General features: G+C 40.4%; 5 protein-coding genes across 8 annotated transcripts in view; 2 read left to right on the forward strand and 3 right to left on the reverse strand.

The window, feature by feature from the left end:
* Positions 1–6394, forward strand: part of zer1 (zyg-11 related, cell cycle regulator) — a 12274-nt gene extending 5880 nt beyond the window's left edge. For all 4 annotated transcript variants that reach the window (XM_053649612.1, XM_053649615.1, XM_053649613.1 and 1 more), the window contains 10 exons: positions 494–640; positions 914–1087; positions 1752–1967; positions 2222–2263; positions 2390–2509; positions 2604–2719; positions 2809–2997; positions 3681–3778; positions 4325–4427; positions 4770–6394. In XM_053649612.1, coding sequence (XP_053505587.1) covers positions 494–640; positions 914–1087; positions 1752–1967; positions 2222–2263; positions 2390–2509; positions 2604–2719; positions 2809–2997; positions 3681–3778; positions 4325–4427; positions 4770–4827 — 1263 coding nt within the window. In that variant the 3' untranslated portion in view covers positions 4828–6394. The remainder of the gene's footprint in view (positions 1–493; positions 641–913; positions 1088–1751; positions 1968–2221; positions 2264–2389; positions 2510–2603; positions 2720–2808; positions 2998–3680; positions 3779–4324; positions 4428–4769) is intronic.
* Positions 6395–11563: 5169 nt separating this feature from the next.
* Positions 11564–14760, reverse strand: LOC128622684 (uncharacterized). Its single transcript, XM_053649381.1, has 3 exons — positions 14593–14760; positions 12805–12880; positions 11564–12704 (listed from the first exon to the last, which is right to left on the reverse strand). Exons 1-3 carry the CDS (start codon positions 14758–14760, stop codon positions 11980–11982), a joined length of 969 nt encoding a protein of 322 aa, XP_053505356.1. The 3' UTR covers positions 11564–11979.
* A 4112-nt stretch (positions 14761–18872) lies between these two features.
* Positions 18873–23266, reverse strand: LOC128622845 (uncharacterized). The gene is made up of 2 exons (XM_053649616.1): positions 23184–23266; positions 18873–21606 (listed from the first exon to the last, which is right to left on the reverse strand). Exon 2 carries the CDS (start codon positions 20963–20965, stop codon positions 19529–19531), a length of 1437 nt encoding a protein of 478 aa, XP_053505591.1. The 5' UTR covers positions 20966–21606; positions 23184–23266; the 3' UTR covers positions 18873–19528.
* A 1317-nt stretch (positions 23267–24583) lies between these two features.
* Positions 24584–53897, reverse strand: stk32a (serine/threonine kinase 32A). The gene is made up of 12 exons (XM_053649617.1): positions 53780–53897; positions 52154–52209; positions 51679–51830; positions 46212–46385; positions 38654–38691; positions 37351–37440; positions 36288–36391; positions 34880–34996; positions 34539–34664; positions 33872–34000; positions 29351–29415; positions 24584–27704 (listed from the first exon to the last, which is right to left on the reverse strand). The coding sequence occupies exons 1-12, from the start codon at positions 53829–53831 to the stop codon at positions 27587–27589; spliced, it is 1221 nt and encodes a 406-aa protein (XP_053505592.1). The 5' UTR covers positions 53832–53897; the 3' UTR covers positions 24584–27586.
* Positions 53898–63163: 9266 nt separating this feature from the next.
* The window catches only part of stk10 (serine/threonine kinase 10), a 50397-nt gene continuing 41471 nt past the window's right edge, over positions 63164–72089 (forward strand). Inside the window, exon 1 of the mRNA XM_053649603.1 lies at positions 63164–63696. Within this exon, the coding sequence (XP_053505578.1) occupies positions 63550–63696 (147 nt within the window). The 5' untranslated portion in view covers positions 63164–63549. The remainder of the gene's footprint in view (positions 63697–72089) is intronic.

Consider the following 72089-nt stretch of genomic DNA (forward strand, 5'->3'; position numbering starts at 1 on the left):
TTCAACTTCTTTATCTGACTCGTCAATGAGTTTTATATAATTCAGGTGTTTGGTATTAAAAATAGATTCAGGGGCGGGGCTAAAATATTAGTTCACCGAACACACTTTGCAGTAAATTTTGGACCAGACACAGCCTTCGCACTTGGAAACTATTAAGGTGTAAAATTGTTCTTGGTTCATTTTGATCATTTTTCAAGAATTAAAAAATAGGAATTATTATTATTTATACAGATTAGTGTTTTTTGGTAATAATACGGTGCAACACTTGTGTCGTTATTGGCTTAAAAGTATTAAACAAATATCGTTAATAAACTGACATCTATCACAGAACATGATGTTTTGTCTCCCCCTAGTGGTCATGTGACACAACACATTGTTAACTAAGGTGTAACTTTTTTGTACATTGATGCCTCGAGAATTAATCCATAAAACAATGTGCCGCTCAATCATATTACTGTGTTATGACGTCCTTGGTGTGTGTGTGTGTGTTTAGGTAACAGGCTCCAAGAACGAAGAGCAGGTGCTGAATGCTATCGAAGCTTACACTGAATATCGTCCTGAACTCGCACACAGAGCCATCAACCAGCTGTTCGACTTCGTCCGGATACAGCACTGCAACAACCTGGTCCGAGCAGTGCAGGTACACACACACACACACACACACACATACAGACTACGCATGAGATGATATTTAAGGCATATTTTTCTCTTTTATTGTCTCTTCGAAATGTACTTCGAAGTGTAAACTCTACCTCTCTCTCTCTCTCTCTCTCCCTCCCGCCCTCCCTTTCTCTCCTTCTCTCCCCCCTCCTTCCCTCCCTCTCTAACTCTCTCACCCCCTCCTTCTATCTCTCGCTCTCTCTTTTTCTCTCTCTCTCTGTCTCTCTCTCTCTCTCTCTCTCTCTCTCTCTAGTTGGTGATAGCAGCTCTGAAGTGTCATAAGTATGATAAGAGTATCCAGGTGACGGGCAGCGCCGCTCTCTTCTACCTGACCAATACAGAGTACCGCAATTATCAGAGCGTGAAGATGCGCAGGCAGGTCATCGAGGTCGTACTCAACGGCATGGAGCAGTACCAGGAAGTCACGGTGAGACACACACACACACACACACACACACACACACACACTCACTGGCATTTCAGAGCTTTGCTGCCATGACAGATACCTGCGTTCTGATCTGTACTTTAAACTCCGGGGAAAATGACAAAAAATCCTAACGAGTCTTTGAAGTTTCAAACCCAAACCTGTTTCATTTCAACCAGAATCGAAACCAGGCTCTTTAGTTTTTAATTAGATTGCCATTATCACAGCAACGACGACAGCCAGCATGTGATCATCAGTGAACAAAATCAAAATAGAATGATTAATAATAATATATTATTCAATTCGACTCAACTACTTTAATCCTTCTAATATTTCATAAATTTTTTTAAATAGAATTATCATACCAGTGCTGTAATAATGCTATTGCTCTTTTATGATTTTAAGTCTCTCTCCCTCTCTCACCCTCTCTCTTCCCCTTCTTCCTCTCCCTCTCTCTCTCTCTCTCTCCCTCTCTCTCCGCTTTCTCCCTCTTAATCCCCCCCTCCCTCTCTCCCCCCCTCTCTCCGCTTTCTCTCCCTCTCTCTCTCCCCCCTCTCTCTCTGCTTTCTCTCTCTCTCCCTCTCTCACCCCTCTCCATATCCCTCTCCCCCTTTTCTTTCTCCCTCTCCCCCTTTCTCTCCCTCTCCCTCTGTCTCACTCTCCTCAGGTTCAGAGGAACTGCTGTCTGACTCTGTGTAACTTCAATATTCCTGATGAGTTGGAGTTTCAGTATCGCCGCGTCAACCTGCTGCTGTTGAAGATCCTGGAGCCGGCGCGTCAGGACGAGTCCATCCAGCGCATCGCCGTGCACCTGTGCAATGCCCTCGTCTGCCAGGTGGACAATGACCACAAAGAGGCCGTCGGCAAGATGGGCTTCGTTAAGGTGTGTTCCTAACGAGCAGCATTTCATTTGGTCTTAATTAGGAGTGCAGTGATATAGTGAAGAGCACGGTGTGATAGATGTAAAAGTTGACATCAGTGTCTTCTTGTATGTGTGCTTGCAGTGTATGCTTTTTCAACGCAAGTTTTAATAAAACGCTGAACTTTATTTAGAGGTGTATTAAAAGTTCCTCATGTGACATGCCACAATGCTGTTTATATACGTATTAAAAATCCTTCCTTAAATCTTTTCCTCAGACCATGTTGAATTTAATACAGAAGAAGCTGCACGACAGACTGGTGAGTGTGGAAATGAAGTGAAGGATATTAATAATAAATATTACTGTTATAAATATACTTATACAGTAATGAGTGATGATGGTTAATATGTTCTCTGATTGGATGATGATGATCCCCTCTCTTTAGTGTGATCAGGTGATGGAGTTCTCATGGAGTGCGTTGTGGAACATCACAGATGAAACGCCAGATAACTGCCAGATGTTCCTCAACTGCAGCGGCATGAACCTGTTCCTGGATTGCTTAAAGGTACCGAACGAGTACCAGAAACATCTTACTCGTACATGCTCTGGAAGAAAAAAAAAGCTGTCAACGCATCCGTCGTGTTTTCTCCCTTCCACAGGAGTTTCCGGATAAACAGGAGCTGCACCGTAACATGCTGGGGCTGCTGGGTAACGTGGCAGAGGTGAAGGAGCTCAGACCTCAGCTTCTCACCAGCCAGTTCGTCACCGTCTTCAGGTGCTCCGTCTCTACACATCCCTCTGACTCTCAGCTGCCAAAAACCGTTAAAAGTATTTTAAAAGCGTGTGTAATTTTGCCCTGAGCAGCAACCTGTTGGGGAGCAAGGCGGATGGGATCGAGGTGTCGTATAACGCCTGCGGGGTTCTGTCCCACATCATGTTCGACGGGCCTGACGTGTGGACTGTGGAGAACCCTAACAGAGAGATGGTCATGGACAAAATGTGGGACGCCATCCAGAGCTGGGACGTGACCTCGCGTCGCAACATCAACTACAGGTGTGTGTTTCACTCCTTGACTGCAGGCGCGGACTCTAGCGCAGCATCTAATGCATATTTTTCCACAGCGTTAAATGTAACTATAAATGGATAAAAAGAACGATGTGTCATTCTAATGAATAAAAACTTGTCATTGTGGTGTAAGAGGAATAAAACACTCGGGGACGTGGTGTTATGAGAAAATAATCAGCTTCAGGGTGAGAACAGTAACTCCGCTTCATCACAGCTCCCTGTCGTTGATTGTTTTCCTTTAACAGCAGCAGCAGCAGCAGCAGCACACTCAGTATTTATTAATTACGTAATAACTATGTTTATTTCTCTTTCTCCCCCCCCCACTCTCTCTCCCCCCCCCTCTCTCGCTCTCTCTCTCTCTCTCCCTCCCCCCCTCTCTTTCTCTCTCTGCCCCTCTCTCTCTCTCTCTCTGCCCCCCTCTCTCTCTCACTCACTCTCTCCCCCCCTTTCTCTCTCTCTCTCCCCTCCGCTCTCTCTCTCTCTCTGCCCCCCTCTCTCTCTCACTCACTCCCCCCCCCTCTCTCTCTCTCCCCTCCTCTCTCTCTTTCTCTTTCTCTCTTGCCCCTCTCTCTCTCTCCCCCCTCTCTCCTTCTCTCCCCCCTCTCTCTATCTCATACTCTCTCTCTCCCTCTCTCTCTCTCTCTCTCTCTCTCTCTCTTTTTCTCTTTCAGGTCCTTCGAGCCTATTTTGCGTCTCCTCCCTCAGAGTATATCACCTGTCAGTCAGCACTGGGCCACCTGGGCTCTTTACAACCTGGTCTCTGTGTACCGTAAGTACGCACACACACGTGCGTGCACACACACACACTCACTCTCTCACACACACACACATCCTTTCTTCAAATGTCATCATCATTAAGTCATATTCTCAGTTTTAAATAAACCGTGGCATCATCACCATCACTTTTAAGTTACTAGAGGCGGAGCTTATAGGGGCGGAGCCTAGGCCTACTACAGATTAATTTACTAACGTTGATAACAAGAATACAGAATTTCTGCATAAAGAATACAGAATACCAAGAATACAGTATTTCTGCAAACTTTTCTGTGAAAGTCTTGCTCTTTAGAGTGAAATAAATATTCTAATCTTATATACAGAGACTACATTTACAATTTTTTTTGGTTTAAGTGTGCAAATTTATGCATATTAGCCTCCTTTGCATAAATGAATGTAAAGACCAGCAATAAACCAGTGAAGATTAATTGTGACATGTTTAAAAAAGACCCTACTCTCCCATAGTGCCTCAGGTTAATTTGTGTTTTATGGTCTGTCTGTCTGTCTCTCTTCTGTCTGTCTCTCTTCTGTCTGTCTGCAGCGAACAAATACTGTCCATTATTAGTTAAGGAAGGAGGCATTGCTTTGTTGAAAATAGTTCTCGAGCTGGAGTCTTCTCACCAGGAGACAAAGACCATGGCACGGTATACACACTCTCTCTCTCACACACTCTCTCTCTCACACACACATACACGCACTAGCAAGCAACATAATAATAAACTCACAGCTGTACAGTCTTTATACAGAGATTTATTACAATATTAATTTACAACTTCAAACAAAAACAACAAGATGGTGTGTGTAAACTATACAGTAGACTGAAGACATTTCATACTGGAACTTACAAAACCTGTACAATCCACACCCACCAGACACGCCCACATGCAAATTATTATTCTTTGATGTATTTTTTAATTTCAGTATGCTATGAATTGTTGGAATTCAGAGTGTTTGAGTGGTTCTGTGTGCGTGTGTGTTTTCTGCAGCAAGGTGATGGAGCATTGTGAGAATTTTAAGGAGGATCCCATGGACACCAGCAGGTAAATGATGAAGAGCAGGAGATCTCACACATCAGCACCCGTTCCTCCTTAAAACACGCCTGGACTGCTAGGCTAAACGAAGCAAAGGAAGCTAGCTCACCCTGCCCCGCCCCACCCCACCCTGCCCCATCTGTTCCATGCCATTCAGGATTTTTCAGTCTCCTCTCTGCTGTGTGCTTGTGTGTGTGTCTGTGTGTTGGACACTCGCCCTCTCTATACACACTCCTGTGAACATAAAAATGACACTACATACAAGGGAGATGACTCGCACAGGTGTGTGTGTTTCATATTTCTGTCGCACATGATGGACAGTGTTTGTCTCATTTATTATCGTGTTTGAGTGTTTTGTTACTTGGGAATTTTTATTTGTGTACAGTTTAGTTCGTGTGTGTGCGCGTGTGTGTGTGTGTGTGTGTTATTAAGAACAAAACGAGTGGAAAGTTCTCGTATTTGACTGGGAGCACAAAACGAACAGCTAGAAACAGTCCCCCTCTCTCTCTCTCTCTCTCTCTCTCTCTCTCTCTCTCTCTCTCTGTGTGTGTGTGTGTGTGTGTGTGTGTGTGTGTGTGTGTGTGTGTGTGTGTGGAATGAGATTCACTAAATGCCCTGACTTTGCCCTGTGACATCATAACTCCCACGGACTTTCGGGAATGATGTCACACTTCGGATGACTCCACATCGCAATTTCGGATCTCTGAGGATAATTTATGGCTTGAATGGAGACACACACACACACACACACCCCAACACCCCTGAAGACTTCTCTTTGTGTGTTCTCTTTGTACGTTACACACGTCTGCCTTTTGTCGTGTGTTTTTACGACACTCCGGTGACACTCTCCCACTCCAGCGTCGTTTAAAAAAAAAAATCCAGTTTAGTCCAAGCTCTAGCGTGGGAGTGAATTAATTCTGTTTTCTTATTTTTATTTTTAAATCAACTTTACTTTTTCCTTTTAAAGTCTCTGATGGAATGATTTGGGGTGTGTGTGTGTGTGTGTGAGAGAGAACATGGTTTATGACGATAAGGATCTGTAAGGTTTGGACGACTCGTAAATCCACATCGCTTCATGTTTATCTAAATAATCACCAGGACGGGGTTTTGTTCCACTTTATCTTTCCGGAAGGTTTCAGGAGACGACTCCGAGCTCTCAGTTGCCGTCACCGTGATGCATCTGTATTTGTTTTGTCGTTTTCTATAGAACCGTGGTTCTCAAAGTGAGGTCCGGGGAACCTCAGGGGTCTGAGATTGTTTTCTTCTTCTGGTTTTTTTTTTTTTTTTTTTTTTTTTAAGCTTAAAAATGTATTCTATTTATAAGTTCCTCCTGTCGTTATTAGTCTTCTCACTTGAAAGGAATTTAATTTTATTTGAGTTGAATCCACTCCTCACCAACAACACTTCCGATGTCCGATTCAGTCTCATGAACATTTATAAACGAATAAATATGTTCTGTCTGGAAGGTTCAGGAACGAAAAGCTCTGTGGCTTCAATAAACAGCCAAAAAACCCAAACAAACATGATGGTACACATTTAAATAATGAGCCTGATTTAATTAATAAAAAAATAAATCTGTACTGAGGGGGTCAGTGGAATTTATTCAGCAAAAATATCACATGATTCTCGAAGCTGTTTCTATGGTACGTGGTGTGAATCATGATGTTCTTGTTTACTAACAGACAGAAAAGCAGTAGTGTTGCATTTAACAAAATTTTTTAAATTAATTAATTAATTAATTAATTAATTTTTATTTTGTAGACGTAAGGTTTCGGTTACAGGTCTCTTATTCTAACAACGTTCTCCAGACATTTAATCTATGGACCTCCTGTTAAACTTCTTTCTGATCTTTGCAGTGAGAATTGTTCTGTTTTTGTTTTTGATTAACTTTCTGACTTTAAAAAAAAAATTATGTTTAATTTAAAAAGCAGACTTGAATCTTTTGCGATTTTAAAATCTTTTAATGTAATTTTATTTTTCACAAATGCAGAACAGTGTAATCAGAAAGACATGAAATTTATATTAACTTGAGCATCAGGGAGAAATTCTTATCCAGGGCGACAAACACAAACTTCTCTGTCCAGCCTAAATCTCTAAATATCCTGTCAGAGTTTTTATTTATTTATCTAATTTCATAAACAGTTCTTCATCTTTACATAAAGTGTAACAGAACTCGTGCTGGTTCAGGTTCAAACTGCTGAAAATTTTTTCCATGCCAAATTACCGAATGTAACATCACAACCAAAACTATACAACAGATAGTTTTGTAGCACAGATCACAACCCGATCTATGTAGAGAAAGGGGTGGAGCCATGACAGGGCTCTACGATGCGCTCCAGAAGTTTGTGGAAATTTTCGATATCTTTAATAGTCTAGATATATTTAAAATTTTTCACCATTTCAAGGCCACTACTTCTATTTAGGAAAATCTGTGACTAAAAGTCTTATTGCTTCCATTGAAGCTGTTTATATATATATATATATATATATATATATATATATATATATATATATATATATATATATATGATTTATGATAAGATACTATGATAAGAATTTATGATTAAGATACTTTTCAATGTTTTTTTGGTCAGGCTTTTGGACCAGACGCTACACAGACCAGACTGCCATCACTGAATGTAAATAATTGTTGTATTATTTTAGTGATGATGTAACGTGTTTTTATCATTCCTCCTTTCATGTTTAATTCAAAATTTACAAGTGTTGGATTTGAACTCAAGACTCATTATCATTATCAACTACGGTACACAGTGTATATAGTACAGTATACAGTCATGGCCAAAAGTTTGCGATCACTATACATTTGTTCATGAAAACAGCTATAGAGCATGCCAACAACTGTCCATATGCAAATCTATGCCCTTATTTTTTTTCCTATTATTACATTTACTTATCTATCTATCATAGATAGATAAATGTAATCATAGATAGATAGATAGATAAGTAAATGTAATAATAGGAAAATAAATAAAGGAATAAATGACTTGATAAAACAAATATAAAGAATTTTAATTTATTTTTGCATGACTTTTTCCCTTCATTTATTATTTTTTGTTTGTTTGTTTATTTTATTAATTGTTTAACTTATGTATTTTTCCATTTCTTTTATATTTATTTATTCATGCGTTCATTTATTTTTATATTTATTTATTTAAACATTTTTTATTTCTTTTTGCATTTATTCTTACATTTCTGTATCTTGTATGATAAGTAGGTGGGTTGGCCTTACTTACCATCGGTTCATTGTAGATTGAAGTGTACGCTCGATCAGTCTACGTTTGTTTTGGAGTGACATCGGGTCGTAGTTCTCGTATAATCTATGGCGGACACAACTTAGCAAACGAAGTGGAGAACCATGCATCAAATGACTGTGTCATTTAGAGTAGAGGTGCTTACTGATGTTTTAGGACAGCTGTATGCCCATATGAATGTTGAAGTTCAGCCTGAATTGTTCGGCTCTCTGCAAAATATTGCCCTGTATATTCAGGATCTGTGCGAGTCAGAGGGTGCTACGGTCGAACGTCCATCTTATTCACTTCCCATAACTTATCTCTCACTGCGTCAAACTGTCGCAAACACTGCAAAGTTGTCTGGTGTACATGAAGGAACAATCCGGCTCCTAGTATCCTTATAGCCAAGGGCAGAGATTTGCATATGGACGGTAGGGACATATCCCCATCAATATTTTGGGAGGGCAGAATTATCCCTACCAATATTTGCGTGAACTCGTTCGCATTATCTTTGGAGTGAAGTCATGTCAATTCCACAGCATACTGTCCCGGAAGCTCCAGGATTTAGGCATGCTAGCATTTGATTGGCTGAAAGGGATGGGGGAGGGGCTATCTGAAGGCTCACCTTACGTGCAAATATCGAGCTGCCAGTGTAGAGTACAGACACGCAGGCGAGGGCTGATCGGCTGACAATGCTAACTAAGTTATCAAGGCTGTCAGTCCATACCTCAAGCATGGGTGAAAAATGTAGTCTTTCAGATGACTTTACTCCTTTTCCTCTATTGCCTGCACGGCACAGCATACATAAAGTATTTTTCCTGTGCCAACACATTTTGTACTTTGTAGATATCATGCCACCGAAAAAACGACGAGACATCAGGAGCTTTTTCCCCACCCAAAGAGTAAGTAATAGTAAACTAACTGTCCAGCAGCCACTTTGATTTAAAATGAAAACCTGTTAGCGACCAGACGTCACTGGCCTTACACTGTGGAAATTAATGTCACCTGATGTTAGTTAACCATGTTAGCTAGCGTTAACTAGCAAGCTAACCCTGGCTTCTGTCATCTGCAGGCTAGCAGTCAGGTTGCTAGCTGGAACATAAAATAGGTGCACATATGAAATTATGTTGAGTTGAATTTAGTGTAGAAATCCCATGAAAATGTCATCATTTAATGAATGAGTTTGTATGCAGGAAACAGCAGCAGGCTGAAGTAGAGCAGGATGAAACAGCTGCGTCTTCAGGGTTTCAGGTGAGGTCCTAATTATGAATTATATTTTGGAATTGTAGGCATCAGCATTGAAGTCAGTCTTTAGGATGTTCAGCAAATATACAGTATAACCTTTGAAAGTCAACATATTGGTCATGAGGTTGTTTTGAAAAAAATCTTACATCAAAACAACATAAGATCCTGTTCACTCAAAATTAACATTTCCCTCAAAAATAAATGGGATCCAAAGATAACAAGTAATTTCATAGTTTACTTTCTTTTAGTCTTTGATCTGTTGCTTTGTATAATTTGTATTTAAATTTAAATACAGATCTTAATGTAAATATAGATGTTATTTTTTAATAAACCATTTGGTTGTCAACATTAAACAGTCCTTTGGATGTTTGTGGGTGGGTGTCCCAACCAATATTGAGACCAAACCTACGCCCTTGTATCTATCTATATATCTATTTATTTTTAATTTCTGCACATTTGGTCCATCATACTCCACAGCACGTAGGCACAAAACTTTCATACACTGTGCTGAAGTCTGGGCTGTTTCTATCCAATATTTATGGTGTTTATTAATCTATTTCACATTTTATTAATCTGATCTAATTTGTTGTAAAATATCCATTGATTTCTACATTACTTGTTTTTCACAGTGAAATTTGCTGAACAAAAGTAGTTAGTAATTTTTTTTCATTTTCAGTGAAAAACATTAAAAAAAAAAAATTTCAATATCTTGATTAATCTATATTGAAAATTCTGCATTATTTCTATGTCGCTATTTATATGTAAGTAAAAAAGTCGTATCGCTTCGGTTGAAGCATGTGTAGAGCCCTGACCTCAACCCCACTGAACACCTTTGGGATGAACCGGAACTGGAGTCTCCTCACATCATCAGCACCTGATCTCAACCTCACTAACGCTCTTGTAGCTGAATTGACATGAATCCCCACAGCCACGCCCCAAAATCTAGTGGAAAGCCTTCCCAGAAGAGTGGAGCACATTATAACAGCGAAGAGAGAATACATCTGGAACATCTTTTCCATACTGTGCATTTAAATACAGCTCGGCATGCTTTCCAGGAAGATTGAATTATTGAACACAGTGAGATTTACTAAACAAAATGAGTTAGTAAAAAAATTCAGATAATTAGATTACAAGGTAAAATATGATAATTAAACCATCAGCATGAATCATCTGAAAAGTGAAGAAAGTTTACATTAACAGAAAGGATGACTGTGTAATAAGCTACAGACTGAAATAAAGTCACATAATAATGTATAGATCTGTAATATAAACTCATACCCAAATATCCAAACACATCAATAAAGCTCAAACATATTTATAGTCCTTAGAGAAGAAGTGCTGCATTAAAAACCCTGATGGCCTGATGATAATCATTAATCCTCCTGTTCTGTTCAATTACAGCAGATTTAAAAAAATATATATATATTTTAAAGCATTACTACAGAGCCCTAAAGTCTCTTCATATGATCGTGAATCCTCCTGATCAGGTGTTTGTAATAACGAAGATGGAGGGAATCGAGGGAGATGTAGGAAGTGAGATGCTTCCAAGATCACCGCTTCACATTTACATTTTCATTTGCATTTATTCATTTAGCAGACGCTTTTATCCAAAGCGACTTACAAATGAGAAAATACAAGCAAAGCGATATATCAAGCAGAGAACAATACAAGTAGTGTTACCATACAAGATCCATTAGTTGAATTCCAGAAGAAGCCAAGTGCACAGAGTAGAGGTGTAAGTGCAATTTTTTAAAAATGTATGTATTTATTTATTTATTTATTATGGGTTGGTTAGATGTTCGCGGAAGAGGTGGGTCTTTAGCTGTTTTTTGAAGATGGTGAGAGATTCTGCGGTCCGGATTGAGGTTGGAAGTTCATTCCACCACTGAGGAACAGTTAGTCTGAAGGTTCTTGAAAGGGACCTTGAGCCACGCTGAGTGGGAACTACTAAACGTTGGTTGCTAATCGATCGCAGATTATGTGAGGGAATGTAAGCCTTCAGGAGAGAGTTGAGGTAGGAGGGTGCTGTTCCAGACAAGGTCTTGTAGGTGAGCATCAAGGCCTTGAATTTGATGGCTACAGGAAGCCAGTGGAGGGAGATGAAGAGGGGTGTGACATGGGTTCTCTTGGGCTGGTTGAAGACGACGTGTGCTGCTGCATTCTGAATCATCTGAAGGGGTTTCACTCATTTCAATAAGAACTCAAATTCAGCTTTATTAGGCTCAGCTTTAAATTTTATTTACAGATATTTATCTGAGTGCATTAATCTTTTTGTTGGAAATTAGCACTGTTGGTTTTTTTAAAAGTAAAATTTAAAAACCACGATATTGTTTTAAAGCTAAAATATCAGAATTAAAGCAAATATGTTTTCCACAAAACCACTGGCTGTCGTAAACAAAGGGAAAGTGTAATGTAGAGAAACATGTACAGAAGCATTTCTGCAGAGGTTGGGAGAGGAAATTGGATGATAAAACCCTAAACTCTAGGTGTGTTGGAAATATTGCTAATTTTCCCACGGTGAACTGTTTGGAAAGGAAACACTGGTGTGTGCTTCTTCCAATGTCCAAAGTTTTTTGAGTTAGTTTCAGGTCTGTGGGATTTAGGATGTAATTGGGATGGAATATGAATATGAAAGGAAGATCTGGCAACCCTGAGCACGAGAAATAATCTCACGATCTCTGGTTAAACAAAGGTTCAACTTGACGCATAATGCGGTGACACCAGTTAAAAACATGACCCATGCTGAACATGTGGCTCACTTGCTGTCCGACCGCTTCAAACCGGGCCTGTCTACCCGGATTATTGCCAATCCACTTTTGTTTTGCCGCTTGGTCCACATAGATTTGAAGGTTATTCATATCATTTAGGAGAGTTTCCACCCTTGTTCCCTCCTCGTCTGTCACATCGACTGGGTTTATGTGGCCCAGCACGACTAACAAAGCTTCATGCAGCTCTCTGCAATATCGACCAAACGGGATTGCATTCGCATCCACGTAGTCTTCATTATTATCAAAGAAAGCCACCATGTTTGTCTGAATTTCTGTTGCTGTGCTTTGTGGAAGTGGGTGCCTGCCTAATTCGTTCATTGCCTGCTGAACATTGTCATCATATCCTTGTAGAAGATCCACACCACGGGTTCGTTTAAAATCAGTCAGCACGTTGTAATGAAATTTTAGGATGGCGTTATTGAAGACGTGTTCGCCTCTTTTCGGCCTTTTCAGGTTTCCCCCCTGATCCTGATTGAACATTGGATTGATGATATGACTGTTTGCTAACACTTTACACTTAATATCCTCCGCGCTTTTCTTTATCTCTCTCTGATGAGCTTGAGATGGTTTTGTTCCCTTTTTGGAACCTTTCCCCATATATTCAATAATATTTTCCATTCTGACCTCTGTGGAGAAAAAAAAAAAAAACCTTGTTATGATTTAACTCTAAACTGAATTGATTTCATTTATATTTAGAACAGTGAGAAGAGCAGAAATAACACACACCTGTCACATTTTTGAGTCCAGAAAATTCTGTTGTTGCTACTGCAGCTACTGCTGGCATATCAGGAAGAGTCGACTTCTAAATAATGTAAGAAAAAAAAAATCTGTCACTATGAACTGACATGATGGTGTACTGTGACATGCAATAAATATACCATATTTACTGTGCATCCGGAAAGTATTCACAATGCTTCATTTTGTTATGTTACAGCCTTATTCCAAAATGGATTAAATTCATTATTTTCTTCAAAATTCTACAAACAATACCCCATAAGGACAACATGACAGAAGTTTGTTTGAAATCTTTGCAAATTAAAAAAATTATTAAAAATAAAAAACCAAAAAAAGTACATGTACATAAGTATTCACAGCCTTTGCTCAATACTTTGTTGAAGCACCTTTGGCACCAATTACAGCCTCAAGTCTTTTTGAGTATGATGCTACAAGCTTGGCACACCTATTTTTGGGTAGTTTCTCCCATTCTTCTTTGCAGGACCTCTCAAGCTCCATCAGGTTGGATGGGGAGCATCAGTGCACAGCCATTTTCAGATCTCTCCAGAGATGATTAATCGGGTTCAAGTCTGGGCTCTGGCTGGGCCACTCAAGGACATTCACAGAGTTGTCCTGTAGCCACTCCTTTGTTATCTTGGCTGTGTGCTTAGGGTCATTGTCCTGTTGGAAGATGAACCTTCACCCCAGTCTGAGGTTCAGAGCGCTCTGGAGCAGGTTTTCATCAAGCTTGTCTCTGTACATTGCTGCATTCATCTTTTCCTCGATGCTGACTAGTCTCCCAGTTCCTGCTGCTGAAAAACATCCCCACAGCATGATGCTGCTACCACCATGCTTCACTGTAGGGATGGTATTGGCCAGGTGATGACTGGTGCCTGGTTTCCTCCAGACATGACGCTTGCCATTCAGGCCAAAGAGTTCAATCTTTGTTCAATCTTTGGTCTGAGAGTCCTTCAGGTGCCTTTTGCCAAACTCCAGGTGGGCGGTCATGTGCCTTTTACTGAGGAGTGGCTTCCTTCTGGCCACTCTACCATACAGGCCTGATTGATGGAGTTCTGCAGAGATGGTTGTTCTTCTGGAAGGTTCTCCTCTCTCCACAGAGACACGTTGGAGCTCTGTCAGAGTGACCATCGGGTTTTTGGTCACCTCCCTGTGTAAGGCCCTTCTCCCCCGATCGTTCAGTTTGGCCGGGCGGTCAGCTCTAGGAAGAGTCCTGCTGGTTCCAAACTTCTTCCATTTACGGATGATGGAGGCCACTCTGCTCATTGGGACCTTCAGTGCTGCAGAAATGTTTCGGTACCCTTCCCCAGATCTGTGCCTCGACACAATGCTGTCTCGGAGGTCTCCAGACAATTCCTTGGACTTCATGGCTTGGTTTGTGCTCTGACATGCATTGTTAACTGTGGGACCTTATATAGACAGGTGTGTGCCTCTCCAAATCATGTCCAATCAACTGAATTTACCACAGGTGGACTCCAATCAAGTTGTAGAAACATCTCAAGGATGATCAGTGGAAACAGGATGCACCTGAGCTCAATTTTGAGTGTCATGGCAAAGGCTGTGAATACTTATGTACATGTGCTTTTTTTGTTTTTTATTTTTAATAAATTTGCAAAGATTTCAAACAAACTTCTTTCACGTTGTCATTATGGGGTATTGTTGGTAGAATTTTGAGGAAAATAATGAATTTAATCCATTTTGGAATAAGGCTGTAACATAACAAAATGTGGGAAAAGTGAAGCACTGTGAATACATTCCGGATGCACTGTATATATGACTCACCTTCACATGTGTTTTTAATGACACTTCCATAGTGTTTTCAAGGGCCTTCTCTTTCTCCTTTATCACGGCTTTATTCCCTTCGTACAGAACCAACACCAACTCCACTGACTCTTTTACCGTCCCGATGACGGGAACGATATCCATGAACCCGATCCACACTGTCTTCATGTCGGACACAGCGGCCACGCTGTTACGCAGTCTCTGTATCTAAAACCTGTAAACAGAGGAGGTGTTGTGGTTTTATAGTGCTGTGGTCACATTTGTAGGTTTCAGCGAAGCCAGAGGACAGACAGCACCTTAGTAAAGTTGAGGATTGTGTAAAGGAAATTAGACGTTGGATGTTAACTAACTTCCTTTTACTTAATTCTGATAAAACAGAAATACTTTTATTAGGATCACGTGTAGCTAGAAATAAGCTTTCTGATCACATGGTTACTCTGGATGGACTTTCTGTTTCATCATGTACAGCAGTAAAAGACCTTGGAGTGATTATTGACTCCAGCCTATCATTTGATGCTCATGTAGATAATATTACTAGGATAGCCTTCTTTCATCTCAGAAATATTTCTAAGATAAGAAATATATTGTCATTACATGATGCAGAAATACTAGTTCATGCATTCGTCACCTCTAGATTAGATTACTGTAATGCCTTACTGTCTGGATGTTCCAGTAGGAAAATAAACAAACTCCAGTTAGTCCAGAATGGAGCTGCTAGAGTCCTAACTAGAACCAGAAGATACGACCATATCACCCCAATCTTATCAACACTGCATTGGCTCCCAGTGAAATCTCGCATTGATTATAAAATACTATTATTAACCTATAAAGCACTAAACAGTCTTGCACCACAGTATCTAAGCGACCTTTTGGTTTTCTATGATCCGCCACGCCTACTTAGATCAAAAGATGCAGGCTATTTGACGGTACCTCGAATAGTGAAGGCCACAGCAAGGGGAAGAGCTTTCTCTTATAGAGCCCCACAGTTATGGAACAGTCTTCCTATTAGTGTTCGGGACTCAGACACAGTCTCAGTGTTTAAGTCTAGGCTTAAAACGTATTTGTTTACTCAAGCCTACCCTGACTAGACTTTCTATTATGCTAATTCCCAGTCCTAATAATCTTTTCTCTCCCTCTCTCCTTCTGCAGAGCCACACACGATTTTATGGAGATACTAGAGATCCTGATCCTTTCTGATCACCGGACCTGCCTGATCCATTTCGGATGTCCTGCCTCTGGATGGAGCTCTAATCTACTCCACTTCCAGACTGCTGGGACTATGGCTGCTTCTAAGGCCATACAGACTTCATATAAGTCAATAATTAACTTTTTCACAATATCTGTTGTTACCCAGATGAGGATGGGTTCCCTTCTGAGTCTGGTTCCTCTCAAGGTTTCTTCCTCTTAAAACATCTTAGGGAGTTTTTCCCTTGCCACCGTCGCCACTTAGTGGCTTGCTCAGTTGGGATAAATTCGCACCTTTAATATCTGTATACCGTGTTGATATTTCTGTAAAGCTGCTTTGAGACAATGTCTATTGTAAAAAGTGCTATACAAATAAAATTGAATTGAATTGATTTTACTCAGTTCTACGTTAACATTAATAACTACAGCAGCCCCCAAAAAGTATTTGGAAACTTAAGCCAAACTAACAAATTTAAAATGGCATTTATTTTGAAAAATGCACAAAACATTTCCCAAAAAGTGTGTATATATATATAATATATGTGTGTGTGTGTGTGTGTGTGTGTGTGTGTGTCAGCGATTTGTTCGATGCCAGGGGAAACGGGGGAACCAGGGTTGGATTAATGCACTCTCTCGCATACTGTTGATAAAAAGTCCTTTATTTTTCTTGACAGAAACAAATGAAGAATGAAATCTTGTTGAAATTAAACCTTATTATTGAATTTAACATAAAACTACATGTTATGAATTGGCGTGCAGGAGCATGGTCAAAAAAGGTGTGCTTCCCAGCTCTCCATTTCCGTCTGCCCGTGTCAGAAGGTTAACCCACGTCATATACACCTCCCACACCACGCGTGACCCATGACCCATGACCCAGGAGCAACCACACCACCAAACCTCACAAAACACAATACAATCCCAAACAAACAGATCAAAACAACCCCAAATTCCAACTCCACAGAAAAATGGCAAAATGGCTGTAACATACCGGCCCCTAATTTTTGTGTAACAAACAATTACAAAAACATACATTTATAGCCATTCAAACATCAACATACATTAACCACGAATAAACATGAAATATTCGAGTATTGTGCAACAATCGGGTCAGTACAGATTTATGGCTAACAGATTTTGCTTGAATATTAGAGTCCATTCAAGTGCATTTGTCTAAGTGTGTGTGTGTGTGTGAGAAAAGAGAGTCCATAAAATAGTACATCAAAAAAGAGGGGATGCCAGCAAAAAGAATATTCATTCAAATAGTCCATGTTGGCAAAACCTTGTGACCAACATTCAAAATGCATAGACTGAGTAAGTCAACATTTAAACATCAAATTTATCCATTACAGAATACGTTATTATGCATCTTCTGTAAGTCATCATATTTACATACAACTTATTCTGCTTCTAGCAAAAGACATAACTTAGTAATAGGTCTTTCTAGCTCGTTGGTTTGTGTCTTAACACATACTTTACGTACAAACCCTTTGGAGTCTTCCATAGTTTCTATAATGCGCCCCATAGACCACGAATTCCTGGGGGCAGAATTGTCAATAATAAGCACCAGATCTCCGACTAAGAAACTTTGGTGGAGCTTATTCCATTTGTGACACTGTTGCATATTGGGGAGATATTGTTTGGTCCATCTTTTCCAGAAAATGTTGCTGAGGTATTGTACTTGCTTCCAGTGTCTTTTTCTGTAGCTTTCTTGTTTATCAAACCCCCCTGATGGTAGGGTGGGCTTTCCTTTTAACAGTAAAAGGTGATTTGGTGTTAACGCTTCGAGATCGTTAGGATCATCACTGGAAGGTGTTATTGGTCGGTCATTCAAAATAGCCTCAACTTCACAAAATATGGTACTGAGGGCTTCGTCGTCAACCATTTGTTGCCCAGTGATTGAGCAAAGGATCCTTTTAGTCTGTTGTATGAGACGTATCAGGCCCCTCTTCGACAGATAAACCTTCTTATAGCATTAATGCAGGAATTTGTGTCAAGTGTATAGGCCACTTCAAGATGAACGGCATGGCACATTAGACAAGTGAATATAGCGCCATACCTTTTAACAGTATTCCTTCCTCTTCTTACTTCAATAGGTCCAAATTAATCCATTCCAACCAGAGTAAATGGAAGGAGGTCCATTGATAGTCTGTCAGAAGGGAGATCGGACATTTTCTGTTCTCCATGTCTTTGATGCTGACGACGACATGTCATGCATTCTCTAATGATCCTTCTAGCCAATGAATTGGCATGAGTGATCCAAAACCGCCGTCGAAGCGTGGAAAGCATATAATTTCTTCCACTATGTCCAACCTTTTCATGTACGAAATGAAGGATGAGTTCTGAGACGTTGCTACCCTTTGGCAGGATAGCAGGATGTTTTGCCTCCTCGGGTAATGCAGACTTGCTTAACTGACCACCTACTGTTATGATGCCATCGACAATTGTTGGATCCAGTTTGTATAGCGAACTGGATTTCTTTACAACCTTTCCTTTACTCAAGTATGAGATTTCCTCAGGAAAGTGCTGGTTTTGCACAAAACTGACAATTGCCTTTTAGGCTTTATCGAGATCTACCACTGAAAGTCTGTGAGTCGAGTCTTTTGGATGTTTTTTTTCAGATTGTGTGTTGTTGTTCTTTTCCTTTTCATCACATCTTCGTTTAAGTGTCTCTTTGACCTTCAAAAGCCATGCCACGGCTCGTTTCAGGTCTTTCCATTTGGAAAAGTATGAAAGCAACTTGCTGGTAGGACAAGATTCTTCCATTGGCTTGGCAGATGTGACATGAATGGAAGCTTGCTGCTTTAAATCAGGGTAGTTGCTTGACATGATATCCATGCCTCAAAGTATCTTTGGCCACGGAGAGCATTTGCGAAAGATTTCCGTTCCTTTGATCCATGTCTTACACTGAAGAAAAGCTTTGACTGATATGCCACGTGAAGCTGCATTGGCGGGGTTCTCCTTTGAAGAGACGTGCCGCCATTGCTCTACCTTTGATAGAGAATGAATTATTGAGATTCGATTTGTAATGTAAGTCTTAAATCTTTCACTTGTGTTTGCGATATATTGCAGAACTGTCATGCTGTCTGACCAGAAGATGGAATCTGATAATGAGAGTTGTAGCTCTGTCTTCAGCATGTGATCCATACGTACAGCTAAGACTGCTGCTGCCAATTCCATTCTGGGGATGGTAGTACACTTAAGAGGTGCAACTTTAGCTTTTCCAAAGGCAAAGGACACACAGACTTCACCCAAACCGTTTGTGAACTGAAGGTAGGATACGGCACCATAACCTACTTCACTAGCATCACAAAAGTGGTTTGAAGTCTTCAAAGCCCTTAGGAATAAAGTTCTGATTTACCTTGAAAGGATCCAGTAGATGAAGCGAGCGAAGCCATTCTTCCCAGGTTATAATGTTGTTCATAAATGATTTGTAGTCATTATAAAACTTTTGATCCTTTTCGAATCTCTTCAGCAGATGTTGAGTTCTTTGATGGGCTATTTGCCTATTGCTGGGCATGATCACATTGCTGTTACGAAAGGGGAGTTTTAAGTGGTAATGACTATCTTTAAGTTCAGCTGAAGTAGATATGATACTCATAAAATGGTGATCTTCCTGTGACAGTTCATTCTTTTCTCCATAGTGCTGTTCCATGAAATCCTGATTATATTGTTGCATCAAAAGGTTTTCCAGGTTAACGACAGATATCCTATTGACTTGAACAGTGGTATCCTTGTCATTTTCGATCCCGCCTTAGCCGAGTGGACCATTGATAACCCAGCTAAGAAGGGTTTTAACAGCATAGGGCCCATCACCTCTACTGTTAATTATTCTCCAGGGTTCTAGAGACTTCGGTGTATTGACACCTATTAGTAGGCCAGTGGTTGCATTGATTGGAGTCAAGTCGACCTCTTTCAGGTAAGACCATTTTCTTATATCATCCAATTTCGGAATGTTGTTGTGTGTCACTGGAATTGATTTTTGTATGAAAACGTCAGGCAATTTGAGAAATGAGTTACTGTCTAGTGCTGCTACTTCTATGCCAGATATTTTATAACTAGTTATTGGTTTCTGTTGTCCCATTATTTTCAAAAGTATTTCTGTTTTCTTACCAAGGGCGTGAAGCTGCATGGATAATTCCTTGGTACAAAATGTTGCACAGCTCCCTGGATGTAGGAAAGCATAGGTTTGGATACATTTCGTACCTTTCTCCAACTTCACTTTGACTGGGACGATTGCTAGAGCACATTCTTTTGTGCCAGCCCCAGTATGGCTACCAGTTGCTAAAGAAACGACTGCATTGGAACCAGAGAATTCTTCAGCGTGATCCTGATGCTGTTGGGTTTCCTTTGTGTGTATATGTAGCATGGTTGGATGACCCCTTTTACACACATTACACGACATCTGCTTCTTACAATTCTTGCTCATGTGTCCTCTTTGTAGACACCCAAAACACAGTCCTTTAACTTTCAAGAAGTCCACCTTTTCTTTGTTTGGTTTATTTTTAAATACTTCACATACTTCCATTGGATGATTTTTATTGCAGAACATGCAAGGCTTTACAAATGCATCAGAACCATTCATGGTATTTCCACCTTGCTTGTCATTCTTGGATGGCTCAGCCTTTGACACTGGCGAAACAGTCGTAGCGAAACTGCTCCCCCTACTATTTGCTTTGGAGTAGGCTTTGTACTGGCCTTTTGATTCGGAAGTTTGCTTCAATGGGCTTTGAATCTTTCCAAAGATTGGGTCCAGCATCTTTTGTGATTGTTTGTCAAATGCAAGTAGATCTCTAAATGTCGCTCTCTGCTTGTGTTTGTCGTAGATGTTGTAGACTACCGCTCTCCACTTGTCACGAAGCCTAAATGGTAGCTTTGACACAATGATCTTTAAATTGGAGGGTGTTTCAAGATCTGTAACATAGTCCAGCTCCCTCATTGTGTTATGACAACTTTTCAAGAAGAGTGCAAACGACCTCAGACTAGATGCATCTTCTGACTTGATAGTAGGCCACCTCAGTGCCTTGTCCATGAAAGCAGATGTGATTTTAACTTTATTTCCGAAATGCCATTCAAGTTGTTTCTTAGCTTCCTTATATCCCTCTTCCGGTGGCATATGAAAACAGCTACGGACAAGGTCTCTTGTTTCTCCAGATGTGTATTGTTCCAAGTAGTTTACCCTTTGTTGCATATCGTCAGTTTTTGTTTCGATGGTCTGCTCAAAAGATTGTATGAAAGATCTGAACTGCAGTGGGTCTCCATGAAAGACTGAGATTTCTCTTTGTGAAGTTGCGACAATGCACTTTGCTTTATCAGTAGTTCTGTGATTACATTTTGCCTTTTCATGACATCTGTGAGGGAATCATCATCCAAACGAGGGATATCTCCCTGAGCTTCCTTTTGTATTGAACTTTGCAAAGGCCTTCTGATAGTGATTGAAGATGGGTCTTGGGTCTCCAGTTTTACTTGTGATGGCGTATGTGTCACTTTGTAAGTGACATTTTGGTCAGAGTATGCTCTATGTTTTGTTTGAACCCTTTTTGTTGTCATTGGAACAATATATTTGGTTGAAGTTCTAGATGAAGTTTGGAAGTGCAAGAACTGTGACTCCGTAAGAGTGTTTATTCTGGCTTCAGCTTCCGCCACTTTCGTTTGCAGTTTAAGTTTTTCTTTCTTTGATTTTATTCTCACTTCTTCCATGTCCAACTCCAGTTGCTCCTCCAGTGACTCCAATTGCGCCATCAATATAGTGCGTTGTACTCGAGCTTCAGAAAGAGCGCTAGACGCGTTGCTGCCCTGATTGGAGGCCTTGCTTCGGGCCTTTTCTGCGGCCTGTGAAACACAGTGCGTTTACATGGACAACAATAATCCTCTATTAACCCGATTAAGACAATACTGTGATTAAGAAACTAGCATGTAAACAGCATTTTTTATTACCTTAATCTGATTAAGGTCATACTTGAAGTAAACACTAATCGAATTAAGACAGGTGGAGTACTCCTGTTTTAGTCGCATTATGGACGTGTATTACAGACATGTAAACACCTTAATCACATTATGAAAATCGTGTGAGAGTTTTCACCGCATTTTGCGACAGGACACGATCACACACAGCAGTGCTCAACCGTTTTACAGCGAACAAGAGTGTTTGGCCGCGTCCCAAACCGCATACTTGCCTACTATAGGCCTGTAGTGGGGAAAAATGCATGTATCTCAGCTACTATATAGTAGGTAAGTACGCGGTTTGGGACGCAGCCCATGGCTTCAAGCAGTTGGCTATTAGCACATACAGCATGACAAATAATTAACTGCACTTAAAGCGTTCGTAAATTTTTTTTATAAAAACACCCAAAACTGTATACGGTACCATAACGAAGACGAACTGTATGTTGATACGTGAAATTCTGGAGGGATGCCGTCGGACGTCCCTCCAGAATTTCACTTATCAACATCAGTTCGTCTTCGTTATGGTACCGTATACAGTTTTGGGTGTTTTTATTTAATTTTTTTACGAATGCTTTAAGTGCAGTTAATTATTTGTCATGCTGTACGTGCTAATACTAAAACCTAAAAACGTAAAACTGCCGTGTGTGATCATGTCCTCTCGCAAAATGCGGTGAAAACTCTCACACGACGTTCATAATGTGATTAAGGTGTTTACATGTATGTAATACACGTCCATAATGCGACTAAAACAGGAGTACTCCACCTGTCTTAATTCGATTAGAGCTTAATTCGATTATGACCTTAATTAGATTAAGGTAAGTAAAAATTATTGTTTACATGGTAGTTTCTTAATCAAAGTATTGTCTTAATCGGGTTAAGAGTGGATTATTGTTGTCCATGTAAATGCAGCTAATAATCCACTCTTAACCCAGTAAATACGCAGTTTGGGACGCAGCCCACGGTTTCAAGCAGTTGTCTATTAGCACGTATAGCATGACAAATAATTAACTGCACTTAAAGCGTTCATAAAAAAATTAATAAATAAAAACACCCAAAACTGTATACGGTACCATAACGACGTATGTTGATACGTGAAATTCTGGAGGGACGTCAGATGGCGTGGCGCGGTTGGAGGCCTGCTAGAGGCTGGCTACCAGCAGCTACTGTCCGGACTATGCAACCCTGGCTGATTCTATTCAGTGCAAGTCATCAGGGTAAGGTAATGACCAAAAATTTACTGAATTGTAGTGTGCCATAAGGGCTCATGCAATTATGCAAGGTACATGAACATATATTGTGTGTGTATATATATTTGAAGTATACTCAGTATATATATAAATAAATATATGTTTTGCATTTTTAGTGTAGGTAGATCTCTTTGACTGGTCATGTTAAAAGTAGCTCACAAGTCAAAAAAGTGTGGGCACCCCTGGTGTATATTCACAAAAATAAACATGGCTTACCTGTGGTATTTTGCTGAACGTAGAATTTCCTCAGCAGGCTCACTCCATCACTCGGTTTTGATCAGATTTCTGTAATGAGCAGCACATCTGGCCCTTTATATACAACAGGGGTGTTATCTTATCCGGAAAGGGCTGGCGAGGGTGCAGGTTTTCATTCCAACCAAGCAGGAGCCATGATTCATGAGAATCATGAGAGTGTGTGTTGTCAGAAGAAGTGTTGAGCAACAGCTCAGTGCACTAAACCCAGACGTTGCCTTCCCAGGAAAGGAATTCCAGTTATGAAAATGATTAGCACACTCTCTTCTAAGAAATTTAGAAGGAAAAAAACCAGACTCATCACATTCCTGTTTTTAACTTCCATTTTCCACTGAGGTTTGATGTCTTTTTTTTTTTTTACTTTTTTTTTTTTTTTTAAATTTCCTTCAAACATCATGCATTACAAATACAGTACAACACCCAGCTTCCCTTTTTCATTTACACTGCGATAGTTTCTAGCTGTCTTCACGTAGTCCGTCTATTTACAAAGTACTGTATATATCTGTCCGTAAATACATCTGACTGGTTCTTAAATTTGTGCCATTAAAAAAGAGAAGGGTGCTGGGGTGAAGGAGGTTCTCATCATCTCATTATTCATTTCCATTTAAACTCCCTCCAAGTGTTGCGACTGCAGACAAAATGTACTTCGGTACATACAGTGGATATAAAAAGTCTACACACCCCTGTTAAAATGGCAGGTTTTCTCAGAACTTTTCCTGCCTTTTATGTGAAATTACAACGTATAAAAATGAAGTGCAAAACAATCAAACATTTTAGGGAAAAATAAAAAACTTACAATAACCTGGTTGCATAAGTGTGCACACCCTTTTATAATCAGGGGGTGTGGCTGTGTCCAGGACGATCCAATCACGTTCAATCTCATGTTCAAAAGTAATTATCATACAGCTGGCATCACTGAAATTATTCTGATTAACCCCAAATAAAGGTCGGCTGTTTCTGTAGGATTTTCTTCACATCTTGGTTTCATCCGATGAAGCTTCGACTGCAAAGAGCTTACAGAGCATGTATGGGATATCACTTGTTGAAAGGTTCTGACTAGGAGATGTGAAGGTATAATGAAGGGCATCGCAGTGACATTAAAGCCTCGATAAGCCTTGACATTAAACGTAAATGTGCTGTACTCAAAAAAAATCCCAAATTGGGCTTTGTCGTTTTCTACCTATTCATTTAGCCATTGGTGCAAAATACACTTTACTCTTCCATCTGCTGGTCATTTACACTTCAGCAACATTGATGGATCCACTCCATTCAACCTCTGTTTTTAAGTTAGACCACTCAACATTTAAAATATGTGTTATTCTCTGAAATTCTACTTAGTTTTCATTCGTATTGCAGGTGGACGTTATAGTTATTTTTATTTCAATTAAAGAAAATATTTTTTCTCTGATAGTTTTAGTTTCCATGATAGTTTTAGTTAGCGATAATAACCTTGGTCCTTGTTTGAGATTCTATCAGTAGGAGTTCTATTGGTGTGGGTATTGCTGCTTTGCTTCTATAACATACTCTATAAAACTCTGTCCTTGACAATTAAAATTCATTCCTTATTTGTTGAAATGTCTTGAGGTTTTGATGTAAATAGATTCTATAAGTCCTTATTCTGTCCATTATTTAAACCTGCCATCCATACAGTGGGGTTTAAAGCTCTTTAGGTGACCTGTGCTTGCTAAAGCAGAGATTTGCCATGGGTAGAACCAAATTAGAGTACATGGTAAATATGGACCACTCTCCAATTTGAGAACTGATTTTACTAATATTAATGAGGTCATGAGTACACGTGGAGGTTCTGCTCGAGAACCATGTAGAGATCTTTATTTCTCTGCAGTGCTTTTGTGTCAGGAATAAAAACGCTTGGAACGATCTGAGTTGTCAAAAAAGTTTATTAAAAAGATAAAAATGTTCTATGGCAAAACTCTCACATTTTCATCCATAGTCGACATTTTATCTCGTGTAAACACTCATTTTCTCGCTCATTTTAAATACCCGACAAACACAAATACATCACAGTAAAGAAACAGTGAACGACTTTTAATAAATTAAAACAAAGCGCTCGGTGAATTTTCCCTTTATTGTGCTTCCTGAAATGAAAAGGTGCGAGTGCAGTTAGCATTTCATATCCAAAGCCGCTTCTCTTACACTGTGAGCTGCGGTCCAACACACCGTCTAACACACCCTCATCCACTTCCTCTTTCGCGCTAGTAAGCGCTGTTACTAATACTAAACCTACAGAGTGTGTACATCTCTTCAGCTGCATTGTCCTCACTGCCAAAGTTGTTCCTGCTCGTACACACTACTTACCTAACTCCTTGCATGAGTGCGCACTCGTTTGTTATCGTGTCAAAGAAGTGAAAGAAAGCGTGTGAAAACCAGCACTAGAACGCAGGAAGGCGGTTAGCAAAGCGTCACCTATAAGCAAAGGATCCATAAAGCTAAAGCTCTTCTCTAAAGTGCATTTGGAATTGAGGTAAGGCAAATACACAGTCAGGGCTAAAAGTCTGCACGCATCAACAAGATCTTTATTTTTGATCAGAAATCAAATACTAAACCAACAACATTTCACAGTTGCACATACACACACTTCTGGTCTCTTCTGGATGGAACGCTGAAATACAGATATCTTTACAACCTAGATTATCTGAAGTGTCCACGATAACATCGGAACTCATTTAACAACCCTTTACTAAATTACGTGTAAAGGTGTTTTCCAAATCGAACCAGAAATTCAGTTCTCACGTCATGCTGATTAATTACAATCAGACATAATGGACCAAGTGCATTCACGACACAGCTGATTTAACCCACAAAACTCCGTAGAAGAGCTGAACATTACAAAATGGCATCTGAATGGTGAAAGAGTGCCTCCTAAGCACGGTATGTGCAAAATATTCCAGTAGCGCAGCTCAGCCACTGCAGCTCGTCCTCTACCAAAGACACATGCACTAACTCACTGCAAAAAAGTTCTCTAATATTTCTCATTATGAGATAATTATTATATAGCGAGCCTACTTCCAAACATTTTTTTTACTCATTTCAAGCTTAAAATCGTCCAATTCTGTTGGCAGATCATTTGCTTTGTTCTTGAAATGAACACTTGATACAAGCAAAATGATCTGCCGATAAAAAAATAAAACAAATTCAAGCTTCAAAGGAGTAGAAGTATCTAGAAACAGGCTTAGTAATGTTAATGTGGTTTATTGTAACCTGATAATAGAAAAATTTTATATACGTTTGATTATATTCAAGTTTTATTAACAAGTATTAAGATGCTGTTTTTTGCACCTAATAAAATGGCAAGTCTTTGTATAATTTCATTATTAGATGCAATTTGAAACTAATCAATCGAGGATCACATCAATCGAGCAGCAAAATGTAGGATAAGAATGTTTTTCCCACAGAACTGGATTTTTAGGAATATTTGGATATTATCTTTTATAAATTCTCTTGTGAATGATTTAGTATCCAGTGGGATAAATCCAGCCTGATGTGTGGTGCTGAATGTCACAATAACTCTCCTGCTTCCTTTATGTTTCTGAGGCTGTTTATTGTTTTCAGACAGTATCACACAACGTCCAGTATCGCGCTCTAACATCCGAATAACGGCTAACACCCGATCTTGCCTCGCTTAATACACTATCAGAACGCACGCTACTGGAAGACAGATGTTAAATTCATGCTGCTGAGTTGATTTAAAGCTGTATTAGTGTTTGATAACTGATGAAATGAAAGCAGTTGCTGGTGCTCGCAGACTTTCAGACCCAACTTGCATAAAGCGTGAAGTGTAAGGCCACTCTTCAGGATAGAAACTCACATAAAGCTCAAACAAAAGCAAAGTTGGGAGTTTACAGGAGATAGAAAGACACAAACTTCTCAGCTGGGTCTCGATGTGGTTTTTCTTTTTTCCCCAGACCTTTTGTAAAATCTACATCCAAGTGAGAGCATATGTTTTTGTGTTCGATATGTGTTTGAATTAAGTTACGTCTAACTCCGCCCCTCATGCTACTTTTAACCAATCAGAACTTTACACACACGTTACATCAGCAACAACTCTTCCTCATCTACATTCACTAGAGTGCTTTGTTTTCAAAGGAATGAAAATAAACAGAAGAGAAAATACTAAGTAGGAGCGATTGCTTTCTGAGCTGCGTTCTTTACACCTCCCTGCGTCTCAGAGATTATCTTAAGCTCCTCGATTCCTCAGTTAAAGGAGAATCTGACTCAGTTTATCTGTTCGTAAAAACATTCTCCACTGGCTGCTCTTGGTGCTCTCTCTCTCTCTCGCTAAGCCTGAGCTGATTGAGTTGATGAGCTTCCTTTCCTTTGAAGGTTTTTTTATTTAACAATTTAAAGCTCTAACTCGATAAACTCGCTGCACTGGTGACATTGTTGTTCTGTCCGTCCTCGAGGGCTCGGCTCTCCTCTTTCAGGTTCATGTTGCTCGAGTCCGTGTCTACTTTGGTCTTCCTCAACCTGTACAAAATTAAAAGAGCAATCACGTGGTGACAGCACGATAATAAAGGCACACACTCAGAATGGCTAAATGGAGTATAAATATGAATACATTATTCAGACTGAACCACAGTAGGGGTTGTGATCAAATATGGCTATTAGAGAAACTCAAATCTTTGCGTTATTCATTCATTTTACAAATGTATATTTTGGATATCTAAGTCTAAATACAGATTTTGTGTGCTACTACATTTTAGAAATGTTACGAGGAGTCGTGGTTAGTCAAGCCACAAGTAAATGAAGAGTGTATGTGCTATTTTAGTCTTTTTCACTGTTGTGACGCTGCACAAGCGTACGAGTTCAACAGAGAAAACAGACACATTTCTCCAGCCATCTATCTCCGCTAGCACCTTGAAAACATAGAGTGACTGATTCAGTGGAACAACGGCAGTCATGAAAAAGTACAATGAAATAACATTTACTGAGTGATGATTTACAAGTGGATACGTGCACAGGTAAGAATACGGATAGAGATACAGATACGGATACAGATACGGACACAAATACGCATACGGATCCAGATATGGACATAAATACGGATAGGGATACGGATACAGATACGGACACAAATACGGATAGGGATACGGATATGGATACGGACACAAATACGGATAGGGATATGGATACGGATACAGATACAGACACAAATACGGATAGGGATATGGATACGGACACAAATACAGATAGGGTTATGGATACGGATCTAGATACAGACACAAATACGGATAAGGATACGGCTATGGATACGGACACAAATACAGATAGGGATATGGATACAGATACAGATACAGACACAAATACGGATAGGGATACGGATACGGATACGGACACAAACACAGATAGGGATAGGGATAGGGATACGCACACAAATACAGATGGGGTACGGATACGGACACAAATACGGATAGGGCTACGACCACAAATACAGATAGGGATACGGATACAGATACAGACACAAATACGGATAGGGATACGGATATGGATACGGACATGGATACAGGCACAAATACAGATATGGATATGGCCATAAATACGGATAGGGATACGGATACAGACACGGACACAAATACAGATAAGGATACTGATATGGATACAGACACGGGCACAAATACGGATACGGATACAGATAGGGATACGGATACGGGTACAGATAGGGAAGCTGTGGCTCAGTTGGTAGCGCGGGTTGTCCACTACACATAGGGTTGCCGAAGTGTCCTTGGGCAAGACCCAAGTGGCAAGCTAGTGCCTTGCATAGCAGCTCTGCTACCATTGGTGTGTGAGTATGTGAGTGTGTGTGTGTGTGTGTGTGTGTGTGTGTGTGTGTGTGAATGGGTGAATGAGAACCAATGTAAAGTGCTTGTAGAACTGCTAAAGTTAAAAAAAGCGCTATGTAAGTGCATTTACGATTATAGATACGGATATGGATATAGACACAGATACGGATATGGATATGGATATAGACACAGATATGGATACAGATACGGATACGGATATGGATACATATAGTGTACTACTCTAATATATAGAACACTACACACAGTACTGTACATGCTGTTGTTTGAAAACATCCGAGAGCCAACTGTGTGAATGTTGTGAATGTTTCTCACTTCTCTCTGTTGAAGACGAGGAAGTCTCGTTGTACGCAGTCGAGGCGCTGCTGGAGCTGACCGTTCTGCACAAACACAACAACACAAACATCAATTTTCCTGATTAGTAATATAACTTATTTCAAGCTGGAGCTGGTTGTTATGAACAATTAACGAAATGTACAAAATTACATTTACATTTACAGCATTTGGCAGACATCCTTATCCAGAGCAATACGTGCTTTGCCGTTTCTATCAATAAATACTGTGTCACGCTCTCGCCAGCAGATGGTGCTGCGGCGTCGATATGCACTGAAGGCTGCAGAGAGCGCGCGTGCACGAGATTGAACTGTAGCCTACGGACAAGTGCCTTTGTTTTGGTTTTTGTTCTCTTCCTGTTTAAGCATTGATTGATGTTCGAGGGTGTGTCGTTATTGATCCCAGCTGTCTGTGTTCTAGCTTGATTATGTTTGGTATTTAAAACCCTCGTGTTGCTTTGTAACCTCGAGTATCTTGTCCAGTATAGACAGCATTTTATGTGTCTTGATTTCTGTTCGTAAATAAAGACGTTGATCTGCGCTTGCTTCTGCCACTGCTCCCGTGCATGGGAATCGAGTAACTTGCTATCCGAATGCATAGCTGAGACCGGCGCCTTCTGGATCAAATAGCGCCTCGGCCGGAAGCTGGGCCATGCACCAGGTCGCCCCCAATGCAGTTTCCCCTGCCCCGGTGCCGGAGGACTATGCTGTGCTACGCTGGGAGCCGAGCTACATGAATTACTGTGGCTTCCCGCTGCCGGGGGACAACCCTACGCTATGCAGGCAGCAGAGCTACCCGAATCACTGGGAATTCCCGCTGCCGGGGGACTACACTGCGCAATGCAAGCAGCAGGAGGTCGCAGCCCTGGAGTCCCAGTCCTAGGTTAACTTGGCGACCTCGGAGCCTCCGCCTGAGGTCAACAGAGCGACCTCAGAGCTCCAGCTGGAGACCCGCCGGGAGGTCTCTGCCACCGAGAAAGCTGCCCTGCTGTCCTGTCCCGCTGAGGAAGCTGTCCCGCTGTCCTGTCCTGCCGAGGAAGCTGTCCCGCTGTCCTGTCCTGCCGAGGAAACTGTCCCGCTGTCCTTCCCTGCCGTTGAAGCTGTCCCGCTGTCCTGCCCTGCCGAGGAAGCTGTCCCGCTGTCCTGCCCTGCCGAGGAGGCTGTCCCGCTGTCCTGCCCCACTGAGGACGTCCATCCGAGCTCCAGCAGCGCTGAGGTTGTCCCTCCGAGCTCCAGTCCCACTGAGGACATCACCCAGTGTTCCAGTCCCACTGAGGACATCACCCAGCGTTCCAATCCCGCTGAGTCCCCACCAAGAAAGCTGCCCTGCTGTCCTGTCCCACCGGGGAAGCTGTCCCGCTGTCCTGTCCTGCCGAGGAAGCTATCCCGCTGTCCTGCCCTGCCAAGGAAGCTGTCCCACTGTCCTGCCCTGCCGAGGAGGCTGTCCCACTGTCCTGCCCTGCCGAGGAGGCTGTCCCGCTGTCCTGCCCCACTGAGGAAGCTGTCTCGCTGTCCAGCCCCGCTGAGGACGTCCCTCCGAGCTCCAGGCCCACTGAGGTTGTCCCCCCGAGCTCCAGCCCCACTGAGGTTGTCCCTCTGAGCTCCAGTCCCACTGAGGATGTCGCCCAGCGTTCCAGTCCCGCTGAGGACGTTGCCCAGCGTTCCAGTCCCGCTGAGGAGTGTACCCCGAGCTTCAGTCCCGCTGGGGGTGGTGCTCCGCCTGTCTGCTGCCCGGCGGAGGCCGCCCTGTTTTCCGATGCATCAAGAGACAGATCACAAAGGGGCCCAGGACCGCCGCTGGAGGGGGGCGCTCGTTTTATGTTTTATGTGTCTTGATTTCTGTTCGTAAATAAAGACGTTGATCTGTGCTTGCTTCTGCCTCTGTTCCCGTTTCATAACATACTGGTTCTGATTCTGGTTCACTAAGAGTACTGTCAGTCTAAAACACTGTTGGGGAGGTGAGTACAGTATGAAAAACACACAAAACATGCTTTGTTTACAGTGCTAACCAGTGCTAATTTATAAGTACTTGAAAAGAATATATTCCACATCCAGGCCTTAACAAACTGTTTTATCGCACACTCAGAGAAACATATATTACATTCACTCCATTACTTTTTATTATCTTCTTATTTACTGAACATATAGTGTGTCAGTAATGCTTTATTTATTTATCTATTATATTATATCTGTTGTATATGGAATGATTTTCCGCCGTGTTATCTCTAATTTAATCAAGCTAATGCTCTCATTAAGGAAGAAAAACAAATGCACACAGAGATGCAGAGAGAGAGAGAGAGAGAGAGAGAGAGAGAGAGAGAGAAGAGTGCAAAAGATGGGAGAGGAGAAGAGCGATAAAGAGAGAGGGACGATAAGAAAGAAGGAAAGAGTATGATAAGAAATGGCGTGATTTATTTGGCTCAGGCAGAAAGCACTCGGGTTCCGCTCGCCGTGTTATCTGTGATTCAATTGAGCCGATGCCATTTACATTACAGACCGGACTGCAGCTGGGGCTCCGAGGAGAGGACGGGGGGCTGAGGGACAGGAGACGAGGGAGAGAGGGAGACCGCAGAGAAACAAGTGAAGAAAAGAGAAGAAGAGGTAGACAGAGGGAACACAAGAGTGAGAAAGAGAGAGATTTCATACTAATATGCAGCGGAGTGGTTTGATGACGCAGAATTGATTATTTTCACAGGAACAGCACGTGCCCGAGTGTTTTATTCCTCTTATACCACAGCAGTTTGATAGCAATTACTATATTTTATTTTTAAAATAAAAACTTCATACTTTTGATATGAGACTGTGGAATGTCCGTTAAACAAGTTAGTTCCTGTTCACACTTAGGTTACAGCAGTCGTTTGCCAAAAAAATCATGATTATTTTATTAATCTGTTTATTATCAGTAGAGCATTCGCCGTACACGTCCCTCAGGTTTACAGAGAAACATAAAACAAACGTAAATTGAAACGACATATTTCATTTGTAGGAAAATACACAAAAATCTGACTTCCCTTATGTCACTGAGGTTGATAAACAATCTTAAACGGCTGATGCTAGGAATCCATGGCACAGAAGAATGAGTTTATTTCAAACATTTAATTCACTACATCCTGTATATACAAGACAGAGAGAGATATACAGTAGAGTACAGTTCAGTAAAATCCCATTAACAGTATAATTAAAAGTCAAATAATTATTAATCATAAATCAGATTATTCCGCTTGTTTTTATGTTTTTACTTAGTTCAAGCTTTACATGTTCTTGTTCTGTTGGCAGATCATTTTGCTTCTTTCTGGAAATAAATGCATAAAATTAGGACTCTTAAAAATGAAGCTTAAAATGAGACAAATGTGGCTAGAAAAAAGTTTGCTAATTTTATATTTGGTATATTGTAATCTTATAATAGGAAATACTACATAAATGTGACTATACTGAGCATATTTTCACTAAGACGCAAAAAAGTGCGTCATCATGATGTCAGTTCACCCGACAGTTTTAACGAAAGTTTCAGTTGTTTATTCTTGTTTATTTTAATGATGTATGTATTTATGTTTGCATAGTACAAATCGGACCAGATTGGTTTATTATAAACCGCTGTGTGTGTGTGTGTATAAACAGTAATAAACGGTAATGATGGTAGGTAACACGAGTTTTCCTCGCACACAGCGCTCATCAGCTGCATGAGTCACCTTGAAGCAGGTTCTTTACAGCCGGAGTGTTGCGCAGCCACTTCAGCTGTGTTAGCATTTTCACAAGCACACAATTACAGGAATCAGACCGACGAAGCAAAACCTTCCCCTCTCTTCATAAAGCCGTGCGCTTGTCCAGTCATCACCTCGCATTTATTATTATAGCTGATGTGCAAGAGCACTGAATTAACCTCTGCATGTTTATGTCCCACAGACACACACACACACACACACTGCAGATTAGTACAGCCAGGTTATATACTGTAGTGCGTATATAAATCTGTGTAGCACAGGGCCGGGTGAGACATCGACGTAATTTTGATTTTGTAGATTTTTGAACATTTTGATGATTCATAACTAGCCACAACATCATGATCATCTGTTTAAATGCTCTCCAGGATATATATGCCCCGCCCCGGGGGTGTGTCATATCCTACATTAGCAGCAACATGGTTCGTTGGTGTGTTTTTGGTGTCGTGTGTTCCCACACACTATTCCCTTTTTCCAAGCATCGTTTGGTTCAGGAAAAATGATTGGAGATTGTTTGTTTGTTTATTTATTTATTTATTTATTTATTTATTGGTTTATTTATGTAAGAGGGAGGAGTTTGTGTGAGATGGCGACTGGTTTGTTTTACTGACTTACTGGAATGTTTTAAGAGTAAGAGGACATGATTCTTTCTTTATACACTGTCAAGGCTTCTCCATCAGTAAGACTAAGTAAAAGTCTCTCCTTAATCTTTGGAGAACTTTATAAAAAAGTCTGAGACATTATAAGGCGAAGGTACTAAAACTGAAACAAACAGGAAAAGGTACCTGCGGAGATGCGTCAGAGCCCTGATCCCTCGTCTTCCTCGCTAATCTCTTCTTCTTCTTGTGCAGTGGCTTCGATTCTAGGATCATCTCTTCCAGCTCAAACGTGGGGTCACAGTTTAGTCTCCGTCTCTATGGCCGTAATAAAAAAGATTACGATTTATAAAAACAAAACTCGGCTAGAAGGTGCATGCACCCGAGAGAAAAGAGTCTTGTTATTATGTATGGAACTTTTTCACGGCCATCTGTTATGTACACACACTGCAGGCAATTTAAAGAAATATATTTGAATTCATCAATACTAATAAAACCCTTTCCTTTCACAATAAACAAAAAGGAAATGAAAATCAGAATCTTACCGGCATATAAGTAAGAACACAAGTAATGATGTTTGAATAGCATAAAATAAATCTGTTTGGAAACCTCTTCAAGTATAAATCATAACTATATGAGTGGAAGAATACAGAAATACTGAATATACTGTATATATAGGATAGTTTTATATATATATATATATATATATATACACACACACACACACACACACATATATATATATATATATATATATATATATATATATATATATATATATATATATATATATATATATATATAGGAGTACAAAATTGTTTATATATTGCACTTTAAATATATATGGGACACTTACATTAGGCATGAAGCCTGGTGGGACGTGTTTATTAAGCACAGCGTCCCAGTTTACGTCGGAGAGACATTCCGTGTCCTTCAGCTCAGAGAGAGACGAGAGGCGCTTCTGTGCATCGACACACAGCAGCTGAAACACAGTACACACTTATTTTATTTTTTTAAAGCACAAATTAATTCATTTATTTTTTTAAACATGACTTGTACAGTACAGCAAGGTCAAATTAATACAAACAAGAAACTTAAATCATCATAAACTAAACAAACACTACACAAATTTCCTACTGTACCTTATTCCATTTAATATCAGTCATATGAAACCACGTTATTTCTTTCAGGTTTTACCTTCCTCAACAGAGACTTCATCTCTACTGACCAAGCGGCCGGGAAGCAGGGATGGACTTTATGGAAGGACTGCAGGATCTCTGAGGTGGGCGTGCTGGCGCGCATTATATACGGCCTCTGTAAAATACGTCAGCGAGAAAGGTGGAGTGTGTTAAGCATTTTTTCTGTATTAACTTTAATACAGACAACAAATGAACCCTGGGTTAGGAGTGCACATACGCTATGATATATTTTATTCATATATAGCTGATAAATCAGTTCCTACAGGATTGTGCGATCGCAGAAATTAACACGAAATCAAGGAAACTTGCGGGTTTTCAAAATTATAGCAGATTTTCCACAGAGAGTGTTTGTGCCCTCTTCGATTCCCGTGCGTCAAACACGAGTACAGCTACAACACCTCATTTACCAACAAACATCACAGCGAAAGAGAATGCGAAACAATTACATCAATTCAAGTAGTTTTCCACAAAAAAAGCACACAAAGAAAACTCCACAAGTTGCATTGCAAATTTTGAAAAACGTCGCAGCGAAATCAAACATTTTTGATCCGCGAGGATCACAAAAATAATCTGGGAACTCCTGTACAGACTGAATACGTGATGAAATAGTCATTGTTCTTTTACTGTGATAATAATATGTCATTTCAGCAGACTATACTTATGTTTTTATTGAAGGTGTGACATTGGAAGACTCGTTAAGGATTGAAGATTAAGGATAAAGATGTGACATTCTGCATTAGCTCATCATATTCATTCCCAGGTAGCATCCGGATTTGGGCCACATCAGGCACTGCTGCTGGCCTTCTTTTGGCCCGGACATAATGGATATGAGCCTGAAGTGGCCTAAATGTAAAATAGCAAATATGGCCCAAATATCCCAAATCCCAAGTGGGCCGTTTTAGGCAGATATGTGGTGTTCATGGCAATGTGAATCTGGATGGGAACCTAAAGTGCCCCATGTGGTAAATAGTGAATATGGTAAAAATATCACAAAACAAATGTGGGCCACATTTGGCATAAAATGTGGCACATGCGGCATTGGTATGGCTTGCTTGTGGCCCAAATCTGGCAAACAGGAGCGGACCACCCACATGCCATCAATCCACATGGTATGTGGGCCACATGTGTGGGCTGGAAGTGTCAAGTGCGGGCCGGATCTGGGCTACAGCAATTTTGCTATCTGGGTTATTACTTCATTTCATTCAGGATTATTTCCTCATATTCAAGACTAATTTGATATGTTCAGGACTAGCTTCACATATTCAGGATTAATTCATCATATTCAGGACACTCCTAACTAGGATGACGTTATCACATTGCCACAGTATTATATTCAGAATGATCGCTGCAATAATACTAAACAAGCTCTAACTGATTCTGGATCTGCTGGAAGTGCGTCACATCACCTGTCCACGTAGCAGCTCGTAGGCTGTTATACCCAGAGACCACCAGTCCACTGCAAACGAGTAACCTGTATGTGTTCCCTCAAACGTCTGGAAAAGCTCTGGAGCTGCAGAATGACACAAACAAGAGAGACATGGTACGGTCAGGTCAGGTCAGGTCAGGTTAATGTTCTCTCCATGCCAGCTCATCCATCCACAGGATCACAGTGGTTTTGAAAAAAAAACAAAAAACAAACACATTATACAGACCTGGAGGTGTGTGTAGGTAAAATCAGACCTCATGAAATGTCTGAGCGAATATCTGACACACGCTATACTGTAAGCAAATATGTTCAGCTCAGTTCTTCTCCATTTCTGTTTTACTGTCTGCTCAGGACCAACGCTTGTATTCATTCATAAAATAAACCACAGCCCTGATCTCTCTCTCTCTCTCTCTCTCTCTCTCTCTCTCTGTCATCTCTGATCAAATCTCATATCCGTCACTCAGCATTATGAGATTGGACTCGAGGTCAATTACGCCTGTAATCCTGTTAGACTGTTTCCAATACCATACAGCAGAATACATCGATACACTATGCCTATTACAGCGAGCCAAAATAAACAATCTAGATATCAAATCTACTTCATTTTTTTAAAATGTTGTCTTCAGCCTGGGACACACTATCTGAATTTTAGATTGGTAATAGATTGGACATCCTAGAGTTTCCCACTTAGAAGATTTTCATGGCAACAAAAAAAAAAACTGTTCTAATACCTTATCGTTTCTATAGTAACAGCATGTTCACAGTTGTTGTCAATAATATCATTTGTAATGGAAATTGTTGTATTAAGTTACAAAAAAAAGCAAAATAGAAGCATTTGCACTAGTGCTGCTCTCAGACTTCTGGATCCCAGTGACTGTTGTTGTGAAGGAAACTTTATCTGTGTTTAAAATGTCTTTTACATTTTACATGTGAACGTGACACAAAATGACTGAGTGTGTGTGTGAGTGTGTGTGAGTGTGTGTGTGTGTCTGCGAGTGTGTGTGTGTCTGCGAGTGTGGGTGTGTGGGTGTAGGATCTCTCACCCATGTATGGCTTTGTTCCAGCGATGGACGTGGCTTTTAAATCGTCTTTGACGATAGCAGCGATGTTGAAGTCGGTCAGATGAGTGTGACCTGAGAGAACAGAGACACACACGACGCAATGGGCAATGTTAAACACACACACACTCACGGAGAAGCTCACCCACTCCTCATTTAGCCTTCATCAGCAGGTGGCTAGAATTAGCTCTGGAATAATATGATAATCTCGCTGTATGATAACTGTCCAATCCGATGTCATGGTTTTCATCATGGTGTAACAAACATCCTCCCACAACACACACGCGCTTTCTTCCAACGATATTGTACACGCTTGTCTGTTGCACCATAGGATTCTTTTAAAATGAATAATTGTTGTGGTTATTTTTCTGCTTTAGAATGTTATACTACTTATACGTATGTACGTACAGTATATACACTACGTTATAAACACGCTCCTTATTAATGAATGTGCTTATAAGCATTTATAAGCACGTTTGTCATTTGTATGTGTGTTATTTTTATTCATATCAGGGCAGAAGAGCTGAAAGCGGCTAAAGGACGTAATGGGGGAAGAAAAGGAGAACCAGTCACCTTGGGAAGGAACTAGAGCGACCCTGATTTATGCGAAAAATCAGGCCAGGTTTGTAAGTGTGGGGGGGAATAAAGCCTCTGAGACTGAGCGAGACGGAGAGAGAGAGAGAGAGAGAGAGACCCATATAAATATCTGTGTGTGTGTATGTGTGTGCAGGGCCGATTCAGAATTCAGAGCCTACGGGACAAACTACAGAGAGAGAGAAAAACAGAGAGAAAGAGGTTGAATTGAAAGAGAGGGCGCGAGAGAGAGAGAGAGCGAGAGAGAGAGAGAGAGAGCGAGAGAGAGCGAGACTCCTGAGTGGCTCAGACAGCCGAATGTTCCCCCTATGGTCAGAAGATTGATGGCTGTGGTGTTATAACGGAGGGTGGGGACCAGCAACGACTAAACGACTAAAGAGAAATGGGGATAAACATGGGGAAAGGCAAAGAAGTAGTGATAGTGTGACTAAAATAAGAATAAGGGTTTGGAGGAGCTCTGAGGAAGAACTAACCGTTTTAATAGCTGTGTTAATGAACGCTGACTAAACATCTGCTGCATGTACAAGCTGAAGGAAAGGAAGTTGGATGATAAATTTCTTATGATCTTTATGCCTCGTTGAAATGAGCACTGAGATGAGAGAGAGAGATGAACAGGGACCGAGCCAAGCTGTATCTAACATTATGAAGGGAATGCTTTATAAATACAGTAAGGTATTTTAGTGTCACGACTCACCGTGTTCATCCAGTAAGATGTTATCAGGCTTGATGTCTCTGTTCCAACAACAACAAAAAGAAAATGTCAGTTACAAAAAGTCACAAGGTGTTTGCAGCTGATAAATATAGCCTGGATGACCAGATTTCTTAGTTGCATGATAAGACGTTCATTCCCGAAGTGTTTAATTCCTCTTATACCACAGCGATTTGCCAAATTTAATTTGTTAATAAACAACATGTCATAATTATTATTATTTTTTACCTGTGTATAGCTGTACAGTTACATTTAATGTTCTGTGAAACGAGTTAGTTCCTGTTACACTCATGTTATCGCAGCTATAAACACTCGTTCCCTCTCTCTATTCTCTCTCTTTATTCTCTCTCTTTATTCTCTCTCTTGAAGTTAATAAGACAAAAAAAAAACCCCAGAAAACTGAGACACCACAAACTCCTCTGTCCTGAAGATGTCGGAAAACTTTAGAGGAAAAGTAACAGCTTTACCTCTAACTGCTCCAAAGCACTAACACTAGCGACTCCTTCCTTAACTGTTACATATAATAAACATCTCCTTACAGAAAACTTCACCACGTTAAGGATTGTCACTTATTCACGGAGCGTCCACTGTACACGTCACTGTGAATGATCTGTTTCTATAGAAACGATGTATCAGAATTAAGCGTGTTAATGTTAATATAAACCTGCAATGTGCAGCAAAATGAATCTGACCAATCAGAGTCCAGATTCGACAACGCTATGAAGTAAAAATAGATAAATTGTTGATTCGCAAAACACAGACTTCCATTTTAAGTGAATTTGTAGTAAGCTTTCTGTTTATTTCTCGATTAATCAGACGTAGTAGATAGAGTTATGGTTTGAAAAAAAAAACAGAAAAAAAAACAAGCGTAATTATATCCAGAAATTTTCTTTTCTTTACGTTGTGTGCTCGGGTTCCTCGTTTCTCAGTCAGCGAGTCGTTTGAGTACTTTATTGATTGCGGAATGGCGTGAACCCTGAAGGGCTGAAAGGGAACACTTATGCTGTCCAAATTCATCTCCGAGCTGGATGTTTTCCAACACACGCACTTTCAGCTTTGATTAGGATCTGGTGAAGAGAGCTGTTTGAAATATGAATGTGATAGTGGGTGAGGTTGGGGAAAGCGCTCCGTCCTCCTGAAGGCATGACGTAAACCCAGCTGAATAATGCACTGGGAACACCGTTATTTCCTCAGCGCCGCTGTCTGAAGAAGCCAAAACACTCGCCGCTATTGCTTTGTGCGTTTTTGGATACGGCCTTTTCATAATCAGTATGTTAATGTAGTGTTTGTGTGGACAGACTTTTCATCTGGCTCGGGTTTAAAAAAAAAGAAATAATTTGTCTGTACTGTGCTTTTTATTCCTCTCCTCTTTCCGCCTCATTTACCTTTTTCAGTCTCTTTATCGTTTTTCGATTTGTTGTTTTCCGTGTCTGTAATAAACCACAACACACACTGATTAATGGTGACACACACACACACACACACACACACACGCTCTTTATGGCTTTGTGGTGATTTCTCAAACTGATGGCAATAAATATAATAACAGAAATGAAGTGCTTTCTCACATTTCAACCTGTCCTGAAAAACTGAGATCCATAAAAAGGTCTTCATCATCAGGTGGACAAATTACAAGAGCATCAGATTAGATAATCTATGTCTATAATTTTGTTATTCAGAGGCGGAGCGACGCAGTCGGCTGCTCACATGAATCCACCAACAATCATGCAAGAAGAAAAAATCATGTTTCAGACCTGTGCTGAATTCTATAACGTGATAAAGTGCGTTCTTTGGGTCAGATTATATGATCAGATTATATGATGAAGATCCTCTAACGACAAAACAACTTCCTGCTTATGTCATCGATGACCTGGAAGTTAGTTTGTGCAGAAAACGGACTCACATAAACACACACGTTCTTCACAGTGAGCTTGAGGTAATAAGGAGTTTTTTTTGTTCATACGGATACTGATACTGATAACCAAGGTACTGCCCCCCTGCCGATAACCGATCAATCAACTTTAACATTGATACTGAATGAAAACATAACACTCAAAGTAAAATATCGCTGAACTTTATTACAAAAATAAACAGTACTGACTATGCTGTGAAAATATACTGTACTTTTTTTTTTTTACATGAAATAAATATATACATATTCATATATATTATGTATTAATAAATTAACTATTAATAAATTTTAAAGTGAATAAAAGATATACGTCCAAAATTAATCAAAAACCACTTCAAATAACATGACAAAATTAGTCAGTGAGAGTTTTTATTTCACCTCTAGAAGTCACTCAAGCGGGAAAAACTATAGCTGTGGATTTTTTTTCCTGAGTTCCAGCAATATTATCAGTGGTGATTAATCAGCAAAAGCAATCAATCAGTCGGCCTCTAACTCCATCGTCACTCCCGTATTTATAGCTAAAGACTGACAGGCAGACAGAACTCGGGTCACAGAACTCAGACAGGTCACAGTGTCATGGTATACATTCTAAGACGCTGATCTCAACTCATCCGCTGATCTCAACCGGAGAATTCCTTTAATGACGTGTGGTTTTTGTCTGTAACATCAATGTCGGCCTGAAAATTGTACAATGTAAAATAGGGGTAAAGTCTCAACGGGACATGTCGGAGTATTTATTTCTAATAACCAAAGTCATTATTGAAATATTATGACTTTGAGTTTGTTATTCAGACTCAATTAGCCTCAATTAATCCGCAGGACTAAAGATTTCAATTCAAGATCAGTTAAAGATTTCAATACGCATTACGTGGCATAATTATGAGATTTGCACACTTTAAAAGGCCAAATTTAAGACATGACCTCCTGAGCATGACACTTGCCAAGCCAAGTGTGAGGAAAAAAAGGGGTTTTGTAATTCTAAAATAAGTTTTAGACTAAATGATTTCGTTTGACATCAGGAGGAGAAGAAACCAATTTCACATGAAACACTTTAGTTATTAAGAGGGCAGTGACGAGCCATAACCCACTGCTGATGAATAAAATAGCACGACAGGTGATAGCATCAGGACACACACACACACACACACCCACACATACGCACTGCCCATCTTGCTCTCGTCTCTATTCTGCCTGTGTAAACCTGATACAGTGCTCTTCTCTCGCTCCACCGATCCGACAACCAATTACCTGCTTCTAATGACCTCATTACATCACGGATCCTGATCATGGATGATACCTAATACACACCTGATACATACACACACATGCACACGATACACACTTCTGTTACACACACCACATACGCTGAGAGAAAGGGAACAGATGGAGTGTGACACCCAACCCTCTCTGATACAGGTGTGTTTTCTCACAGAGAGGAAGGAGGACCGCTTGACTAGGCCAGCTTGACGTTGTACAAGTTTCAGCACGACGCTGCTGTCACAGACAAAAATCATAGTCTTGCTCACATTATCAGCGGCTGGTTTAGCGCGGTGGATGACAACATTGTGTCAGTGTGAGAAATTTCTGATCAGAATCTCAGTGTGTGAGCGCTGCTGCGACACTCGTATAAAATCCAGCAACATGTTTTCTCCCGGAATAACACTGACATGGTTACAGCGACGGCTCACTTCCTGCACGAGCCCAGACGGTGCTGATTGTAGGCAGAATGATGTGCATGACACTACACCAAGCTTTATCTTCCAGCTCCTCTGTCCCTGTTTAACTGCTCCACGTCCTCACGTGAGGGTCAGACAGCATTGTTTTGAGGCTTTTGTACCCTCATCCCCTGAGCAGCTCTGCCAAGATTCTGAAAAAGGTCAAATCTAGAAAATCTAGAAATGTGACGAGGCTAAAAGCCATCCTTATTAAAGGCATAATGAACATGAGACAGTGCTGATTCTCACAGCAGCTCCTTTCCTCCTGAGAAGCAGCTTCATCATTACACACAGTCTTGGGAAGCGTGTGGGGTGTGAAAATATACTGTCTGTCTGTCTGCATGTCTGCATGTCTCTGTGTTAGCTACTTATCTATCTATCTATCTATCTATCTATCTATCTATCTATCTGTCTGTCTGCCTGTCTGTCTGTCTGTCTGTCTGTCTGTATGTCTGCCAATTTAACTGCTTGTCTGTTGGCTAGTTATCTGGTTAGCTACCTTTCTTTCTAGCTGTCTGTCTGTCTGTTTATCTATCTATCTATCTAACTGTCTGTCTGTCTGTCTTATCTATCTATCTATCTAGACTGTTTATCTAACTGTTGGCTACTATCTGTTTATCTACCTTTCTATCTGTCTGTCTACCTGTTTATTTGTCTGTCTCTTGGCTAGTTATCTGGTTAACTACCTTTATGTCTACCTGTCTGTCTGTCTGTCTGCCGGTCAGTTTACACTCACTTAAACTGTCAAATAAATCTAAAAGAGAAACTCGTAAAGTCAACTCAAACACCTAAACTAAACTAAATCAATCTGCCTGCCTGTCTAGTTCTCTATGTCTGTTTGACTATCTGTCTGTCTACCCCCCTGTCTGTCTATCCCCTTGTCTTTCTGTCCTGTTATATAAAACCCGTCTGGTGTTTCTGAACTCAGAGAGATGAGGAGGTCAAACTGCTGCTGTGTTACAGAAAAACAAAACTTCGGATTAAACTGGAGATGGTGCTTGTGGTTTGATTTCTCATGATTCTGCATAAACGAAGCTTTCCCTTGTGATGGGAGAGTGAAGCACACACACACACACACACACACACACATACACACTGAAACGTGATCTCCTCCCGCCTGTGTTTCCGTCTCCCCAGTGAGGAAAAGGAGCGGCTTGAAGCAGCTGGGCTTCTTTCACATGTCATTACTTTAACCCTCTTCTTTTATTCCATTTTTAATAAGAGATGGGCAAATGTGGAGCGAATTTGGAGCAAAAAAAAAAAATGATGAAAAATTCTGTTTGTGAATGTAAAAAGAGAAATATGATGTCAATGACATCACTTATTCCCACCTCCTGATCCCTGAGCACTGCGAGGGCTTTGGGGCTCGAATCCCACCTGGATTATTTACACTGAGAGGACGGAAACACAGACGGGACGATTTTACAATAAACGTTTCTATAAAATCTACAGCTTCATTACAGAGTCGTTGCAAATACATTTCTAATTTCTAACTTCTCGCTAACTACAGTTCTAAGATGAATTGTCGACATCTTATCTTCATTAGTGTTAATTTCTGTCTAATAAATTGAGCAGCGGTCTTGTGTTAATAATTAAACAAACACACGAGGTGTTTTATCCCTTATTAATAAATACTACACAAATTTCAGCATTTAGAAGCGACACAATGTAAAGAAACATAAACCTGTAACCGAAACGTAAGTAATAAACAATCTATGTGTGTGTGATGAAGCCGAGTTACTGCTTCCACTATGAAGCTGATTATTTTCTATAACGTCCCAACGTGTTTTATTCCTCTTACACCACAGCAAAGATAACGTATTAGATCGAGCGCATTAATATAAACCTGTGATTTGCAGCTGCGCTACTGTCAGAGCTGCTGTTATAGACAATTAATCAACACCTTCTGATCAATCACAATCCAGAATTTGACAGCGCTGTGGGATAAATACGGTATAAATAATAGTCTTATAAAGGTTTATACACTAGCTGCCATTAAACAATTATATATCTTGCAAGAATTTTGCATTCAAGCTTAATACAGTAAAGTGGAAGTAAATTCTGAAAAAAAACCACACACACACACACACACACACAGATATATGGATATCACGTCCAAAGGTCCTCGGTACGTCCCCGAGAAGCTCAGGCTTTGCCATTATCTGGTGAGAATTTCCATGCAGTATATTTACATCCAGATGATGTGAGAATGACAGGGTCACATTTCAATCTTTCCCTTCTGCCAATTCTAATCAAGTGTGGAAACTTTCATTATTTCAAAATCAGAATCCATATCAGCACCTGCAATACCGCACTAATGCCAACACATCTGTACACTTTCACAATTTCAATGTCTTCCATCAATGCAAATGACTTCAGAAATGAGAGATGGAAACACCTCAGTTTATTTTTTTTCCTTTTTTGGGGGGGAAGTGTATCCAACATTGCCTCAGAGGGTGAAAGGTTATTTATTTGCTAGCTTGATGGATGTACTTCAGCTGAGACATAATATACTCTCAGTGTCAGTCGTTTTTTGGGGTTTCTCTCGACTGAAGATATTCTAAAAATCATTGTGTAAAATGATTGACTGGAATTAATCGAATTCCAAATGACTCATTGCTGCATTGTTGTGCATCTGTATAGTTTTTGTGTGACTGAATGACTGACTGAATCTCTGACTGACTGAATCGCTGACTGAATCACTGACTGACTGAATCACTGATTGAATCACTGACTGACCGACTAAATCACTGACTGACTGAATAACTGATTGAATCACTGAGTGACCGACTGAATCACTAACTGACTGAGTCACTGAGTGACTGAATGTCTAACTGAATCACTGCCTGACTGAATGACTGACTGACTGACTGAATCACTAACTGACTGAATCACTAACTGACTGACTGAATCTCTGACTGACTGAGTCACTGATTGACTGAATCACTGAATCATTGAGTGACTGAATCACTGAATCGCTGAATACCTGACTGACTGAATGACTGACTGACTGAGTCACTGATTGACTGAATCACTGAATCAGTGAGTGACTGAATCACTGACTGAATCATGGACTCACCGACTGATTGAATGACTGACTGAATCACTGACTGACTGAATGACTGACTGAATCACTGCCTGACTGAATGACTGACTGACTGACTGAATCACTAACTGACTGAATCACTAACTGACTGACTGAATCATTGACTGGCTGAGTCACTGATTGACTGAATCACTGAGTGACTGAATCACTGAGTCGCTGAATCCCTGACCGACTGAATCACTGACTGAATCATGGACTCACCGACTGATTGAATGACTGACTGAATCACTGACTGACTGAATGACTGACTGAATCACTGCCTGACTGAATGACTGACTGACTGACTGAATCACTAACTGACTGAATCACTAACTGACTGACTGAATCATTGACTGGCTGAGTCACTGATTGACTGCGTCACTGAGTGACTGAATCACTGAATAACTGACTGAATGACTGACTGGCTGAATGACTGACTAAATCACTGACTGAATCACTGAGTCACTGACTGACTGAGTGACTGACTGACTGACTGACTGACTGACTGAGTGACTGACTGAATAACTGACTGAATAACTGACTGAATCACTGACTGACTGAATCACTGAGTCACTGATTGACTGAGTCACTGATTGACTGAGTCACTGACTGACTGAATCATAGTTGAAATATGACTGTGTTAGAGTTGTTTGCGAATATAGGTGGAGGTGTATATGTTTAGCTGCAGGTAAGTTAGCTGAAATTGTGTTGTTTTATGTTGATGTACATCTGGCTTCAACTATAGTAACCTATTTAAAGGTTTGTAGGTGTAAACATGATGACACACTGTAGATTATGACACATATACAGGTGGATGCTAATGAGCTTTACCTGTGTATGATGTGTTTGTTGCGCAGGTAGTTCAGTGCCAAGGCAAGTTCGCAGATGTAAAGTTTCACAGTGCTCTCGGAAAAATGTACATTCTGTTGAAGATGATACCGCAGGTCTCCTCCTAACAGAAGATCAACCACCATGAACATGTCCTCCTCATCCTGAAAAGAGTACCTGATTTACACACAAAGAAAGAACAAAAAAGAGCAATTCTTATCCCCTGCTTGCATTCACTACTTAGCAGGCTGTCTCATTAGAGGTAAAACCAATATAATGTAAACATGAGCTGCGCAGGTAAGACTTCGACCCGAGCAAAACAGAAAGGATAAACGTTGATCGCGTCACACTTGGGGGTTTTTTCAGATGCGAAATGAAATTTGACTCCTTAACCTCCAGATTCGTCTGTCAAACCCACATGTGCATTCCCCTGGTGACGTAGCAGGTGTTCTCCACATAATGAAACACACAAGTGCATCAACTGCTGAACGGCATCAGTGTGCATTAGCGTGACATTTTCAAGCTCCTTCTTCTCATAAGGAGCTGAGCTTTAAAAGATTAAACATATAAAACAGGCAGAGTGGAACGTTGACAGGAAAATAAATCTTTAATGACAGTAACACACACACACACACACACACACACACACACACACACACACACAAATGACGAAGTCAAAATAAAAGTGTGTACATATTTTTAATGAAAGTAACACATGGTTAATGTGATGGATGAACAGGGATTTCATTCCAATTTACATGTTTATTTTTTTATTTTTCATAACATTCTTCTCGGGCGCACGGTGGCTTAGTGGTTAGCACGTTCGCCTCGCACCTGCAGGCTCCGGGGTTCGATTCCCGCCGGGGCCGTGTGTGCGGAGTTTGCATGTTCTCCCCGTGCTGCGGGGGTTTCCTCCGGGTACTCCGGTTTCCTCCCCCAGTCCAAAGACATGCATGGTAGGCTGATTGGTGTGTCTAAAGTGTCCGTAGTGAATGAATGTGTATGTATGAATGGGTGTGTGAGTGTGTATGTGATTGTGCCCTGCGGTGGACTGGCACCCTGTCCAGGGTGTACTCCGCCTTGTGCCCGATGCTCCCTGGGATTGGCTCCAGGTTCCCCCGTGACCCTGAAGAAGGAGTAAGCGGTAGAAGATGGATGGATGGATGGAACATTCTTCTCTCCTTACACTTGGATCAGTAAACGAAGAAAGAAATCTTTAATGTGTGGTCTACGATCTAGAGTTCCTGTGTTCCTAGGATTGTCACAGGAGTCCTAGGATTGTCCCAGGATTGAAGTTCCTCCCCCTTCCACTGCCACCCACCAAAGATTCCAGAGATTCATTTCCACTATCCCAAGCTTCCAGTTTTCCAAACCCACCACGATTCCAGAGATTCATTTCCAATATCCCAACGTTCCAGTTTTCCAAACCCACCATGATTCCAGAGATTCATTTCCAATATCCCAAGCTTCCAGTTTTCCAAACCCATCATGATTCCAGAGATTCATTTCCAATATCCCAAGGTTCCAGTTTTCCAAACCCACCAAGATTGCTGAGAATCACTTCCAATATCCCAAGCTTCCAGTTTTCCAAACCCATCATGATTCCAGAGATTCATTTCCAATATCCCAAGGTTCCAGTTTTCCAAACCCACCAAGATTGCTGAGAATCACTTCCAATATCCCAAGCTTCCAGTTTTCCAAACCCACCATGATTCCAAAGATTCATTTCCAATATCCCAACGTTCCAGTTTTCCAAACCCACCATGATTCCAGAGATTCACTACCAATATCCCAATGTTCCAGTTTTCCAAACCCACCAAGATTCCAGAGATTCATTTCCAATATCCCAATGTTCCAGTTTTCCAAACCCACCACGATTCCAGAGATTCACTTCCAATATCCCAAGCTTCCAGTTTTCCAAACCCACCACGATTCCAGAGATTCACTTCCAATATCCCAATGTTCCAGTTTTCCAAACCCACCACAATTCCAGAGATTAATTTCCAATATTCCAATAATTGGACCTGCTAACATGTTTCTCTTGTTGAGTCCATCCAAGCCATTTAAATGGGATCAATAAAAATCAGTTTAGCTGTGCTTTTAAATGGCTCAGCTCTGCTGAAAGTTCTTGCTATGATAAATTGAGGGCATGTTTGAGTTTACACAGTGGGCTGCAGTAAAGTGATTGCCTCGGGTTAATGCTGTCGGTGTGTTCTTTTGATTCATGTATTCACCTAAATACTGTGCCTTTGTTTATATTATATAGCTACTTTACTTTTACCTTGGTTTTACTGCTAATAATAATCATGAAAATTTTCATAATTAGAAGAATACATTTTTTTTTATTTTATTATTATTGCAGTTGTTGTTGCTGTTATTAGACAGAGAGAGACAAATGGAGATCAGGCTCTTCTGGGAACATAACAAGTGTGGTGTCATAGGTTCAAGGTTTCAAGGGGGAAAACCCCTGTTGCCTTTTTTTTTGTTTTCTTTTTATTTTGTTTACTGCGATTGGGGTGAATCCCAAGGTAATTTCCCCTCCATGACGTTTCGGGTAATTAGGAAACAGGTTGCAAGTCTGTACAGGGTCTGATGGATCCACCATTAATTACGCTTATTTTTTTATTCTCAATCTTCTCAATCAAACAGTCACAATGCTGCATTACAGAAATCTGTGTCGAGGCCAGTAATGAGTCAGCCAAGGCGACAGCAGAGAGGAAATGATTCCTCAGAACATTTGGAACAAACGTTCCTCCTCTGGTCAGCAGTGTGTGTTTAATATGGAGATGGAACGGTTGTGCATTAGTACATCAGCATCGAGAGCCAAACATAACCCGGGTTATAATATGATTTTACAGCTTTTAAAAACAAAACAAGGACTAATATCAGGTCACGGTAATGACATCATGATTAAATTTCCGCTGCTCGCTCCAAAATCGTCTCGTCATTTGAAATTCACTTGGGGGGAAAAAAGAGAAAAGAGCTCCAAGAATAAAAGGGGGAAATGAGAGGGAATATCCAGTGCATTATAAATATTAATAAACAAAAATGTCTGAGAAACAGAGTGTACGGTGACATCTTAGAGAGAGAGAGACAGAGAGAGAGAGACAGAGAGAGAGAGACAGAGAGAGAAAGAGAGAGAGAGACAGACAGAGAGAGAAAGAGACAGAGAGAGAGACAGACAGACAGAGCACGAGACAGACAGAGAGAGAGAGAGAGAGAGAGAGAGAGAGAGAGAAAGTGGAAACATGGGAAAACAATTACTATCACGTCTCTGCTTCAATCCTACCGGCACCTCACACACTCTCTCTGACCCTGTGAGGTCGAGTGTGTGTGTGTGTGTGTGTGTGTGAGAGAGAGAGAGAGAGAGAGAGAGAGAGAGAGCGACTATTTCTCATGGAGGAAAAGAAATATCATGGGTTTTACGAGCACCACATTCACGTGTGCGTGTAAACAGCGTACTATGACCTTATATTGGATTTAAACTGTTCACATGGATTTGATCCCAATAATCATGTAAGGAGAAAGAAAAAAGAGATGACAGGAACACTACGATCACACACATCTCAGTCTGAAGATGTTCTGTCAGTCCTCCTGAAAATTCCGAATGACAATAACAACGACAACGACAACGTACACATCAATTAAACACACGGAGTCGTAAAGAGACTGAATCCCACCGCATCATTATTTATCAGAACTGGACCTGTGCAAAATATCAGACATTGTTGGGTTTTTTTTTTTTACATGTAATATGCTCTCTAATATGTTCTTGAGGGCATATAAGAGGACGGGGTGGTGCGTCGGCACACACTGAGGGTGTAAAATTGATGCTGATTAGTGGATTGGCACTTTACCTGAGACGGAGATTTGCTGAGTTCATTTGGAGCAGGATGATGGATGACACTTCTGAGCCCAAATTCAAACTCATGCTGGAAAACCTGCTTATCTAAAGACGGAGATTTCCTTCCCCAAGCTAATATCACACAAATCGACCTGCGGACACACATCTAAACAGCCTCTGAGCAGCACGATTCTTGACCAAATAGGATTGTTATTTAGCTTTGGAATATTTATTAAAGTTTTACATTACTGTAACAGAGTGTAGAGTATATATTTATACCGCAAATGGCTAATAATAATAGCTAACTAGCATACAACGTCAATAATATCAGAGTGGAGTGTGTGAGATCACAGCAGGTCCTCCCAAAGTTCAAAAGAAACCAGAAATATTTTTGCCATGATGTAATTATATTATAGCGGATGTGTGTCAGTTAGTATCATTTTTATAATTACAAAGGTGCCGAGCTTAATAAATCCCGAATAAACACACACTAATTAAACTTAAGTCTTAATAAAAGAAATATAAAGAAAGCCGTGTCATGTAAGAGGTCTTTAAAGGAGTTAATGGCACCTTTTTCCAGACAGTTAACCCATATAAAAATGTCAAATATTCCCCATGGGTCTCTGTGATCTCTGCCTTATCAATTAATTTCTGATATTTTGATGTTTTATTACCATGTACATATACCTTGTACCGTCTGGGGTGGGCAATGTTTTGTCTACAAAATGTATTTAACACTGAAAAGGAGGACGAATATAAGAAAATCTGTAGAAAACTGTGATTCAGTACAAAAGATTAACATCTAACCTTCTAATTCCAATCATAGCTTGCAGTCGTTATAAATAAAATACACACGATACCGGTGATAGCTCAGAAAAGTGTCGTGCGACATCATTTATAATGATGCTGAAGTTATATCGATATATTGTAGCGCTACCATCCATGCTCGCTTTCAAGGCATCCTGCTACTTATAAAGAGCGAAACTAGAAACTGACTCCTAATATATATAAATATAAATGTATATATTATTGTGATATATCGCCAGTGCCGTGATGGTGAACCAAAGCCATGTGAGTTCATTAGAACATCTTGTGCTGCTAAGTGCATTAGCATCGACAGATCTTTCTTATACATTAGGCTGGAAAGCTCCTTCCCGTTCAACTAAAGAGGCCATTTTTCTCCGCTCGCCCAGACGATTCTGCTTATTGTCCTTAAACCCGTAATTGAAAGACCGACATCAATCAAGCGTGAGTGATTTAGACATTGCACTAGCGCAGCAAAGAATGATGTGCTGCTCTCCTCTCCATAGCTGTAAAACTCACCATTGGGTTTTAACGACTTTGCTGTCTTTTTTTTTTTTAAGTGAGGCTTCTGAATAAAGTCCAGACTCATCACATAGGAATCCAAAGAAAGAAGGTTAAGCTATAAACATAAATCACAGCTACAAAAAAGACTGAAGGCCCGTGCTTTTTATATAATCTGATCTGTTGAATTTTCTTATTTTGTTCAACACGTGTACATGTTTTTATCCATTAAGAACACACCGTTTGGATTTGTATCCTGTATCCTGTACGTGAGGCGTGTGATGAATCTCTGAGTTTAAAAAGCATTGAAGCAGTACTCACCAGAAGTTCACGAGGAATGGATGCTCCAGGTTCTGCATGATCTGAAGCTCTTTGAAGACGTTTCGCACTTCGTTTCGCTCCACACACTTGAGCTTGTTCATGTACTTCATGGCATACATCTTCTTAGTGTCCTTTTTCTGCACGATACACACCTGAAAAACCGAAAAAAAGAGCAGCTCTGCGTTCTAAATATGATTTCTAAAAACTATCGGTCAGGTTCGTTAGAGTGCATAAAGTCACTTTGAGCGTTGCAGCAGAACCGAATGAATTACTGATCAATGTTCGTCTTTACACTGTGATAATCAAGATGTTTCGATATAGAGGAAATGTGGTAGAAATGAACAGGTCCAGTTCTTTTTGAGTCTGATAATGATAATTAAATTCCCATTTTTATGTGTTAATGTACAGTCAGAATGTTCAGGCCAAGATGGATACGTAAAGATAAACCAGACATAATCCACACAAGAAGTCTTACCTTTCCAAAGCTGCCCTTTCCAATAGCTCTCAGTATCTGGAAGTGGTCAAAGTTGACTGCAAAGAAGAATTTAGAAAAAGATTTTTGTATGGTGAACACACACACACGCACACACACTATATTTTCATATTTTAATGTTTTCTTATCATTTCCTTGTGAGCTGTCTTTGTATATATTCCACAGCACTACTGAGTTCTGGATTGTGATTGGTCAGAAGGTGTTGATTAGTTTTCTATAACAGTGGCTCTGACAGTAGCACAGCTTTATATTATCACGCTCTTTCTGATACGTTATTGTTTCTATTGCAACAGCTCATTCACAGGGACGTGTACTGCAGATGCTCCATGTAAACGGATTTTAAAAATGCATCACGGTTGATATGGTGAAGTTGGACTTTTTTTATTTATATGTTTTATTTACACTGTATATATAGTTTATGAGTTTATACTACTAGTGATGTCTTGCCATTAAGAACCTGTGATAGATATACTTTTATTTATTGTCTACAGAAAATAATCGGAACGTCAAATAAGCAGCTTTGTATAATTGTTATTTAAAAAAAAACAGAAAAAGATATTGTGATACTAAGATATCTCAGAAAAGTATTATTATTGTGTCATAATGGATCACGATTTCAATAGTATATCATCATATCACCCAGCTTAACTAATAATACATTGCTTTATATTTTATATATGTATAAAATTATATATGTACCCTAAACTTATTGGAGTGATTAAAGCATTTTTTTAAATGTTAGCTGAACTACTTGTTAAGGTTAAACACGCTACTGTTTAATCAGCTTTATTTCTTTTATTTATTTATTTATTTATCCTCTATTTAACCAGAAAGATCCTATCCAAACCACTGTGTGAGTTTTACACGGAGATAACCACAAAAAACAATACTCATAGAAAACAATTAGTAAGAGTAAAATCAAGAAAAGCACTTACAAGACTGCTTTAACATAGTTTAAAAGCAAAAGATGTTTAAAAGTACTCAGAGGTGGAAATATCTCTAGTTTAACCACATTTGGAAGTGTTATTGAGTTCATCTACTTTTTGGCAAATGTACGGTTTAAATCAGTGATAAATTTCGATTTTTTTTTTGGATGTGAATTTATTTCTGAACGCTTTCGATTACAGAAGCTGTCGGTATAAACCAGTCGGAAAACTCAGCACTCTTCCAAACCCAGCTGTTATGACAGCTCAATTAATGAAAAAGACTTAAAGTGCTGAATTTCCTCTTTATAGTAAATCCATATTTTTCATATTCTTTTGGATTTATAGTTTGCCGTTTAATGGAGTTTTTTTTTTTTTTTTTTTTTTAACATTTATTTTGTATTTATTGAATTGCTGGGACTAACAGGCACCGAGGCCACGCTTCTTTAAGAAAGACAAAGTAGAAACACAACAATTAATTTTCCAAACAAGGATTAACAAAAACCCATTTCCATAAATTTCGTCTTTAAAAAAAAAAAATCCTATCTGTGAGCCATCCAGTGTACAAGCCAATGCACGCAGTCCAGAGTAAATAAGTTGAATAAATGGAATAAATTTAATAAAGGATTAATAAATGGATTATAATGAATTCATTATAAGAAAATGAAATCATAAAAATGCTCACCGTCTTCATTGTGTTGGCTATCAGCGGATCTGCTGGACGATCCGAGTCCCATCGCTCCTGCTCACAGAAACATGAGGAGTGCTGGAAGAACAGAAAAAACCCACACACACTCACACACACACACACACACACACACACACACACACAGAGAGAGAGAGAGAGAGAGAGATGATGATGAGAGCCAGATGCTCCTCCCACACACACAGACACACACACCTAGCAATTCAGGAGGATTTCCACCAATCCTTAGCATCCCTAGTATCCCTCTTTGAGACGACTCTTTAAGGAATCATTTCAAGTCATTTCTGAAAAACTGTTAGTATTGTTGTTGTCATTGTTTATATCATAATGCAACTGTGACCATAGTTGGTTTATTAGAGATGTGAATATATGAATAAATGGGTAAAGGTACAGAAATCTTCTTCATATTCTTCCTTAATAAAACTAAAAACAAATATTCACAAATGCTTACTGTATTTGAAAACTGCTTTTCCCTTTATTTACACAGACTTAATAACAAACATAATGCAAAGTATCATAGAGTAAGAGTAAGGTTTCATTGACCAGAAAGTCAACAACTGTGGCAATTTAAGCAATGAGTCGTTTGGGAGTCAAAAGAGTCGTCTCGTATTGGTGAATTGAGCCGAGTGATCCGACTAGCTAAAAAAATAAAGAACAGGAAATTTCACAAAATACACAAAGTGAAACATGAAAATACTCGGGATTATAACAGCCAAACAGTAATTAATCTGATGGAGGTGGAGGGTGTTCTGATGATAAGAATACATATTCTTTTCAGTGAGTCAGATCATTTGGCTCAGCTCACTATAACAATCCGAATCTTTCGACTCCCAAACGGCTCACTGCCATTTTTTTCTAGACCTGACAAAGTTCGCAATATTTGATCAGTGATTATCCGTCTTTGTCTCACTATACCTAGTGTTATTTAATGAAATGTTACTTTACCTTATAATTAATTGAACCTCATGACTTTTTTTGCACTACATATGCGAGTTCACCAGAAGAGTCGACTCAAAGAACCGAGTTTTAATCTGTCGGTGAAATCATCTTGCTTTGATATGCATTATTTTAATAATTAGAAGGAAACTATAACATATTACATAAAAGCTTGTAGATCGATAAAGTGATAAAAAAAAATTAGCTAATGGTAATAAGGAAAAAATGGTAAAAGTATACCGGTGGATTGTGGCTAAAAAACGCCATATTTAAGTTGTTCCCATTTTAATTAATTAATTAATTAATTAATTAATTAATTACTGTATAATAACTGCACGTATATACTTCTACACGGACAGGTTGTGTGTGTTACTCCATAATGAAGCCTCAGGTATGAGTTAATTAGACATAAAACTCACATAAACATAATATTTGTATTATATTCGGACCTGCGACAGTTGTGGCGGGTTGCCAGATTTAAATACAGATCCCCTTCTAATTGCAGTTAAAATCCTGCGCAATTCATTATAAAATCAGACAGGGTTGCCAGGTTGTGGAAAATGTGTGACAAAATTAGGTGCCTGTGTATCTTTAAAAATGTATTTTAGGAATAAAACACAGTGTTTGTGCCTTATGGTAAAACACTGAGAGACAGAGTGGTGCTATAACAGCACCACCCAAGTGATTTTTTGCTCTTATACCTCAGCAATTTTCCAACTTTTACAATTTTTTCTATTTATTAAAGAACATGTCATACTATGTATCCATTTATAGTTACATGAGTGCTACAGAAAGTTAGTTTTACGAGTGTTCTCACTTTCGTTACAGCAGCTATAAACAGTCGTTCCTTCACCAGCCCTCTCTTCATTCTCTCTCGAAGTTAATAAGACAAAAATTCTCAGCTTGTCATGTGACCAAGAAACCAGAAAAAGAAGCATAAACTCCTCTTCCATGACGATGTCTGAAAACTTCAAGTTACAGTTTTACCTCCGACTGTTACAAAGCGCTGACACTGGAGACTCCTTCCATGAATGTTAAATAAACAGATTTCTCCTTACAGAATGCTTCACCATATTGATTACACAAGCAATTTGTTTATCAGCGGAGTGTCCGACGTACATGTCCCTGTGAATAAGCTGTTACTGTAGAAACAATAACCTATTAGAATGAGTGCATTAATATAAATAAACCTATGATTTGAAGTACAGCTGGAACTACTGGAGCTGCTGTTATAGAAAATTGATCGACACCTTCCGACCAATCAGAATCCAGAATTCACCAGCATTGTGGTATAATTAGTCATAATTTATATTGACCCATATTCATGTTGACATTCTGGCAATGTATGACTGAATAGGACGCAAAGCGACCACAAAAATAATTGTCACCTGGGTTATTTCTCTTTTATTTGGGAATTTAGGAAAGTTACAGGTTTTATAATGCAGTGAGTGCCGTTTAAAACATTTGTCTAGGTATAATCTAATCTGATCCAATATGGCAACCTTGAGACTGCACACTGTAACTAAATTACATCTGATGTGAATTAAATACAGCTCATAGTGATAAGTACGGCCTGGCTGTAAGGTGATTTAATTCCAATCTGGCAACACTGTGCGCATCGGAGTACGTGATTGCCCCATAAACTCAACACATCAGCTCGTGCAACCTTTAATCGGACATTTAATTCGCAGTGCATTAATTATTATTACCATCAGTTAATTAGGCTGCTTCGGATATTTATATAATTGACAATAAATAGAAACAAATGTGCAAAATAAATAATATGATCAAATCTGTAATAAAAGACTCAAAGTTTTTTCCTTTTCTGCATAAAGTCAGAACTTGTTTTATTGTGCAGGTAAGACCGACTCGATTTATAACTTACACCAGATTAGTCATAAATTATTTTTAGAGAAGGTGTAAATGTCACAGCGGTGTAAAACTCATCAGTGTTTATTGGGTGAGAAGCTCAGTCCAGAGAGGAAGCAGGTTTAAATAAAGTGTCTCAATGAAAGCCGCAGTGCTGAAGCTGAGGACAGTCAATGACAGAGCCGAGATCATTCCTAAACACAATTAAACCCGAGAAACCTCACACATCACACAACTCACCTCGGATTTCAGAGATGATGATGATGGTGATGATGGAGGAGGTGGAAGAGGAGAAAAGATGCTGAGAAGAAAGATGAAATGCTCCTCAGTGACTCCTCGGATTTTACCAAGTGTTCGTACAAAAAATAAAAATGCTCAGGGTTGCCAGATTGGAGCGACTGTAAGCATTACAACACACTAACCTGCATACCAATACTGTTTTTATTTTTATTTTTTGAGAGCGAGCGAGCGAGAGAGCCAGAGAGAGAGAGAGAGAGAGAGAGAGAGCTTCCCCACATAAAAAGGAAAACTCGAGGGACCCTGATGCATTTAATTTACGCTCTAAGACTTAATTCAAAACTGCAGAAGTTAATTCAATTATGTGGGTCTTTATTTAACACTTAATTTTTAATTCAACATGGGAATTTGCTCATCCAGTTTAAGAATGTAACTAAACCGGGATGTTCGCTTATTAGAGGGACGTGGACATTATTTTCAATAGGAATATTATAACTGAGAGGGTCTAATGTATTTGTTTACGTATTTATTCAGCTAGAAGAGTGCATAAATATCTTATGCACAACATTTGACCGTTTTTGTTACATTTTGATTATGAAAGAACGTCTGTGGAACCTAATAAAACTGTCATGTTGAAATAAATGACTTTCTTCTGTCTGGACTGTTTGGTCTTAAGGGTGCACAAACTTTTGCACAGAACTGATTGCATGCCACATTGTAAGAATGAGCTCTAGATGGTACTTCCCTAAAACTTTATGTATTTTCACTATATATGTATATAAACTATATGCATAGACATTTTAGACTATATTCCACTGTACAGAGGAATGATATTAGTTTAAGTTTTTACTCTGTTTGCTCACTATGGCGTGAATTGTACACTGAGAGATCACTGCTTTCACAACACACACGCTTGTACTGTAAGTGTGCGTTTCTAAATTGCATGGCTTGAAGGTCATAGAAACTGCCCGGTGGAAAATTTGCTTACAGCCGACGGCTCTGGAACGAATCCCCTCCAGAATTCATCCATCTTACATGAGCGAGATCATCGTTCAGATGCAGAACCTTAATCTTCAAGCCAGATCGCCATTAGAGACTTGGCAACTGCTGCTTACTCAATCAGATTAGATGTGTCGTGCTCACACAGCTCTTTTCCGGCTTTACCTGCATTTGCAAACAGCTTACTTTTTCGAAATTGCTCCTGACGCTGCTTTTGTTTGTACTCTCACCGTCTATAGCAGTCTATAGAAAATATTTTCGGTTTAACAGTCTAGTAATTGTGTTGAATAAATGACTTCTATGTATATACAGTACAGTATTTTCTCATTAGAGGCTTCTTGCCACAAGTATCTGTCTATCGTCAATGTCACGTGTGTGTGTGTGTGTGTGTGTGTGCATTAAGCGAGGAGTGGGTATCCTGCTCAGGGTGACGGTGGATCCGAAGACTATCCCAGGAACACTGAGTGTGAGGCGGGATAACTCTCTGAATTTGATTCCAGTACATCACTACACACACTCACACACTTATTCACACATAGAGAGCAATTTAGTCGCTAATCCAACTAGCGGCATGTTTGGGTTTTTTTTAGATGAAACCAGAAAACCCTGAGGAAACCCACATGGACACGGGGAGAACAAATATTAGAAACTCTGCACAGACAGTAACCTGAGCTCAGGAGCAAACCAGGAACCCTTGAGCTGTGAGATGACTACGCGACCAACTGTACCTCTCTGAAACCATGTATTTATTCTGAGTCCGAGTTAGGTCTCTGCACATGTTCTCCCCATGTCTTTGTTGGGTTCTTCTGGGTTCTCCAGTTTCCTCCAAAATACAGTAGGCATCATGTCCAGTGTTCCTGAGATAGGCTCAGGAACCAGGATGGCCCTGATGTCAGTGTTTAGGAGAACTGCGTGGTTTTGACCCTACTTTGTTAAAACGTTAAACTATTATAATCTACACAGGTTGCAGTGGTTTACATGGTCATGGAGTTTAATACAGGATTTAGGAGGGACGGACTTTGAGTGTGCGTGGGTGTGTGCGGGGAGGTGTAATATCTTAGTTAACTCTTTTTTTTATTTGTTGTAACTATCTAAATAAACCTTGAAGAGCTCTTCTTAGTTATTTTTTAGTTCGGTCCCTTTTTAGATAAATCTGACCTTTTGTTCCAGCACTCATACAAACCAGCGCTAGTTTCTATTCTTTTCACTTACAGGTTCCTCAAGCATTTTGTTTCTTCATGTCCTTGTCTGCTGGAATATTTCCTTCTGCCAAGCTTTGCTTTTCCTTGAGAGAGTCTTAATCTACAAGTTTTAAATTCCCCTGCCTAATGGTCTGCAGAGATGTTTTTGTATTTCAGACAGCAGGAACCTGTGAGTGTTCAGTGCCATCTAGTGATGATCCTCCACATAAATACACACACTGTGGTTCATCTCAACACATGCTGGGGAAGGAAAACTGACTTAGCTTTATAGAAAAGTCACCTGAACTTCACATGTGAATGATCACATGAATCATACATGTGGGTTTCAGACACTTCACTTGATTCAGGAGTACCATCAGTCTGAAAACCCTGTTGGGGAGGTGAGTAGGGAGGTTGGGGGTGTCTTTTTTAATAATACATCAATTCTGTGCTAATTCGAGTGCTTAGTGAAGAGCTAGGTCTTTAGTCTACAGCAGTGGTCACCAACCTTCTTCGTTGAGATCTACCTTCCTGCAAGTTTCATCTCCAAATAAAGTCTCACACACCTGTTTTAGTTGATAAAGAAGTTCTTAAGGCAAGGATTAGATGGTTATGTGGGCACAATTATGGTTGGTGCAAAAGTCAGGAAGATAGATCTCCAGGAACAGGGTTGGTGACCACTGGTCTACAGCCAGGGGAAGTTCATTTACCAGGACAGAGAAGATCCTTGATGCTTCCTTGTATTTTCAGAGATGGTGGGTCCAACTGAACGGAGCGTGGTGCAGTGTGGGGTGTAATAAATGCTTTAAGGTAGGTGGTCGCAGGTCTGTTTTTGGCTTTATGGGTGAGCATCAGTGTTTTAAATCTCATGCAGAAGCTACAGGAAGTCCATGAAGAGAGAGTAGCAATGGGATGGTGTGGAGCGTAGAGGTAGACCTGCCAGGAGCGACATGCGGTAGTCCGGTCTTGAAATTATAAGGAACTGAACAAGCACCCGAACAGCCTCTGTGGATAGAAATGGACGAATCTTTCTGATGTTGAAAAGGAGAAACCTGCATGAGCGAGTCAGTTTATCATTGTGAGGCGAGAAGGACGGTTGGTTGACCAGAACTACCTGGAGGTTGCTTGCAGTGGCAAGATCTTGACATGGAGATACAGGACCAGGGATGTACAGCAGAGCAGCTCAGACATCCATGATGAGATATCTGTCAAACATGCTGAGATCTGAGCAGAAATATGAGTGTCTGAGGGAGGAAAGGAGAGGTTCAGCATAGCAGTGGTATGAAAACCAATTTGAAGATATGACATTGAGTATAGAGGGAGAACAAAAGAGGACCAAGCTCTGAGCCTTGTGGAACACCAATGGAATGTCTTTGGAAGAGATGAAGGAGAGGAGGTCTTGTGAGATGATACAGCGGGAAGGTGGCTGGAGTGCTGGACAAGATAACCTACAGGATCGATTCTATGGAAAGAAGAGAAAAATGTGACAATGAAAGAAGAACGGAAGCGTGATCGTGATGTTGTAGGAAGTGGAGTAGACCAGGTATAATGAAGGATTGGCAGATTTTGCTTCTCGTATTCTCATCAAAGTCATCAGCAATCAGGAGGAGGGTGAAGGAGGAGGTGGAGTTTTAAGAAGTTGTGGAGCTTCTACATGTTAATTTTCCACACATAGAGCACGTGATTTAATTTTCACGTGATTATATATTGTTCATACGATGTGACGTGCATTTATTGGAGTTCACATGTGCACATTATAGGGCATGACATGGTGAAATGGACCTTCACATGATCACGTAGTATTATTGTTATGAAAATCTTATGTGAAGTGTATGTTATTTTTGTGTAAGAGGTTAAGAGAGATTACACACACACACACACACACATTCCTTCTTTTGTTGAATGCTGCATTCCTACAGGTTTTAGTCATGTTTGTTTAGAAATGGATATCACCTCAGAGAATGCATCATCTGTTAGTTTTGGATCTCGGAGGCGATTTTTGAGGTTTTTGTTGGCAAATGGAGCCGATTTTGGAAGTGCTGAGATAAACTAAATTAAATTCAAATGTGACATCATGACGTGTGAATGTGAGATGTGAGGAATGTGTAAAGCGCAACACATCACTGAAGTTCTACTGATTACATAATCATATCCTGAGGAACTGTAGTTATGCTGATGCGCCAGAGCCATATCTCCCTGTGGTTCTTGCCTGGTGTCCCACTGAAGATAAGCAGGGTTGAGCCTGGCCAGTACCTGGATAGGAGACCTACTGGGGAAAAGTAAGGTTGTTGCTGGAAGAGGTATTAGTGAGGTCAGCAGGGGGTGCTCACCCTGTGGTCTGTGTGGGGTCTAATGCCCCAGTATGGTGACGGGGACACTATGCTGTAAAAACATCAATGTCTTTTAGATGAAACGTTAAACCGAGGTCCTGACTCTCTGCGGTCATTAAAAATCCCAGGACACTTATGGTAAAGAGTAGGGGTATAACCCCGGTGTCCTACCCAAATCCCCGCATTGGCCCTTCACTATCGCCCCCTAATAATCTCCATCTCTGAACTGGCTACATCACTCTCTCCTCTCCACTAATAGCTGGTGTTTGGTAGGAGTTCTGGCATACACGTTTATCTAAAAAGATAGTTCTACTTATTTTCACTTACTTACTTACATTTTATTTCTAACAGTCTGACTCTTCAATATATGTATATTTAGTATTATATAATTGAGGGTCATTTAATATTGTATATTTAATGCATTTAATGTGATGTTTTTAAAATTTTCTGCTACTATTTAAAAGCATTTTTCTAAAATAAATATTTCAAAAATATTTCTGAAAAATTGTGGGTCCCCCGCTTACGTCTGATGACCACAAGGTGGCGATATTGTGCAAGGTGTTCTCCAGCACCAATACATTCATCACAACTTCATAAAGTTTCGTTTGTGTTTTTAAATTTAGTTTATTCCTGATTTTAATAGGATGTTAAGGTTTACTTAATTCTCACCAAACACGAACCGTTTAAATGATTGATGATCTCTAAATGAAAAATCATCATTTCATATAACCAGAAATGAGAATTTGTTTTTTGAAAGAGTCTGAAACCTTCCATAAACATCCAGAGGTGTAAAACATCCTGAATTATTTTTCACAAAGTGGTTGTAGAACTGAGGTTTTCAAAATAGGTTCCTGTTCAAGGATCTTCAGAGGTTCATGATGTAAGCATATATCCCTCGGATCTGTAATATTATTGGCATTTTATCAATGAAGTGATGATGGTGGAGATATTACCAACTATTATTTTTTATATAATTAATATTTAGTTATTAAACACAAGCGCAAATCTAGAACATTCAAGGGTTCTTCAGTAGTCTTTCTACGGCAACCATAGTTCTCAAAGCTGGTCTGTGAAGTTGAAGTCCTGGAGGCCTTTTAAAAACATCTTTTATTACAGGGATGGAAATCACAACCGTAAAAACTTTTTTTTCTGTTTAAAAGTAGAATCAGTTTCAATCTAGAACCCTTTCAGCAAGCTAAGAACCCGTTATTATACAAAGAACCCATCGAAGAACCCAAGTTCTAACCATGATTACTCAATTTAAGTCACACTGTTATGTTTCTCATAGGACGTTCATTACCTGATCTAATCATTAATCAATTAAAATATAAAAAATGCCAACTTTGATCCAATAAATCCAGGAGAAGTGTTGTATATGATGTGCAGCGTGTAGCTGGTTTTGAGTTCTGCATGTGTAAGGTTTATCAAAAAATGAAAGAAAAAATATACAGACAAAATGCTAAAGAAGTCATCCTGAGGCGCACGCGACCGTCCACTAACTTTTCGCGCCCACCTGTAAAAAGACTGAAGCTCACGCTGTAGAACTCTCCACAACTCCGGCACGCGGCCCCGCCCATTCTCTCCAAGCCACGCCCCCTATGTTTTGTACGAAGCGCCAAGCGTTAGCATGGGATTTGTAGTTTTATTCACGTTTTTAAAAAACAAACGTGTGATGCTCTTTTTAAAAAAACGTGAATAAAACTACAAATCCCATGCTAACGCTGGGAGCTTCGCACTAAATATAGGGGGCGTGGCTTGGAGAGAATGGGCGGGGCGGCGTGCCGGAGTTGTGGAGAGTTCTACAGCGTGAGCTTCAGTCTTTTTACAGGTGGGCGCGAAAAGTTAGTGGACGGTCGCGTGCGCCTCAGGATGAATTCTTTAGCATTTTAGCTCGTTTCTCTCGAATTGCGCCGTGTTTAATTATAATACTTTTCGTTATCTGACGCCACGTTTTTAAAACTGTTTTTTAAACTTCATCGGCGAAGATGAGGTTTGCTGTCACATAGTGGAATATCGGATAACGCGAGTTTTGTGATTTTGTAAAAATAGTAATAATAATAATAATAATTCTGTGAGGGGATTTTTTTTTCCTCACAATATACGCGCGAGCACACAAACGCGCTGGCAAAAAAATAGCTGGCTCTCGTCTTTAAACGCGTAAATTGTTGGGGTTTTTTCCCCTCTAACAAAATTCAACATGTCGTTGTTCGGCAAAATTTTTCGTCTTCCGACTGACAAGAGGAAAGTGAAGCAGTACGAACACGTCCATCGGAACGTGAACCCGAATGAGGTGTGGGAGATTGTAGGAGAGCTGGGCGATGGAGCGTTCGGGAAAGTTTATAAGGTAAGTTTAGTTTAAAATCAAGCTCAGTTATTTGTATTAAAAGATGAGGAGAGTTTTTACCCCTCCTCACACACCGTCCAAACCAGTCCAACTACATTAGTGTTGTCATAAAGCCTGTCACACAAAATATGATCGCAATGTGGTGATCTAAGTAACGTGTGCGGTTTGGACAGGAATATCATATCGCGAGATTTGCATTTCACGATACGTTAGATACAAATCTCGCGATATTTCCGATACGAACATACCATACCTTCAAAACTGGCAATTAAGCTTTGTCTTTAATAGACTTTTGTTATTTAACGCTTACTTTAATAACCAAGGAAAGTCAAACTATTGCTAAAATAAATAAGATAATAGACCAGCTGCTGAAGTGTTATTGGGGATTTTAAACCTTACACTTTATTAGACACTCCTGTATTCTTGGGCACCTGTTTCTGATCGTGAATAGCGAGGTGGTGTTGATTAGTTTTCTATAACAGCAGCTCTGACGATAGTGAAGCTACAAATTACAGGTTTGTTCTATATTAATACGTTATTGTTTCTATGGCAACAGCTCATTTACAGGGACTTGTACGGCGGTAAGGGGATGTTCATGTAACACTTATAGAAGACGTGGCAGAGGTAAAGCGGTAACTTTTTTTTACGTTTTAATGACGTCTTCAGGACGGAGGAGTTTACGCTTCTTTGTGGTTTCTCGGTAACGTGACAAGCTGCGTTTTTGTTTTTTTTTTGGTTTTTGTCATATTAACTTCAGAAGAGAACGTGAAAGCGAGGTGAGGGAACGACTGTTTATAGCTGCCATAACACGAGTAAGAACAGGAACTAAAAAGATGGATTACAATAAATGTAACTATAAACGGATAAAAAAATATGATGTCTGTTAATTGAAGAAAGTTGAAATGGTTGGCAGATTGCTGTAGTGTAAGAGGAATAAAACACTCGGGACTTGCTGTTATAGGATAATAATGGTAACAGGAACTCTGCTGTTAGGGAAGGGCGTGTCCAGGTAATCAGTGCAGCAGAATGGAAAAAAAGGGGTTTGGGTCAGAATATATATATATTTTTTTTAAATCTGGTTAGACGGGTGGGGGTGAGCGTGGCAGGTGACTCGCCCATCACCAGTAGTTGGAGCTGATAAACCTGAGAGCAGTTTGGACACCGAATCAACACCAGGTCATTAAATATAACATACAGTATTTGGGACATGTTTCCCTCCCTTCAGTGTGACGTATTTCAGGGGACATCTGAACATGTAGATCTGGAAATGAGTAATGCTACAGTACAGAATGCTAGTTGTCATGCTAGCTGGTCGCTAGTCAGGATCACAGTTCGGCTGGAGCATGAGCTGACTCGGCGTTTTCTGCTCGGGTGGAGGAGCAGAGGTGAAGCGTGACGTGACACGATTATTTTATATTTTCTTTAAATCCTTACGCATCATAGAGGGTGTGAAATCAGAAAACGGTTTACTATGATTTAGTGGAAACAAAAAAACATTTTTTTTCTTCTAAACATTATTATTACAGAATTAGAAATGCACAACAAATGAAAAGGGTCTGTTTTAAAACGAGGTTCTTAAAATAAGACCCACGCTGTGGAGATTTAACACGTTAGTGTTGTGATGACTGTGGAGGTAACGCTCGCTTCACTCGTCCACCAACCAGAAAACTCCATTTCCTCTTGCCTTTCCTGTTGGTTTTCTCGTTTTTGAGCGGTGTGTGTATTTTTGGCCGGAGTATCAGTCTGGTATTCGGAATCGCAAAACTCCACCTGCTATTAAGGGAAATACATATTTTTAAAAATGGGAGTCGGAGAAATATGAAGTAAAAAATCTGCTTGTCTGAAAGTCTGGACATTTAAACCTACTCGTGTGTTCTGGAGTAAAAATTAAATATTTTTAACCGACCGTGAGTTTATCCTGCACCAAAGCTGCATGACGCGCTAGTTCGCTAAGCAATTGGTCATCAGGAACACGTTCCGCTAACACAGACATTCCAGTAATTCGTCTTTCTGCTTAACTAATGTTTAATTAACCTTTGGGACGGAATGCTAGGAGACGTTAACATTTAACTACAAAGGTAATTTTCAACTACCTCTTTAATTTAACTAGCTAATTTACCAACTTTTACTACTTAGCTAATTTAACTATGCAAATCACAAACCCTAACTAGCCTAACCCTAACTTACCAAATGTAACTATCTAGCTAATTTACTTTCTTAATCACTAGCTAAAATCTAACTAATTAAATTACAAAATATAAAAGGTTACACTTCTGTTGCACTGATTCAGAATTTGCTGATTCATTTTCATGTAGCAGATTAGACGCCTCATGCTGTATGGTGCGATAAATAACGCCAACATCAACTTCCCAACTTCTTACTAAGATAATAAATGAGGGTGAGTCAAATAAAAACTTTATATTTTAAAATGTATTTTTTATTTATAATTTTTTTTCACTTCAACACACAGCCTCTATTTTGTTCAACGCAAGTATTCCAGCGCTAAAGTAAAAAAATTTCCAGATTCCTCTAGAAAAAAATTCCGGATGCTAAATTATGTCGTGCTTTTAAGGTTTTCGTCTGACCCAGTCTCACAGGAAAAAAAATAGAAAAGTCTTGTGGAGGTTTGGTTTATCTGAGTAAAGTACAAGTCTTACTAAAGAGTACTTGAGTAAGGTAAGGAAGTACTGTTACTCGGGTTTATTCCCGCCTCTGGGCTCGGCTCGGTATCAGGAATGGGATGATGTGCGGATTTTGCGTACATGTTTAGAAAACGTTTCCTGCTGGTGCTCTCAGACCTGTATGGACCTGACTGTAATTACAGCTAAACATTCCTGAAAACCTGGGGTGAGTTTTCATGAATGGGATGATAATCTCTGTACTGTGTCGGGATTCCTGAATCGTCGTTAAGGAGGAAGACGTTCAGCGTGTGGGTTCAGCAGGGTACTAATCACACAGCTCAGTGTGACAGTCTTCACTTAATACCGTTAAACTTACCTTTAAAAACCCTTAAACCCACAGTGACACTGTGTGCGCGTGTGGGTTCAGTGCGTGCGCGTGTGGGTTCAGTGCGTGCGCGTGTAGGTTCTGTGCGTGTGGGTTCAGTGCGTGCGTGTGGGTTCAGTGCGTGCGTGTGGGTTCCGTGCGTGCGTGTGGGAGTGGGTTCAGTGCGTGTGGGAGTGGGTTCAGTGCGTGCGTGTGGGAGTGGGTTCAGTGCGTGCGTGTGCATGTCGGTTCAGTGTGTGCGTGTGCATGTCGGTTCAGTGCGTACGTGTCGGTTCAGTGCGTACGTGTGCGCGTGGGTTCAGTGCATGTTGGTTCGGTGTGTGCGTGTGTGTGGGTTCCGTGTGTGTGGGGTGTGTGCGTGCGTGTAGGTTCAGTGAGTGCGTGCATGTGGGTTGTGTGCGAGTGGGTTCAGTGCGTACGTGTGCGCGTGGGTTCAGTGCGTACGTGTGCGCGTGGGTTCAGTGCGTACGTGTGCGCGTGGGTTCAGTGCGTACGTGTGCGCGTGGGTTCAGTGCGTGCGTGTGGGAGTGGGTTCAGTGCGTGCGTGTGCGTGTCGGTTCAGTGCGTACGTGTGCGTGTGGGTTCAGTGCGTGCGCGTGGGTTCAGTGCGTGCGCGGGTTCAGTGCGCGTGCGTGTGTGGGGTCAGTGCGCGCGTGTGGGGTCAGTGCGCGCGTGTGTGGGGTCAGTGCGCGCGCGTGTGTGGGGTCAGTGCGCGCGCGTGTGTGGGGTCAGTGCGCGCGTGTGTGGGTTCAGTGTGCGTGTGTGTGTGGGTTCAGTGCGCGTGTGTGCATGTGGGTTCAGTGTGTGCGTGTGTGTGGGTTCCGTGTGTGTGGGGTGTGTGCGTGCGTGTAGGTTCAGTGCGTGCGTGTGCGAGTGGGTTCAGTGCGTGCGTGTGCGAGTGGGTTCAGTGCGTGCGTGTGCGAGTGGGTTCAGCGTGTGCGGGTGGGTTCAGTGCGTACGTGTGCGTGTGGGTTCAGTGCGTGCGTGTGGGTTCAGTGCGTGCGTGTGGGTTCAGTGCGTGCGTGTGGGTTCAGTGCGTGCGTGTGGGAGTGGGTTCAGTGCGTGCGTGTGCATGTCAGTTCAGTGCGTGCGTGTGGGTTCAGTGTGCGTGCGCGGGTTCAGTGCGCGCGTGTGTGGGGTCAGTGCGCCCGCGCGCGTGTGTGGGTTCAGTGCGTGCGCGTGTGTGTGGGTTCAGTGCGTGTGTGTGCATGTGGGTTCAGTGCATGTGGGTTCAGTGTGTGCGTGTGTGTGGGTTCCGTGTGTGTGGGGTGTGTGCGTGCGTGTAGGTTCAGTGAGTGTGTGCGAGTGGGTTCAGTGCGTGCGTGTGCGGGTGGGTTCAGTGCGTACGTGGGTTCAGTGCGCGCGTGGGTTCAGTGCGTACGCGTGCGTGTGGCTTCAGTGCGTGCGTGTGGGTTCAGTGCGTATGTGTGGGTTCAGTGCGCGCGCGTGCTTGGGTTCAGTGCACTGACGCGCGCACTGAACCCACATGCACACAGACGCACTGAACCCACACATGCGCGCGCATGTGTGGGTTCAGTGCGTGTGTGTGCATGTGGGTTCAGTGCATGTGGGTTCAGTGCGTGCGTGTGTGTGGGTTCTGTGTGTGTGGGGTGTGTACGTGCGTGTAGGTTCAGTGAGTGTGTGTGTGTGCATGTGGGTTCAGTGCGTATGTGTGTGGGTTCAGTTATGAGACTTCAGCACACAGTAGTAACTGTATAGTCAAGTAAACACATAATGGAGGAGTCTGTTCAGTAGCACTAATTTCATAACAGCAATACAACCATTTTATTTTGAGCCTAAAAGATAGTTTTCATTATTAAAAACGCAAATATAATTGACAAATATAATCACGTGTCACAACCGTTTTTTTATTTTTATTTTTTTAGAATAAAGTTAGCTAGCTAAATGTGTATATTATAGGAAATTCCTCAGTAAGAGCTTGAGAAAGATATCTAGCGTTAGTTAGTTAGCTAGCTCCATGATGTAGATTTTACCCAGGTTTGTATAAATTAAACGTGTTAGCTAACTAGCTAGGCATGTTGAAGTTTTAGTTAGTTCACAGTAAACAGAACTGCCTTCTCTTGGCTTGGAAACGGGTCCTATTCGATAATGCGCGGTCCGATTCGATAATACGTGGTCCGATTTGATAATGCGCGACGCGGCCCGATTCGATAGTGTGCGGTCCGATTCGATAGTGCGCAGTAAAAACGGACCTGTTCGTGAACTCTGAAGATTTTGACTCCCAGCAGCACTTCAGAAAACAAATCCTGGCTTTGCATTAAAAATCAGTACAGACTCCCGCTACGTTTGTGCAACCCGGAGGGTGCGGCTGACATCAGAGTCACGTGCTGGTCATGTGCCAGTCACGTGTCTCGCTCGGGTCTATTTTTTAATCATTTTAAACAAACAGATGGGTTTATTTATTTTTATATAGGAGGTAGGCTAGCCTGCGTAGAATGGTGTTCGGGCCGCACACCGATTACATCACTCACCCACCGTGGCTCCGCCCAAACCGTCGTTTTGCCTTTTTATAGTAATAAAGATCATTTAGTTCAGTTAGAGAACGGACGCTACAATTAAAAACTGAACGAACGCGTCTTCTCAATTCAGCCCAAGGCGTATGAGTCTGAGTCACAGATCAGCAGGAGTCAGGTTTCATTCATCACGTGGCGAGAGCGAGGGGCGCTGACTGACCAGATGATGGTGGAAGATTTGGTTTCGGAAGTTTTTGAACTGTTTAATATAAGCGAGTTTGTGATTTTAATGTTTTGTAGTTGTTTTTCGTTAAGAATAGTAATGACCCCAATATTAAAGTAGTTGTTGCCCAGAACTGCCGCTAATTCAAAAGTGAAATGCACGCGTCTGAACAGGCACTCATAAGCAAGCACCTTCCTGGCCCCGCCCCCTGGTGATACCAGTATTACAGCTTTACTGGTGATTAGGGCTGTAGCTAATGATTATTTTCACAATCGATTAGTTGGCAGATTATTTTTTGATTAATCGGATGGGGCGGGGCAAACTTACAGTACCCTTTTTTTGTTGTTGTTTATTTAAAATAAAATCCACAAACTGAGTTTTACAAATGTAAACTTCATATTAAAACTTTACACAACTGTTTGTCCAAAACAGAAAAGCACCCAATACACACACACCAGAATATATATTATTAATTTAGGACTGTAGTTTAATTCGGTGCTTTTTGTGCATCCATAAAAATAATACAAAATATAATATAAAATTTATATGTAAATTTTGCCCCTTATACACAGTGGAGCATTTGGGATACAAACATTTGTCCTCGTGCATCACTGTTTGATTTCCATGTGGTTTAAAATGCCCCACTGCCTTAGAGGACTTTCTTCCTCAGTCACGTGATGATTTCATCTCCGTCTGATGGTGACTGAGGTCATGTTGGGAATAAAAGGTAACGCTGACATAAACAGTAAACTGAAGAAAGTCAGTCAGTACGTTTAAATGGACAACAATAATCCAGTATTATCCCGATTGAGACAATACTCTGATTAAGAAACTACTATGTAAACAGCAATTTTTAATTACCTTAATTTGATTAAGGTCACACTTGAAGTGAACACAAATCGAATTAAGACATGTGGAGTATTCCTGTTTTAGTTGCATTATCGACATGTATTACATACATGTAAACACCTTAATCACATTATTAACGTTGTGTGAGAGTTTTCACCGCATTTTGTGAGAGGACATGATCACACACAGCAGTGCTCAACCGTTTTGAGAGAGAGAGCACGGCTGTGTCCCATACCGCATACTTGCCTACTATAGGCCTGTAGCAGATGAAATACATGTATCTCAGCTACTATATAGAAGGTAAGTACACAGTTTGGGACGCAGCCCACAGTTTCAAGCAGTCGTCTGTTTGCATGTATAGCATGACAAATAATTAACCGCACTTGAAGCGTTCGTAAAAATTCTAAATAAAAACAGCCAAAACTGTATACGGTACCATAACGAAGATGAACTGTGTGTTGATACGTGAAATTTTGGAGGGAACGTTGGACGGCGTGGCATGGGGACGTAATGACGTGCTGTTAATCGATCTATGTTCTATAACATGTAAAACGGGAACATGAAAGCAATATTCTAAAAGTGACTCATGTAAACACCTTAATCACAATATTATCTTACTCATAGTAAGGTCAATAATTAGATTACTGCTGTCCATGTAAACGTAGTCATTAGTGACTCTGGGTATTAGGCTAAAGCTAGGCTCATACGCATTACGTGCGTATGACATCAGGTGCCGTTCACTAGCGAGCGGCTGATACTTCCGGTTAGTGAAAAAACGCTAGTGTTCCATTCGAGAAGACATTACCTTTTATAAAATTCACACACTAGACAATAGAGTACACAGTGCATAATGTAAGTGTATAGTACGTCATTTGGGTCACAACTTTAGTATTTACTCTCTGAAGTGTGTTTTTGGAACAGAAGTAACGCAGGGAGTAAATGTGCCCCGTGCCGACCAACTAATCTATAATGAGATTTGCTGACAACGATTTTCATAATTGATTATTGTTTCAGCTGTATTGTGTGTGTGTTCGCGCGCGCACGCGTGTGAGTAAACTGTTAAAAGGACAGTACAGTTGGCTTTAGTGGGTGAAATCCCATGTTGATGACAGAAGCGCAGGATTAATCGCTGCTCCTCAGCCGTGTTGGTTGAGGTTGATAAGGAATTGACGCTGCGGGTGTGAGAGCTGAAGAGCTGAACTGCGGCGCTCAACCGCATCCATCTCCTTCTTTAAAAACAGCAAACTTTCCTCAAATGTACAAAAGGAATTCTTGTGTTTAACGTCAGCAATTTTCATCATTTCACATTTTTCTATAAAGTATAAAAACATTACTGTAGTCTTTTGCGTAACACGAAATTACAACTTCTACTACTAAAAAAACTAATTAAAATCTAACAGTATGTTTACATTTTTGCTGGTGAATACGAGAGTTAAAACACCTAAAATGATTAAATATTTAAGGTATGACGAAGCTAACGCTGTTTACGTCATCTTCTCTTTTTTTTTACGTTCATTTCTCTTTAGTGTTTTAACTAATTAACTAAGCTGATTTTATTCCGACCAAAAGTATAATCGCAGATATGTGGAGCCTCCCCAATTGGGCATGGTTCATGCAGGAAGTAGGCGGGGCTTTGTTAAAACTCACTCACCTCAGCAGAAGCCGCAGCTGTAACCTTTCCCTGCTGTAAAAAGTCATTTTTACAAAGGTATATCCAAATTCTGCACAGTGTGATGCTGTTTGTTTTTGGTTTGTTTTTTTTTGCAAAAAGCACTTCATCCATGCTCTAAATGTAATTCGGAAGCATATGGTTGTTTTATGAATCCTTTGCTGGGATTACA

This window comes from Ictalurus furcatus, chromosome 18 (genome assembly GCF_023375685.1).
Source record: "Ictalurus furcatus strain D&B chromosome 18, Billie_1.0, whole genome shotgun sequence".
Lineage (NCBI taxonomy): Eukaryota > Metazoa > Chordata > Actinopteri > Siluriformes > Ictaluridae > Ictalurus > Ictalurus furcatus.

Excerpts from the sequence above, each read along its gene's own strand:
- LOC128622684 (XM_053649381.1), bottom strand. The coding sequence starts at position 14,760 with ATGAAGACAGTGTGGATCGGGTTCATGGATATCGTTCCCGTCATCGGG. Across the intron at positions 12,881-14,592 it reads CATTAAAAACACATGTGAAG|AAGTCGACTCTTCCTGATAT; the intron begins GTGAGTCATATA and ends TACATTATTTAG. Across the intron at positions 12,705-12,804 it reads TGGACTCAAAAATGTGACAG|AGGTCAGAATGGAAAATATT; the intron begins GTGTGTGTTATT and ends TTTTCTCCACAG.
- LOC128622845 (XM_053649616.1), bottom strand. The coding sequence starts at position 20,965 with ATGCAACAAAGGGTAAACTACTTGGAACAATACACATCTGGAGAAACA.
- stk32a (XM_053649617.1), bottom strand. The coding sequence starts at position 53,831 with ATGGGACTCGGATCGTCCAGCAGATCCGCTGATAGCCAACACAATGAA. Across the intron at positions 46,386-51,678 it reads CCATTCCTCGTGAACTTCTG|GTACTCTTTTCAGGATGAGG; the intron begins GTGAGTACTGCT and ends TGTGTAAATCAG. Across the intron at positions 37,441-38,653 it reads CATCTTACTGGATGAACACG|GTCACACTCATCTGACCGAC; the intron begins GTGAGTCGTGAC and ends CTGTTCTCTCAG.